At 38.5% G+C, this 71840-nt stretch overlaps 4 protein-coding genes across 11 annotated transcripts; 3 read left to right on the top strand and 1 right to left on the bottom strand.

Annotated features, from left to right (window-relative positions):
• The first annotated feature begins 17868 nt into the window (after positions 1–17868).
• On the top strand, positions 17869–27120 carry LOC107791212 (uncharacterized). 6 transcript variants are annotated; one of them, XM_075221459.1, is made up of 8 exons: positions 17876–18386; positions 23547–23644; positions 23711–23824; positions 23941–24293; positions 24817–25108; positions 25219–25313; positions 26287–26439; positions 26625–27120. In XM_075221459.1, the coding sequence occupies exons 5-8, from the start codon at positions 25003–25005 to the stop codon at positions 26778–26780; spliced, it is 510 nt and encodes a 169-aa protein (XP_075077560.1). In that variant the 5' UTR covers positions 17876–18386; positions 23547–23644; positions 23711–23824; positions 23941–24293; positions 24817–25002; the 3' UTR covers positions 26781–27120. The 6 variants fall into 6 exon arrangements, with proteins under 6 accessions (XP_075077565.1, XP_075077560.1, XP_075077563.1 ...); XM_075221464.1 differs by lacking the exon at positions 23547–23644 and having other exon boundaries at positions 17869–18386; XM_075221462.1 differs by lacking the exon at positions 23941–24293.
• Positions 27121–34237: 7117 nt separating this feature from the next.
• On the top strand, positions 34238–35234 carry LOC107762412 (protein DMP9-like). The gene is made up of 2 exons (XM_016580768.2): positions 34238–34692; positions 35009–35234. Exons 1-2 carry the CDS (start codon positions 34238–34240, stop codon positions 35232–35234), a joined length of 681 nt encoding a protein of 226 aa, XP_016436254.1.
• A 297-nt stretch (positions 35235–35531) lies between these two features.
• LOC142163793 (uncharacterized) lies at positions 35532–36305 on the bottom strand. The gene has a single exon (XM_075220932.1). The coding sequence runs from the start codon at positions 36303–36305 to the stop codon at positions 35532–35534; it is 774 nt and encodes a 257-aa protein (XP_075077033.1).
• A 6408-nt stretch (positions 36306–42713) lies between these two features.
• On the top strand, positions 42714–59228 carry LOC107824103 (rhazimal reductase 1). Of its 3 annotated transcripts, none has more exons than XR_012694744.1 (4): positions 42721–43221; positions 44194–44440; positions 45291–45442; positions 59010–59228. XR_012694744.1 is itself a non-coding variant. In XM_075221465.1 (3 exons), the coding sequence occupies exons 1-3, from the start codon at positions 42902–42904 to the stop codon at positions 49462–49464; spliced, it is 681 nt and encodes a 226-aa protein (XP_075077566.1). In that variant the 5' UTR covers positions 42714–42901; the 3' UTR covers positions 49465–49897. The 3 variants fall into 3 exon arrangements, 1 of the variants encoding a protein (XP_075077566.1); XR_012694743.1 differs by lacking the exon at positions 59010–59228 and adding an exon at positions 49351–49897 and having other exon boundaries at positions 42723–43221; XM_075221465.1 differs by lacking the exons at positions 45291–45442; positions 59010–59228 and adding an exon at positions 49351–49897 and having other exon boundaries at positions 42714–43221.
• Positions 59229–71840: the final 12612 nt, after the last annotated feature.

Consider the following 71840-nt stretch of genomic DNA (forward strand, 5'->3'; position numbering starts at 1 on the left):
CTGGGCGTAGTGACATCCAAGATTTTCCGGACCCACTGGTCCAAGACTTCAACCCTAGGTGGAACCCATCGAGTTGCTGAAACAGGTGAAGGAAGGATGATCAATATGGATATGAAAAAATTTCTAATGAAAGAAATATTAAACAAGGAGATTACGAGTGCGGTTCCATGATTCCGGAAAGGATGAAGTCGTTGCTGGAATGATATTATTGGTGGCAACTGTAACGAACTGTTCTATCCACCCACGATCGCTGTCATCATCCATGCTAGATAATAGAGCAAGGTGGCCGCGTTTGGTGAAGTTTATCATTTCCCCGCGAATGATTTTAGGGGAATAGAGATTCATTACATGAGCTAAGGATAGCTCCTCTCCCGTATCTTGGCATAAACGCCGAAGACAAACAATCGTCCTCCACACAGAAGGGCTTACTTATGCCAAACACACCTGGTAGCGAAGGCAGAACTCCACAATAACGGAGTCAAGCTCTCCACTCAAAGAGAACACTCCCAAAGTAAAGGGGTATGTGTAAAAGTATGTAAAACCCTCCTCGGGTAGGGTTACTCGCTCTGTTAGATCAGGAGCAATAATGTCCAAATCTTGGCAGTGACAATCTTTCTTCACAACAAAAATACTGGAAGGACAGATGGAAGAAGGATACCTGCTAACGGCCCATGTATGAGGGCTAACTAAAGGGAATTTCTCTTGAAGTCTTTTGTTGTAACAAGACTTCTAGGGATGACGGTGCTCACTATTAGAGGATCAGTACCCTAGGCTTTGTTTTTGTTCTTTGAGAAACTGGTATTCTTTGAAGAAGAAGCCATTATATGTTATAGAAGAAGAAAAAGCTTTTTCATTTGAAGAGAGTTAAAGAAAGGTTGAAGAACAGGATACAATTTGAATAAAGAGAGTTTTAGAGAGTTTGGAGAGTTATGGAGTATGAATGAAGGAGGTTGATGCGTATAAGTAAAGGTTTAGTAACTGGCAAAAGTTATGATGAATCGTGGGTTGACGCATTTTCGGGGCATCAAATGTGGAGAGACGTGTGTCTAATCAACTATCAGAAGCTTTTCAGAAGCAATTATAGTAATTCCCATCAAAATGACTATTTCTACCAACTTCCCGGTGATACAAAGTCATGACACCGAAAAGCAGGGGGACTATCTGTATAAGATAAAACATGCTATGCTAAGTGGCCGCTTAAGAGAGTGACACGTGGAGTCTAAGGTGGGGGATAGTTAAAATCGAAGGCAATTGCCCCGTTTGTTACTGAAGGGAGTGACACTTCATAAAGATGCAATAAATATCCTCCGCTCGGTAGCATTTAATGGAGAATATTCCGCAGCATTTAGTACACTGCCCGTTACAGAGAATTTGACATTTATGCTCACCATTATACCTTCTTCAATGGACCTCATAATTGACATTAAAGAAGGGCATGATCCTAGGACCTTGTTTCCTAGGTGCAACTATAAATAGTGAGCTCTGTTATCATTGAAAAGAGGACGACTTTTCTGGCAAACTTACGCTACAATTGATTCAAAGCTTTATACAATTCTATCTTCTTATTCTTTGATTTCATTCCTGCTGTGCCCGGAAGCTCTGATCTCGGAATTACTTTTTCTGCGATTTTATCTTCACTTCAAGGCTAAGTATTGTGTGTTTCTTCAATTATTTTATTATTTCGGGATCGAATTAATTCACTTGTCTAGAAACCACGTATAAATTCAACTGTACTATTTTACAGATAAACACATATGTCATTAATAAATTCACTAAAATTTGTTAGTAAGAATATAGTTAAATAGCGCACAAAATATTCATATAGAAGATAGAAGTATTATTGAATTATTTTTTTCTAGTAGAAAATAAATAATCATTTACAAGAATATACAAACTTGCTCACTCTAGAATACCAAAAAAAAATGATTATTCTAGATGGTGAGAAGGTGACGAAAATATTGATGGGTTGGGAATTTGTTTTTAAGAAAAGAAGTATTTTATGGGTGTAATAATAAAAATATTGGTCAAATGCTTATAAGCAGAAAAATCATAACTTTGGGCGACCAACGTATCACTTTTAGCTTATTTTTTATTTATAAATAGTAAGCTTATGAGCAATTTAAATGCAAATAAGTCAAAAAGTGTTTAAAAATTGATTTGACAACTTATAAGCTTAACCAAACAGTCTCGTACTCAAATGAAAGAAAAAACGGAAAAGGGTAAAAAATATCCCTATCATTTGCTAAATGGTTTATAAATACCCTATGTCCATCTATTCGTTCAAAAAAATACACTCCGTCCATCTATCCGTTCAAAAAAACACACGAAGTTAATTCTATTAACAAAAATACCCCCGCGACTAACGGCAGAACTGATGGGTGTTTTTTTTTTGAACGGATAGATGGACGGAGGGTATTTATAAACCATTTAGCAAACGATAGGGATAGTTTTGGCCCTTTTCCATTCATTTAATGACATGGCATTTTTTAATTGGGCCACGGGGTAATCTTTGACTGGAACAAAAAATGGATATTATTTCAACCCATTTACCTTATCCGACCCATTTACAAAAATGGGTAGTATCTATCACACCCATTCTCACTCATCTGATCTCCCCCTTTCTTCTTCTCTAATTAGGACACTGCATACACATAATAACAAATTAATTAAAGAATAGATAAAACCCAATCCCGCTTTTTGGAGCAAACAAAGTGCAGATCGCTCAAAATCTGATTGAAGTCACGAGCTCTGCCAATCCCGCTTCACTCAATGCTGCAGAAATAAACAAGCGCCTACAACTTACGAGCATCAAGATTCAGATCGAAGTCTACAAGCAGAATCAGCTAAGACTCAAGATCAATTTGCGAAAGAATTATAGATAGGAATCTTGTAACTAGTAGTTGATAGGCATAACTAGCTTAGTTTCAATTTTCTACCAACAGGCACACTTTTAACTTTTGAAATGGTCTTTCCATCAGTCTATGGCAAAGGCGATTGTTCCCCTGTCACTACATTAATGATTTTAACACTACTTGGCCTTTGCACTTTGTCTTGCTTCTTCTTCCATTTTACCGATAATTTTTATGGACCGGAGGGGAAAGTTTACTATGGATTTGTGATACCAAGAGGATTGAAAGTTTTCAAGTCCGGATTAGGTGTGGATGTGCCAAAAGATGAGAGGTAATATTTGCGACGGAATATATGACAGCCATATCGCCTATCACAATTTTATGTTAGATTTTTTATGGAATTCATCCATGTGGATTGATATTTGTGGCGGAATATATATAATTGACAAATCGTTTTGTCACAATTTTGTGACAGTTTTGATGATGGAATTCATCCATGTGGATTGATATTAATTTTGTGATGGAATATATATGATAGACAGATCATCTGTCACAATTTTGTGACAGTTTTTACGACGGAATTCATCCATGTGGATTGATATATGTGACAATTTTATTCTCATGTTAATAGCATTATTTTTCTTGTAGTAAGTTGATTTCATGTTTCAAGCTATTATTTCATTTTTTTAATCTATTATTTACTTTTTCTAACAGGTACGTAGTGGGATTTACAGATTTCGTGCATGCGATGATGTCTGTTTTGGTATTTGTGGCGATTGCATTTTCGGATCATAGAGTGACGCTTTGTCTATTCTGTTTAACCAAAAATCTGAGTCTTTGGTCAAAGCTAAAAATAAAGAGAAATTCGGGTTACTAATAATCAGGAGACGAAAATAATAAAAGTTTTTTGAGAACGATGATAAAGCAGTAAATAGTTTTATAGTTCAGTGAAATCTCAATAGTATTTTGTGTCCTTACAAATGTTGAGTCTTTCTCCTTTTATAGTTGATTCTAGGAGAAGGCGTAATGCCTTAGTCTTAATGAGACAATTATGAGCAATAAATGACATTAAATAAGACGTTACATAATCATTCCTATTTAATACCAATTCTCTAACATATTGGGTATTTAATATTGAATTTGGACTCCTTTTCGTCATCATATCCATGTCTTCAATGCCTTCTGATCTCTTGGCTTTTAATGACCTAAATAGGTACGAAGCTTGTATTATTCGAATTGCCTCTCGTGCCTATTTAGCTTTCCTCTCCCTGTATCTGTTGTCACTCGTGCCTCTTAACTGATCATCATGTTTTGACCATTTAACTAGTCCAAGTGTCATGCCACGTCACCTTCAATGTAAATTCAGTTTTTTCCCAATACAGATAGTCCCCCCACTTTCCATTTATTTATCAATTAAATATCTGGGAAGTGGATCTTCATAAAAAGGGAATTTTTGCCGTAATTAATGCTATGACAGTACTGACGCTTCAATTGTCTTTTCTATTTAATGGTCTCCGCACGCGTCATCTTCTGATTGGCTCTGTAATTTTGCAGCCTTTTTTCAAGGCTTATTCATACCTTACTATTCATGAAGTGATAGTTGCCTTTATTATAGGCTTTCCATCATTACACTTCTAAGTTTGACGGTTGTCATTATAAACATATTTAACCCTCTTTCTTTTATCTTCTTCTTCATAGATCTTCAACAAGCAATTTATTATTCACTTTTTGCTTTTTATCCCCTTTAGTTCATCCTTCTTCAACAATGTCATCTCCAAACCCTAACCCTAGAAAAGTTCCAATTCTAGATCACTTCTCCAATACCCCCGTAAGACATAGGAGAGGAAGAGGAGGTAGGCTTTGGAGCTTGAGCCTAGGATCCACTCGTGGTGGTTCATCTGGTTCTGCTTCTTCTTCTTCTGGTATTAGAAGTTCTATCCCAAAGACCCCTTATTCTAAAGGTAAAGAACTTTCTGAACCTACTCACGAACTTTTAGTTGAAGAAATTGTACCCAATGATTTATCTTTTGGGAATGATAGAAGATATCTCCAAGAACAAGTTAAAAATTTAGAAAAAGCTGACACCTATCCTTCTTTAATAACTGAACTTGTGATTCCCACTGTTAGGAAAGATTGTAATTGGAGAGATAATCTTCGTATGATGATTTCTGCCCAAAACCAGAGAATTTCTTCTTTCAGAATTGGATTCTCTTTCGTTTATACATATCCTTTTACTTTGGGATTTAATCCTGCCATTGACCCAGTTATACTTGAATTTTGCCGCTTTTTCAAAATTTGCTTAGCACAAGTAGGTCCTCTTGTTTGGAGAGCTGTGGCTTGCTTAAGGTATTTGTCTACCAAAGCCAATGTTAATTTTACCTTTTCCCATCTTATTCACCTATAACACCCCAAATTATTCCGCCATGGAGTTTTTACCTTGACTGCAAAAAGCAAGAAGATTTTGGTAAACCCCGAAGATGACAAGGATCGAGGGTGGTATTGTCATTACGTTGTTGCACATACGGTGGATTTGTTGGGTGAAACAAACATTCCCTTCCCTGAGAAGTGGAATTTTGCACATAAGTTTTTCTTTTTCTTACCGTATCTATTTTTTAAGAATTTTGATTTCTTTTCTAATCTCGTCTCTTTTTAGCTTTTTGTAGCAACCATGGGAGATGTGGAACACGTTCCTGACTTCCGTGGTTGGGTAGATTCAATTTTGAAGATTGCGTCTATGGAGGCGAGAACTTGGAAATCAATTTCTCTTTTGAATGGTTGGAAAGTGAAGACTCATGGTATGTATTTCCTTATGCTTTGTCGTATATTGAATTATTTCTTATTTTAATTCTTTATCCCTCTTTTTATCAGGATTTGGTATCAGGGGTATGATAGCTGAGGTAGTTGTTGCTATTCGAGCGTCTTCAACCGCTTCATTTGATTTGGAAAAGACTCGGGCCACGCTATCAAAAAGAAAAGTTGCAGAAGAAAGTTCTGAGAATGAGAAAGAAGAGAATACCTCTTTGATAGCTAGGCCAAGAGCCAGGAAATGCGTCATTGATGGAGATGAAGTTGAAGATACTCCTGCTCGAGCCTCTATCTCCGAGCCTGTTCAAATCCTTTCTGATGAGGATACCACTCCAAGAGGCTCTAATGAATCAATTCGACGTCTCTTTGTTAGTGGTTTTGAGAGTGGAGAGTTTGGACCAGTTCTTGATGAAACTCCCCTCTCTTCTTCTATTCCTTCTATTCCTTTGACAACCACGAGTATTTCTTTACCTATTTTATCGACTCCTGTTTCCTTACCTGTTTTGGTTCCCATATCTGCTCCTACTGTCCCTGCTTTGTCTCCCACAGCTCCCATTGTTTTTACCTCTTATACTACTCCTCCTTCCATTGCTCCCCCTCCCTCTGTTCAGCATACAGAGGCGGGTTCTAGCAGCAGAGGCATGGCTATGAGAAGTGTTACTCTTGAAGTTCCTGCCAATCATAGCCTTTTGAGAAAGACTGGTGGAGCTGATGTTTGGCTCGAGCCTCTAATCGAAGATATTGAGAAGAAGAAGATGGAGAGCCATAGTTGCTTGACTCTGATGAATGACATAGTTCATTCTACTTTGAAGGTATTTTTCCTTTACTTACTAACAAGTTTTTTTTTAATCTCCAAATTCTCATTTCTATGAGTTGTCTCTGTAGGCTAACTTCATTGGTACAGAATTGATGGGAAGAATCTCCCTTCTGGAAAGGAAAGCCCGTGAGTCTGAAAAGTCTATCCACGAGGCTGAGGAAATAGCTAGGGGAGCCCAGCTAGAAGCAGCTAGTTGGAAGGAGTAGTTTGAGAATGCTCAGGGGACCATAGAGGAGTTGCAAGAAAGTAGAAATCTCCTGGAGCAGCAAAAGCGTGGTTTGACTTCTGAGCTAGCAATTGCCAAGGCTTCTTCAGGCCAATTTAAAAGAGATAAGGAGCTTTTGGAGTGCTCATTTTTAGAACAATTATCAAAGGCTAGTGAAGAAATCAGAGAGCTTAAGGCACTTGTGGAGAAGAAAGAAGAATATGCAGGGGAGTTAGTGCAAAGCTTGACTCAAGCTCAAGCTGACTTAAGGATCTCCTCTGACGAGATACGTGCTTTGAAGAGTTCTCATGCCTCCCTTGAAGCTTCCCTTGATTCCACTTAGCTGAACACCAGATATTGAAGAAAGATATTGCTATGTGGGAAAGAGAGTATAGACTTCTTGAGGAAAACTTCAACATAGAGGTAAGTTGGGCTTTTCTAAAATCTCGTCGTAATGCTTTGATGGAAGCTACTCAAGAAAACTTTGATTTGCAATCTGAATTATCCAAAGTCTTAGACACTATTGAAAAAAGCCAACAACCAATTGATACTCTTTCTCCTGGACTCTTGGAACTCCTGGGGCAGAAGAGCTTTTAACTGAAGAAGTGGCTACTGCGGCAATTAGAGTTGTAATTCCGGCTCTCGATGGTGAAACTTCTATGACACAGTCCATGGAAGCTGAAGCTCCTACTGAAGCTTCCGTGACCCTTGCTTCCCTCGGTGATTTTAACACTCCAGGCCCAGTTGAAACCGCTCCTATTGCTGCTTCCTCAGAAGTTGTTACCGTGCCTGCGACTGCCCCTGAAAATGAGATTGAAACTTCTGATGTTCCAACCCCTTCAGTGACTAGTTGAATGTATTTCAAACTTTACTGTTTTTGTTTTTTATTAATTGGTGGTGTTATCCCTTGGAAACTTTAAGGGATCTTTTGATAAAGTCCCCAGTTATCATAATGGGGCATTTGTAAAAAATAAATATTTTGCTGACTAAGTTTGTACTTAGTCTTTTATATTAAGAAGTTTTATCGGTACTTCTGTATATTCTATTCTTGCCTATTTATCTAGGACTTATAGAATAGCTTAGCATTTTTATCCTTTGAAAATGCTTTATGATTCTTCTCATGGATTATCAACATGAGGCTTATAAAAGAGGGCCCTTTTATTTTATCGACACTTAATGAAGAAGACGTCTCAACTTCATAATGGTGTTATAATACGATGAAAGAAATAGGAATACACATGTTTTGTATGAAACAACTTTGACAAGTTTTTATTCATGAACTTTAACAAGTTTTTTGACTATTACATGTATTAAAATACATCTATAACTTTCTCGTAACTGTTTTTCTTGTAACAGATTTTTACATAATATAAAATAAACAAGGTTTTTCTTCATAACCTGTTTCAGTACATAGTCATGACCCTATCTTTATATATTAGGAAGGGTTTGAGAGGTGACTTCGTTTATGAGCTTGAGAGATGACTCTGTTGTTCTCATGGGAAAAACATTATGATGAATGTCTTGTGTTTATTGAACACGATGATGAATGCTGAAGACTTCGTAACTTTTTCTCAACACTTGTCTCTTTGTGTCCGACTTTTATTCGATATTCGTATCTGTTTTTCTACACATATCTGTGTATAATATGTAGTCCCCCAAGTATTTGAGCGGTGAAGTATGAAGCCTCGAACACTTGTTTATTTCTTTCAATTTGGTCCTTTTCCTGAAACAGAAAAATATACGGGACTCGGAGGTGCGATTATAGATGAAGACTGCCTAACTCGTGTGTATTTCCATCAGATTAATTGTAACCCTGGGCTGGGAATTTTAGAATACTCCATTTTGCCTTGCAGGTCGTGACTCATCATTTGGCACGAGTTAGGGTTTTTGCCTAGCATCTAAAATCGTTAGAAAAACTTTAATAATTTCAAAAGAAAAATTTTAACATGGTGATACCTGATCGTGGATACTTTCTCAGAAGTAATATCTCTTTAAATGGATGGCATTCCAATGTGAAGGTAAAACTTTGTCGTCCATTGTCTCCAACTCGTATGCTCCTTTTCCCGCAATGTCATGAACTCTGTATGGTCCTTCCCATGTTGGACTTAGTTTTCCTTAATTAGCAGCCTTTGTGGATTGGAACACCTTTTTAAGCACGAAGTCCCCAATTTTAAAGAATCTGAGGCGTGCTTTCCTGTTATAATACCGTTCAATTACTTGCTTTTGTGCTGCCATTCTTATTAGTGCAGCTTCTCTTCTTCCTTCGAGCAAATCAAGGTTCACCCGCATCTCTTCATCATTTGATTCCTCCGTTGTTTGAACGTATCGTGTGCTCGGTTCTCCTATTTCAACTGGAATTAAGGCTTCCGCACCATAAACCATTAAAAATGGCGTTTCTCCCGTGCTTGTTTTTTTCGTTGTACGATAAGCCCATAGTACTCCAGCTAATACCTCAGGCCAATTACCTTTTGAATCTTGTAACCTTTTCTTCAAGTTGTTGATAATGACCTTGTTTGTGGATTCCGCTTGTCCATTACCCACCGGATGGTATGGTGTAGATGTTATCCTTTTAATTTGTCAACTTTGAAAAAATTCTGTGATTTGAGCTCCTATGAATTGTGGACCATTATCACACATGATTTCCTTTGGTACTCCAAAGCGGCATATTATATTCCTCCAAATGAAATCTTTAACTTCTTTCTCTCGTACCTGTTTAAATGCTCCTGCTTCTACCCATTTAGTAAAATAATCAGTAAGTACAAGTAGAAACTTCACCTGACCTTTTGCTTGTGGTAATGGACCTACGATATCCATTCCCCATTTCATGAAGGGCCACGGTGTTATGACAGGATGCAGTAGCTCCGCTGGTCTATGCATATTATTACCGTATCTTTGACATTTATCACATTTGGACACAAAACCATTTGCTTCTTCTTCCATTTTAGGCCAATAATACCCTGCTCGAATTAGCGTTTTTACTAGCGACCTTCCTCATGCGTGATTTCCACAATGTCCTCCATGTACTTCCCTTATCACATATTCTGTTTGAGAAGGTCCGAGACACCTTGCTAATGGTCCATTGAACATCTTTCGATAAAGATTTCCTTGATGTAAACAATAACGAGCAGCTTTTTTACGAAGTGCATAAGCTTTTCCTTTGTCATCAGGCACGGTTCCGGGCTGTAAAAAAACAATAATTTCGTTTCTTCAATCCCATGTTAAATGATTAAAATTTACCTCGTTCTTATCAGGTTCGAGAACGGAATGAAATAAATGTACGACTGAAGCATTTGCATCGTTTTCTACGTCTCCTGCAGATGCGAGATTAGCTAAAGCATCTGTCTCCACATTCTCATCTCTTGGGATCTGCATTACCTTCCAAGTTTGGAATTGCTTTATTAGTTCTCGTACCTTTGCGAGATATTCTTGCATTCGTGTCTCCCTGGCTGTATAAGTCCCCAGCATTTGATTGACCACGAGTTGAGAATCACTCTTGATTATAATTTGTGTTATACCGAGTTCTCGTGCCAATTCTAGACCTGCAATTATAGCCTCATTCTCTGCTTTATTGTTAGTTATAGAATGACATTTTATAGCCTGTCTAATAGTCTCACCTGTAGGTGGTATAAGGACTATCCCTAGGACTGCTCCTTTTACATTAGACGAAGCATCAGTGAATAAAATCCAAATCCCCGGGTTTGCACCATTAAAAACTTGTAATTCTTTTTCTGCTTCTAAATGCATCCCCTGACTAAAATCAGCTACGAAATCGGCTAATACTTGAGATTTTATAGCAGTTCTAGGCTGATAAATGATTTCGTATTCACTTAATTCTATAGCCCATTTTGCTAACCGTCCTGACAATTCATGCTTATGCAAAATATTTCGTAATGGAAAAGCAGTAACTACAACAATGGGATGACATTGAAAATAAGGTCTTAATTTTCTAGATGCCATGATCAAAGCTAATGCTAATTTTTCTAGTTGTGGATATCGTGTTTCAGCATCTAATAAAGACTTGCTTACATAATATATAGGAGATTGTTTACCTTGGTCCTCACGGACTAAAACAGCAGTTACCGCAACTTCTGACACAGCCAGATAGATGAGAAGCTTTTCTCCCACCTTTGGTTTTGCCAATAACGGTGGTTTTGACAAATAAGCTTTCAAATTTCTAAGGGCTTGTTGACAATCTTCATTTCATTCAAAATGATCTTGCTTTTTGGGTGCAGAGAAAAACTTAAAACACTTTTCTGAAGATTTGGAAATAAATCTCCCCAAAGCTGCAATTCTTCCCGTTAATCTTTGAACTTCGTTTTTATTAGTAAGGATATCAGGGATTTCTTCTATTGCTTTGATCTGAGAAGGATTTACCTCAATACCACGCTTAGAAACAAGAAAACCTAAAAACTTACCTGATGCAACTCCAAATGCACATTTTTCTGGGTTGAGTTTCATATTAAATTTTCGCAAAATTTCAAATGTAACAGATAGATGAGAAATATGATCATGAGACTGTTGGGTTTTGACGAGCATATCGTCTATATATACCTCCATTGTTTTTCCTAAATATTCTTGGAACATCTTGGTAACCAACCTTTGATAGGTTGCTCCAGCATTTTTGAGACCAAAGGGCATTACTTTATAACAGTAAGTCCCCCTATCTGTGATGAAAAAAGTTTTTTCTTCATCACTAGGGTCCATTTTAATTTGGTTGTACCCTGAATATGCATCTACAAAACTTAAAAGTTCATGTCCTGCAGTTGCATCAATGAATTGATTTATATGCGGTAAAGGAAAAGAATCTTTTGGACAAGCTTTATTAATATCTGTATAATCTACACAGACTCGCCACTTACCATTTTTCTTAGGTACAACAACTGTGTTGGCTAACCAATTAGGGTACTTTAGCTCGCGGATTGACCCAATTTGTAATAGCTTTTGGACCTCATCTTGAATCACCTGATTTTTGAAAGCCCCTTGTTTTCTTTTCTTTTGCTTTACTGGTGTAAAGGATAGGTCTTTGTTTAATTTGTGAGTCATCACATCCGGTGGTATCCCTGTCATGTCAGCATGGGACCAAGCAAAGCACTCCACGTTAGATTTTAGAAATTCAATTAACATATCTCGCATGTCTGAGCTTAAATTGGCTCCAACATAAACCTTCCGTTTAGGCCATTGCTCAAATAATATCACAGCCTCGAGCTCTTCAATTGTTGTTTTGATATTTTCATTCTCTTCAGGTTCTTCAATTGTATCAGGTCTCGAGTCTAAATCCGTCTTTTCTTGTTCAGCTAAAGTTTGATCTTTGATACCTTCAACCGTTTCCTATAATTGCTATTTTTCTTTATTTACGGTGCTCGTACCTGTTACAGCATTGATACTTCTAGCTGTCTACTGATCCCCACGAATTTGGCAAATTCCCCATGGTGATGGGAATTTAATAACTTGATGTAGAGTTGATGGGACAGCATCCATATCATGTATCCACGGTCTCCCCATGATCATATTGTAAGCCATTTCCATATCTACTACCTGAAATTTAGTTTCTTTAACAACACCTGCAGCAAAGGTTGTTAGAATTACCTCTCCATTTGTTACCACACTTAAATTGTCGAAGCCTGACAAAGTGTGCGCCTTGGGTATCATTTTGTCTTCAGCTTGCATTTCACGTAATACCCTTAGTATTATAATGTTTATGGAACTCCCTGGATCAATCAAAACTCATTTTACATTAGTATCATGTACAAGTAAAGATATTACTAGTGCGTCATTATATGGGGTTATCACTCCTTCGGTATCTGCATCATCGAATGAAATACTTTCATTTTCTAAAACCTGCCGTACCTATTTCCCGTGTGTAATTGTTACTTTAGAAACCTTTTTGGAAGTCGTATATGTTACACTGTGAATATCTTCTTCTCCGCTTATAACATTCACGGTTCTCTTGGGTGATGGGGGCTTTGGTGGCTCTTGACTATTTTTCATATAAGCTTGCTTACCTTTCTCACTAAATAACTCAGTGAGATATCCTTGTTTCAATAGATGATTCACTTCACTTTGTAAGAATCTACATTCTGAAGTTTTATGCCCGTGATCATTGTGGAATTCGCACCAATGGTCTGGATTGCGTCTATTTGGATTTGACCGCATCTCTTTTGGCCATCGTACCTTATCTCCCATGCTCCTCAAAACAGCTACGAGCTCGGAGGTAGTGAATTTGTTGTTCCCTATTAAATTGGATTCCATGTTTTCGTACAAGACTTGGAGCTAGGGGTGTCAATGGTTCGGTTCGGCCAGTTATTTTATAAAATTTGTATTATACTAATTTTTGGTTATTTTATTATGTATAATTAAAATTAGCCTTTTCGAAACTATCCCAATCATGTCGGTTTCACTTCGGTATCGCTACGATTCGGTTAATTTTCGGTATTTTTCTAAATGTCATGTAAAATTCACAAGTAAAATGCAATAACATACGTTCTTTTATAGGACTTAACAAACTCTCTAGACATTTTTACTGTTTAAAGGGTGATGAATCAACAAGCATGAAAGAAGGCTAGAGTATAAATGCACAACTATTCGACAACATCGTAAAAGAAACCAAGTAAAAGCAAAGAACATAAATCTAACCAAGTTGGGAACACGAGTGGAAAGATATTAACCAAGTTGGGACTCAAAAATAAAGTCTATATTAAATATTCAAAAAGATAAATCTAAATTATATGAAAGGAAACATATTCAACACATTGTAGTTTGTTACTCATAATCGCTAGAATACTTTGTGTCTTGCTAATAAAGATATTTGAAATAACTTAGTTTAAGTATAAGTAGCATAATAAGTTTTAGAAATTAGTATTTTGAGTTTAATTACTTACTGGCTTGTAACAGTTTTCATAATTCTAAGGCCCAATAAAAAATTAATGCTTTATTAGTTTTAAACTTACTATATAAATATATTTTCCACATGTAAAATTTATTCGATACGGTTCGATATTTTTTTGATTTATTTTTATAAAATAAAAAACCTACCCTAATTATCAGTATGATTATAGATTTATATAAAAACCTACGATTTCTTTAAAAGAAACCTAAAAATCAATTCGGTACGGTTCAGTCAGTTTAGTCGATTTTCAAATATCCATTGACACCTCTACTTGGAGCTAATCGTTCATATTTGAATCCCTTTTGAAGTCAAATTCATGTTGCAGCCAAATTGTTGTCGCCGGCTAGCACTTGTTCCCACATCGAGAAACAAGCTTCTCAATATTCTCTTTTGACATCTATACAAACTCTCGAGTCTCATGTTAATCAATAACGACCAGCAACTCGGGCTTTGACGACTCAAAAGCTTTAATGCGAAAGTGATCTTTTCTCTTTCAATTTTGAGTCACTCTTTCCTTTTTCCTCGTTTTTAGGTCCGTTTATCTTGAAAATAGTAATTATAATTGAATTTAATTTTATGGTTCTAAAAATACGTGATCCGTTTTTATGCTAGTTGTTTAGGCAATAGATGCTAAGTAAGAGATCAGAAAATGAGATAAGAGCTTGTAGGTAATATAATGACCAAACCGAATGGCTGAAAATCAGGGCCTCGAGGTTGAGTCGGCTGCTCGGTTAGGGGCAGTCGAGGGGGGATTAATAGTTATAATAAAATCAACGATGGTTCTTTATGGCCAATAATAAGCAATAAATGGAGAACAATAAATAGAACACAATGGATGTAAGCAATAAATGCAAGAAATGAGAGTAAAAGAATATGTTAGAGAACAGAGAGAATGTTCTTGTGTATTAAATATTAAGCATCAGATCCCTTACAAAATGACAAGGATCCCCTTTTATATATCAGAAGGAATCCCAACATAGTACAAATGTATTTATTACAAATATATGGGGCTAGTACAACCATTTAAAGCCTTAATCCGGGTCTGAACAGCCCACTAGGCTTTGCCAACTCTAGTTACGCGCCTTGGGAACTTCCCACTTTTTCGCTATAACCATCGATCTGTATTGCCCCGAGGTCGGGCGTCGATAGACCTTCGGGTGTAAATCTTGATCGTAGCCTCGAGCCTTTGAAAACGTGCTTACCGAGCGTCGTAATGATAAAAAATTGGATCCTCCAATTTTACTATATACAAATAGTCCCTACGTTTCCTAGAACGAAGTGATAGGAAAAGGTTTCAAACTTCTACTCCTAAGGCACTGTTATCATGACGTTAGCCTATCAGAGGATTAAATGACATAACTCAAGAGCCGCGCAAGGATCGCCGTCAACATGACTATCGAGAAACTCACGAACCGTTATTGGTTCAGCTTTTTCGCTACCCATACGGCTTCTATAAATACCCCAATTGCTTAGTGACTCGCACTTTTGTGATTCTTTCAAGCTTTCAAATCCAAATCCATCTTCCTCTACGACCCCTTTTCTTTTGTTTTTGGTTTCCTACCTTCCTTATCGAGAAAAGAAAACTTTTAGTCGTCATGGCCAGAACCTCCAAGACAGTGCCTTGGAAAGACGAAGCTGCTTCTTCATCTCGAACATCCAACAATAAATCCAACGGTAAGGCCAAAGTGGCTCCTACCGTCGAACAGTGTACACCCACCGAGTTCGATAGTATGAAGGATTTTTCCATCGATAGACCTTCATCTATGTCGGGTCGATACGAACCCGTGTCCCGGTTCATTAGCGTTGTGAAGGATATAGACAAAGTGCGGGCGAACTGCCAGTGGGAGAAGAAGGTGCTGGTTGACATCCCTAGCCCTAACGAGAGCATAACGGATCATAAGGCCGATTTTCTTTATGTATACACATACCCCTTCACCTTGGGCCCTGTTAACTCCTCGAACACTTCTTCTCTGGCTATAGAACTGGTCATTCTCGGCTTCTGTTGTAAATACCAGGTCACACTGGACCGAATTTACCCCTCTTTCTAGAGGATAGTTTACATGCTTCGCTACTTTTCTAGCAAAGTCAAGGATACGACTTTTACCCTTGATCATTTGATCAGGCTGTACAGCCCCCGTCTTTTTTGAGGCTTGATCAAGCTTCACCCTCGATCTTCAAAATCCTTTTTCTCGAGTACCGATGAACGCAAGGATCGGGGGTGGATGAGTCGATTGTCCGAGTGAGGACCTCGGACATTATTCCGACTGAATGGATGTCGTTCCCGGAGGAGTGGAACATGAAGCGTAAGTGTCTCTCCTTTGAGTATGCTTTATTGTCTTCTTACTTTCTTCCCAAAATAAAGCCTCAAGGCAATGGTATGCAAGACTCACCGCAACACTGAACTTTAAAGGTTATTCTCACTCTCTCAATGATTATTCATTATTTTTTAAAAGGTCAGCAGGCAGGATTACAATTGTTGCAGTGTATGTTGATGACCTTTTAATTACAGGGGATAATTTTCCTGAACAAGAAAGCCTCAAACTTTTCCTTCATTCTGAGTTTCAAATAAAAGATCTAGGGGATGCACATTATTTTTTGGGTTTTGAAATCCTAAGGGAGACACAAGGTATCATTTTGACTCAACGGAAGTTTACCTTAGATCTTTTGGCTAAATTCCATTGCTTAAGCATGAAAGCAGCTCCTTCTCCTTTGGATCCCACCCAGAAATTGAGAGCAAACGTTGGGGTTCCCATCCAAGATCCCACCTTTTATCGTCGATTGTTAGGAAAACTTAATTTCCTAACACAGAAAATTACAATCTTTTGGTGTTTGGACAAGAGGGAAAAACTAGTTTAGGAGAATATAATTTGGAATGATGCATTTAGTGCTTTAGCTTGGATGAGATAAACTGTAACTAGGCTTTAAGATCATACATTGTTGAGCAGAAATTAGTCATTTTTCCTTAGAATAAAACAAGTGTAGAAAATTGCTTAAGGTAAATGTAAAGAGTTTACTTTTATTCTTGGCATATTTTTGTATAGAAGTAGCCAACAATGACTTTGATTTTAACCTAATGGATTGTTGTTTCATACATTTCCCGGTTACATAAGGTCCGTCAGGCTTTGACATCATAGCTCTTTTATTAGGATACTCATATGGCATTTTTACTCACACATTGACATTTAAAACATTGCATATCTCTATGTCTAGTTTGAATAGGTAGAGCATCTGTACTTTTGCCCTTGTCATCCTTCTATCCATTGCCTTTGTAAACTTTAAGCTTAAGCTTGCTTCTCATCTTCGGGCGTGTTTTAAGTTCTCTGCAAATGTATTTTGGCTTGTCCCATGTTGATGGAATTTGTTTAGCCTTTTTCTTGATTTGTTCTACCATTTGGCATGCCAAATGCAATGCTTAATCTTAATTGTTCTCTAAAATCATTTCATGAACTCCCTCTCTCTCTCGCACAAACACACACAACATATATGTATAACTTTATTGATTCACTGTAATCATTAAACTTCTTTTCGGTTTTGGCAGTTTAATGGAACTCCTGAAAAACCAAAACTTTCAGTCTTCTGCTTAGAAAAACAGTTATATGCTACATTGGTAGATGACCAAAATAAAAAGTCTTTGTTTTATGGGAGCACTTTGCAAAAATCAATCTGGGGTGATCCACCATGCAGCAATGTTGTGAGTATTTTTAGCATATTGAGACCATAATTTATAATTATGTTAAGGCAAATTTTATAGTAAGTGTTATTTCAAGACTGCTTAATTTGAAGAGGGATCTCAGTTTTCTTGTTCCAACACATTATGGGATTTTCAAGTCATAGCATCATCCCTTGACTTTGTCCCTCTCAATCACAGGAAGCAGCGAAACGAGTTGGTGAGAAACTTGTGCAGACTTGTGTTGATCTCAATGTGGAGCACGTGATTTTTGCCTTACATGAAAATAACTCCTAAAAATAGACCAAAAATAATTTTTATTGATTTTAGGAATTTTTCTTAATTTATTTGCATTTCATGCATTTTTAATATTTTTAAATCATAGAAAAAATCCTAAAAGTTATCATTTTTACATATTTAAATTTTAGTTTTTTAAATTAGCATTTTTTTAGTTTTAAGTTAATTAGTTGTTTTAATGTTAAAAATAAATAAATAATTTTAATTTCTACAAAAATAGATAAATTAATTAAAGAAAAGAAAAAGGAGAATAGGAAATTAGTAAGAATGTATTTTTAGTCTTGTTTCTTCTAAAATTGGGTCAATTCCTAAAGGCTCAAATCAATTCTAAACTCCAACCCAATTCCAATACCAACACTCATTTGACCCATTACCCAGCTAAGAGAGATCAGATTAGGGGACTTCACCCCTAGAAAATAGAGATAGCAGCGGCGCTCCTGTCCTCTCTCAAAAAAAGAGGCGCAGCACCTCCCCTTTTGGCTTCTTCTTCATTTTTTTTCCCAAACCACAACCAAAAGAAGAAGACTCCCCATCTCAAAATCACCAAACCAGCCCCAAATGGCCATGAAACTGACCAAAATTCCAGCAAAAAATAACACCTAAAGACAGCTCCAAATCCGGAATCGAATCCAGATCTGAGATTTCTAAAAGGACTCCAAAAACGCGAAATAAAGAAAAACATAAATAAAAAAAAATTCGAGATCGATGGAGTCGTAGAGCTTGGCTTGAAGTTGTTTTCGGATTTTTCTTCTCTTGGTTCGTTACTGTGTTGCTGCTGTACCTGCCATATTTGTGGATTTTTCTCTTGCTTTGCTGAGTTCAACGTCCACTGTGTTCTATTTCTTCTATCCTTCTTAAAGGTACTTATCTCATAAACTTTGCTCAAATTCGGATATGTCAGAGATTAATGTATGGATTTGATTTTCATTGTGATGGTTAGTTGAGTACAATTTTATGGTTTATACATATGGATTGCTTGAGCATATTCCCTTTCTGTTCATTGTTGGAATAAATCAGTCTTTATATCTTGTTGGGTTTAAAGTTTTAATCAGAATATGTTTGTTTCCTATTAATCCGCAAATAAAGCTTTTGTTGCCTCATTGTCAATTTCTTTCTCACATGCGTCCGTGATTCTCTCTTTTACTGATTTGATTGCTTTATGTGTTGTTTCATACGTGAATGATTGTTGATAGGCCATCTAATTTAAGAACCTATTATTTGTATATCTTTTTTTCTATGTGCACCCTTAAGATCGCTATTCTTGTGATTTGAGCATTTTACACGTTGGTGTTGTTGAACAAGGAATTTCCATATTTGGGTCCGTGGCATCTTATGGTTCACATTTCCATATTTTTTTTTAGATTGGATAATTGAAGCAAAAATTCGTACTTGATACAATCATATGGACGTTCATTATGTGCAATAAAAACGAGGTAAAGTACTTGATGTAGTATAAGGTCATGTGAATTTAGAGCAGCGGATACAATTTATAAAAACGCATAGTTGCTTTAGGCGCGTAATTTAAAATTACCTTCCTAAACTCGGGTGTGCATTTCATGTGACCCAAAACCAATTCTCAACAACGTTAAATAAAATATGTCGTGGACCGCGGGTGCATTTCATGTGACGTGGTTCAAGGCGTGTTTTAAATAACGTTGAATCTTCTTTAAAAATTAATTAAAAGCGGTTTAAATCTAAAATGCACATAGGTTCATAATTGTTTAAAATCAGATAAATAAGCCAAATATAACAGTCAAGCGACCGTGCTAGAACCACGGAACTCGGGAATGCCTAACACCTTCTCCCGGGTTAACAGAATTCCTTACTCGGAAACCATTGTTCGCGGACTGTTAAACAGAGTCAATCTTTTCCTCGATTCGGGATTGGAACCGGTGACTTGGGACACCATAAATCTCCCAAGTGGTGACTCTGAATTTGTAAATACAATGAATCTCGTTTCGATTGTCCTTTAATTGGAAAAACTCCCTTTATACTCCTTTACACCCTTCCGGAGGTGTAAGTGAAAAAAGGAGGTGTGACACTCAACATCAATTAGATTTCATCATGATTGAAATGGTTTTGCTCGAGGAGAAAGAATGCAAGCGTTTGTGATTGCCATTTCTCGCCATGGTTTCCTGCCCAGATAGTTTCTTCCTTCTTTTCTATGTGAGTTTTGTGTAGCTTTCAGCAGCCTAAAGCTATTACCTTTTTCTGCCAGCTTTCTCATTAGGGCGTCAAACAGACACATACATAACTACCTTAATAGTAAATTTTATTACGGATAACTTATGAAATTCTGGTACCACTAAGTTGTGAGACAAAAAAGAGGTCTCACACAACTAGTATCAGTTGTTTAAGGCACAAAATAAATTTTTTCTTGTAATTCGAGTGGTTTTATGGTGTGCGTCACACAACTGTCATTAGTGGTGTGAGACCTCTTTTTATCTCACATACTTGTACAATTATTATTAGCGTGTTATTTGTACATCATGTCCTTTTACAATTTTGAATCTAAGAAAATGATCTTTTTAGATCTGTTATGTGTAAAAGACAGATCTCTTACGTATAAAAGTAAATCTCTCATGTGTAAAAAAAGAGGTAGGGTTATAAAACAAAAAACAAGTTTGTAAAGTGCCAAAAAACCAATTGACACAGTAACATATATAAACTCATGTTAATCAAATATTTTTTAGTTGCACTCTTTGAGAAATCATCTTGGAACGGAGATAGCAGTTATTTTGCCTTTTACCAAAATGATTTTTTTCTTTTCAAAAAGTAATTAACGGGAAAAAAAGTAACTACCAAAATGAGGACTTGCAAATTTTGAATTTGAAAGGAATAGTTTGCGGGTGGCAACCATTCAAAACAAGTTAGTTACTTAACGTTAACCAAAGTCAAAAATTGTTTACGCCATTTAATTTACCTACCCAAAAATCAAGGGCGGCTCCTTAAAATTAGTGGCCTAAAGCTTAATAAGAGGCTTTATACTTTTTTTATTAGTACGTATACACACATATATGCAAAAAAACATTAATCTTGCCATTTGTTTCATACTTGTTATTTATAGTATATATTCTTAAATGACATAAAGTCTTTAACTTCACATAGTAATATTATTATTTATATTAGAGAAGAATAATTTAAATAAATGAGATGTTAGACATGTATTTACAATATGTTACCTTTGATATTGTTGTAAAAAATGTATTTACTAATATGAAGATTTAAGTAGTTTAATTCAAAGTTTTAAAATATTTTATTGTTAAAAAGTAGACCCCTTTCTTTCTTTTTTTTTTTACAATTTTTTGTACTTTTTTATTTTTTTCTACAAACATTAATATTGTCTAATTTGAAATAAAATTTTAAAATTCATTATTAAAAATTTTGGGGGACATAGATCAAGGCTTTACTAGTCTCTTATCAGAGCCACTTGTCCACACCTGATATTCTCAATCAAATTTATAGAGTCTCATTAAAGGCAGTGAGTGTGTCATTCAGTTACCAAATGTGAATAAAGTTGGTTGAACAGTAGGTTCATGGTGGGGCTATAGTCTATAATAAATTGTTGATCGTCAATGAGGGGCGGCTCAATAGAACTGGTGGCCTAAAACCAAAATATATTAAAAAGACCCTGAAACGTCTTTTATGAAATCCATATTATATTGAGATACAAAAAAAACTACATGACTTTGTTATAGTGGTGAGAGTGCAACTCATGATGTATGAGTTAGTCGCACATCATATGATATTGAATTGATGTTCCCCTAAATGAAAATGGTAAAGGGTGAATCCATTATCTGTCGTGTTTTGAATCTTGTGACATTTGTCTCTGGAATTTCTTAGTTAAAAAAGATGAAACACAAAAGAACTTGCTTTGTAGTGTGTGGATCAATGAAATGTGACAAAAAAGAATAGTTAATTTAGAGAATTTGAGTTGAAATTAAAAAAGTAAAATCGTGAGAACCATGAAAAAAGACTATACATAAAGGAAGAAAATAAAATTGATGAGAAGATAAATATATTATTTAATTTAGTAAAAAAATTTTATCCAATTAACTCACTCAATTTTACGTCTACCAAATATTAAAAGTTATTAAATTTAAAACCTTTTATTAATAATTATATAAATATAAATTATGGAGTATATATTATATAATAATATAGTAGTGCTTCTTATTTTTGGGGCCTTAATTATTTGGGGGCCTAACAAGGGCTTCACTTGCCTTACCCTAGACCGCCCTTGGCAAAAATATAAATAAACAAAAAGGCACATCAAACCCAGTATACGACACTACAAACATTTTCATGATCTTTGCCTAGAAACTTCAAATTTCCCCATTCCGTCAATCTTCAACGTCTCTAAATCTTCTCAATTATCTCAAAAAAAATGGAGAAAAGTACTGAGGGAATTGGGATTAAAATCTACAGTGCATCAAGACGTGCCGATACATCAATGTATCCTACTAATTTACCACCAGACGACGATATTCCGATCCCCGAATTATCTCAACCAGCAATTGGTGGCAAATTCATGATTTTGGGCTCTATCTGGGTTTTGAATACAAATATGCTATGACCCCAATTTATTGCCATCGCAAACTTATGATCCCAAATCTATTATGGATAAGAAAACATGCATCGTGTTGTGGACCACACATTTGAAATGCTAATGAGCTATGAGAATGTTGTATTTTGAAGAATATTATGTTGGATCTGATGATCTGTGCTTTTTTTTATTTTTCAATTCTAATTTTGTGATGGTTTTTCTGAATCTCCATTAGTTGTGTTTTGTGGCATAATTAATTGATTGATTCACAATTTTACTGTTTTTATAATATTGTGGTTACCATTTTCGGCGACTGTGAGGCCATGGATGTCGGTGTCCTTGTCGTTGAAGAAGCAACTCCGCCAACCACGACTCTCATGGCCTTGTCTTCTTTCTCTGATTTTCTCTTATAGTTTCTGTGAATATGAAATTAATATTTTGAAGATCTTTGCCTGAAACTTTAAAACTCCGGCGATCTTGTTACCATTTTCGGCAACTATGTGGCCATGGATGCCGGTGGCTGGTCTGTTAATGAGAGGAAGATGAGAGGAGATAACTATGTATAAAGTTAAAATATATACAAATAGATTGTCACTATACAAAAATTATACAAAATAGACTATCATTATACAATTTGTATACAATAGATATACAAAAATATACTATCATTATACGTAAAATATACAAAATAAACTGTCACTATACAAAATATATACAAAAGAGATTGTCACTATACAAAATATATACAAAAGAGATTGTCACTATACAAAAATATACAAAATTGACTGTCACTATACAAAATAGACTGTTACTATACAAAAAATATATAATATAGACTGTCACTATACAAAAATAGACAAAAACTATACAAAATAGACTGTCACTATGCAAAAGATATATAAAAATAGAATATGTTATTATACAAAATAGACATTTCGTATATGACATGCATTACATATTTCATTCAATTCTTAGCTAATATTATTAGATCCAGAAGTACAAAATACAATTTAAAAAGGCCGATTGCTCTATCGCGCCAGGCAGGGGTCGAACCTGCGACCTTCAGCTTAGGAAATACATGCCCTACCCACTGAGCTACAGGCACTTGTGTGATCATGCTTATTCCTTTCGGCTACTATATGCAATATGTTTGGGCCGAAGGGCTATTTTTTGTAAGTGGTACAAAACATGGGCTATTAAAATTTTGAGGAGTTATAGAGGGTAGTTTTCTCATTAGTATATGGGTTTTAAGCCCTATTCTTAAATGTCTTATTTTGGGTTTTTTTGACTTATTAAGTATTTAACGATACCCACTTTTAATAATTAATAATATTAAAAGTATTAATATTCCTCTAATTGTATATTCAATTATTTAATTTTTTTTTTTTGCACTCAAAACAATATTAATTTTTTTTATTTTATAATTTAGCGTGTCAAAACAATTTTATCTTTTAGCGTGTCTTGAAACTTATAGATGGGAGGAGTGTGACATCTTTACGGGAAATTCAACTATTTTCCAGTCTTGTAGACTCGATGGTTTTTGACTACCTGTTATGGATTCCGGCTGCTCAGGTGCCTGCGATTATGTTTAGGAGCATTTTTTTGTAGATATGGTCAATTCACCCACACTCTTTGCAGATAATACACACTATGGGTTGTTTGTGATCCCCAATTATTACTGATGCTTGAAGCGGTACCTCTGTTTGCACCTGAATACAGATCCGTGCGTATCTGCCTCTTAAAGTAGCAGAGGTACACATATCTATCTTTAGGAGTTTGCGAATTCTTTTACCCACTTTTTCTAGAATTTTATTGTCATAAAATTTGGTGGGTAGATATGGCTGTGACTTATATTTTTATGTTAGCAGGAACAAAGTTGGGTTCCCAGTTCTGAACAGATAGGAAATGACCCATGATGAACCATGATCCACCGTGCAGTGCACTGATCATATTTTCTTCCTTCGCAAATTTTACTATAAAGAAGCACTATCCTAGATCGATAAGGATGCATTGTTCAGTTGGGGTCCAGAGTTGTTGGAGCTTGGTCCGCAGGAGGTGGTGGGGGATTTTTCTTCCAAACACCTTGACCCCAGTATAATCCCACAAGTCCAAACACCTTAATGATGATTGAGAATTTCCATGGTTGGTGAATTTTGAGTTTTTGCTCCTGCGACAGTGAGACCATACTAAGGGGAAGGGGATTTAAAAATTATAGAGATTGGTTAGGCTTTCTCTCTCTCTAACACCTTCACGAACTGTGTTCCATATATTTTCTTTGAACTTGGGGTTAGGGATGTACTTTTTTGTGACTATAAAAGTATCCCTTTAAAAATAAAGTGAGAAGTCTTAATTTATATATTATTTTTTCATACAAACAAATTAGTTTTTTAATACAAACTAATATAAAAATAGTATCATATAAAATGAGACAGACTAGTATTGGTGTTTGGAGGTTGTTAATTGGAGTCTAACAGCTAAAGTTAACTACCTCCTTTCATGAATAAATAAGAAAGGGAATGCTAGTTGCAAAAATAACCACCCATAATGGTTATTACTGCTCCCCTTTGTCATTAATTTATCTCTTCTTTTGTCTGAACTAATAGTAGCAATCAACTTCTTTACAAAGAAGTAAGGATCTTCAAGCTATTTTTCTTATGTTGGGCTTATATCCAGCCCAAACCCAATATACCCCTAATCGAGTCCATAAATTGACCGCTTCTCCATTCTCATTATCTTCTGCACAGATAGATAAAAACTATGGCATGCAAGAAGGTGAATTGCAGACAACCTGTTTGATTAATCCCAAAAGAGCGGATGGTTACTCCAGTGAGCCGTGCTAGCTTTTAATCACGCAAATGTCCATTTTTGAGAAGTGGGCCTGTTGTAATTTCTATTAGCAAGTGAAAATATTTGGGAAACTTACGGTAAGAATGACAACTATGGCTCTGGGTAATGTTTGTTCGCTACAAATAAAGACTTGTGAGCTCTTTGGAATTTGTGTAAATCACTCATATACCCTTCCTATCCAAAATAAAAGTAAGTTTTTTGTCAATTGTTCTAAAGTTTATAGCTTTTCATAGTTTTTTTTTTTGGTACTGGAAATCCTTTTCTGCTGTGTACTTAGCTTTCTATATTATCCTTTGTAGGCTTAGAAATAAAGCCATTGGTTATTCAAGCCACAGCTAAAGCTAATTCTCGAACTGAGAGTGCTAAACTTCGAAATAGACGAATTCGAAAAAAGGTACGTATGTTGTAAAATTATGCTCTTGATATTTTTCCCCAGACATAATTGAGGAGATTGGTTTTTATGACCGGTTACAAATTTTCTTGTAGTTATATGGATTTTTCACAGGAGATCAGTAAATTATAACACATGAAATTGGTAAATAAAACACATGAGATTCTTTATAGCCCCAATTATGTACTACATTTGGCTGCACTAACAGGTAATGTTAGTGAACATGAATCATGTTACATGATTTGGTGTTGATGGGTTTAATTACAATTTTTTTGTGTTTGGACAAGAGGGAGAAACTAGTTTAGGAGAATATAATTGGGAATGATGCATTTAGTGCTTTAGCTTGGAAGAGATAAACTGTAACTGGGTTTTAAGATCATACATTGTTGAGCAGAAATTAGTCATTTTTCCTTAGAACAAAACAAGTATAGAAAATTGAATAAGGTAAATGTAAAGAGTTTACTTGTATTCTTGTCATATTTTTGTATAGAAGTAGCCAACGATGACTTTGATTTTAACCTAATGGATTGTTGTTTCATACATTTCCCGGTTACATAATCAGGCTTTGACATCATAGCTCTTTTATTAGGATACTCATATGGCATTTTTACTCACACATTGACATTTAAAACATTGCATATCTCTATGTCTAGTGGGAATAGGTAGAGCATCTGTACTTTTGCCCTTGTCATCCTTCTATCCATTGCCTTTGTAAACTTGTAGCTTAAGCTTGCTTCTCATCTTCGGGCGTGTTTTAAGTTCTTTGCAAATGTATTTTGGCTTGTCCCATGTTGATGAAGTTTGTTTGCCTTTTTCTTGATTTGTTCTACCATTTGGCATGCCAAATGCAATGCTTAATCTTAATTGTTCTCTAAAATCATTTCATGAACTCTCTCTCTTGCACAAACACACACAACATATATGTATAACTTTATTGATTCACTGTAATCATTAAACTTCTTCTCGGTCTTGGCAGTTTAATGGAACTCCTGAAAAACCAAGACTTTCAGTCTTCTGCTCAGAAAAACAGTTATATGCTACATTGGTGGATGACCAAAATAAGAAGTCTTTATTTTACGGGAGCACTTTGCAACAATCAATCCGGGGTGATCCACCATGCAGCACTGTAGTGAGTATGTTTAGCATATTAAGACATAATTATAAATATGTTGGTGCAAATTTTATAGTGAGTGGTATTTCAAGACTGCTTAATTTGAAGATGGGATCTCAGTTTTCTATGTTTTCTTGTTCCAATGCATTTTGGGATTTTCAAGTCATAGCATCATCCCTTGACTTTGTCCCTCTCAATCACAGGAAGCAGCGGAACGTGTTGTTGAGAAACTTGTGCAGACTTGTGTTGATCTCAACATCAATGAGATTTCATCTTATGATTGCAATGGTTTTGCTCGAGGAGAAAGAATGCAAGCGTTTGAGATTGCCATTTCTCGCCATGGTTTCCTGCCCAGATAGTTTCTTCCTTTCTTTTCTATGTGAATTATTTATAGCCTTCAGAAGTCTGAAGCTTTCTTATAGGGGCTAGGGATGGCAATAGGACAGGGCAGGGCGGGGCAGGTGAAGCATTGCCCTGCCCCAAATTCAACACGCCCTACCCTGTTTAACAATGTTTCTCTTTTTCAACCTGCCCCGCCCCGCCCTGCCCCGTTTAGCTTTTTTGTTTCTTCCTTTCTTTTAAGTTTGGAATTGTAACTATTCATCTTATTATAAAAAGAAGGCGTAATGGCTTCCTGGCCACTTAAACTTGTACCGGATTTTAAAGCCGATATATAAACTTACATTATTCTCATTTGAACACTCGAACTTGACCGACTGAGTACAAATAAATACATTCAGTAGTGCGTGTATATCAATTGTGCTGACATGTACAACACTCATATACTAGACTATTTATTACTTGACATATGTTATTTGTGGGTCCTATTATTAAATACTAAATAAGCAAAAATTTAAAAAAAACAAAAGGGAGAAAAAGACCTGACATTTCCCTCCTTTCACCCACCCCTCCCTTTTTCTCCGTTCACCCACCTCCATTCCTTTCCTTAATTTTTTGTTTTTTTTTCCTTTTCTTCAGTGTTCTTTCTCTCTCTTATTTCTAAATCAAGTTTCGTTTGCTACTGAATTGCTTGCCATTAGAATCCTCATCACTATCTGCACAATCATATTATATTTTCCATCGGTATTATGTGCAGGTTTCTCTTTTTCACTTTCATCCAATTGGTATTCAGCAACACCTATATATTAAGGAGTAGGGTAAAAAGTTATTACATTCCTTAAATATTTTTAAACGAAGACGAGCTTTCATTGAATGGAACAACGAAAACAAACTTTTGTTTCCATAGCAGCTTGGTCCCGATCGCGATGTTAGTCTTAGTTGTTTTGATTTGGTTGTTTATGTGTAAAAACTTTCGCATATGCACATGACATAATATATAAAGGTAGATTATTTTCCTTTTCCATCTTCGATTAGGTTTTGTGTCCGAGAAATTTCTTGGGAGAGGACGACAATGGAGAAAAAAACACTGGGGTGAAGGGAATTTTAATGGGGATGGGGAAGTGGGCCTGGTTTATTTTTTTCTTTTTAATTTGTATTTTTTTTGTTCTAGATTTTTTAAAATCAAAATTATTGTAGTCACACACGTAATTTTCGTGACTTGCACACACTTTGTCCACATCATCTCTGTCATTGCCTCATGTGCATGGTCAACGGTCAAATAGGTTTATAGTTACCGGATATGTGAGTTTAAGTGTTCAAATGAGAATAATGTAAGTTTGTATATCGGCTTTAAAATCCGGTACAAGTTTAAGTGGTCAGGAAGCCATTACGCCTAAAAAGAAAGATGAATATGATTTCCATGATAAATCTGATAACGGTATGGCTTCGGTTTACATGGCGTAAAATTACTTTATTAAGAGCATGTCATTAAGGCTAAAATAGAATGATGTCTTTCTTTTGACAAGAGATTAAAAAGGAAAAGAGTGTAGTATAAAATGGAATATCATATCTGTACATGCAAAATTAACATTTTGACGTGAAAGACAGCAAACACAACGCTTTAATCAAAAGAAGTTCAGAATCATAGACCGTACATCTACTGACATAGTAAGTACTAATAGTTGTACCCAACAGTTGATTGACTTCTTCTAATGTATGTATGTATGTGTATATCTACCTAAAGACCTGGAGCAATAAACCCTTCAAAAACCACTGGAGCTCACTGTAGCTGCACTCTTGCTCTTTGCTCCATTTAACATATTCACAAAATATCTCCCACCCAAGATCCACCAATATTACATAACCAAATATTTGCTTAGAATTAATAACAAAATTGATCTCCAAGATCCTAACCACCAGATTGTAAAGCGTGATGGGTGACCTCATAGATTATAGTCAATCAGCTTTTGTGCCCGGGAGAATGATAAGTGACAACATTATCTTAAATCACGAACTAGTAAAAGGATATTGAAGAAAGGGATCTCTCCAAGATGTATGCTAAAAGTGGACATGCAAAAAGCATATGATTCACTAGAATGGAAGTTTACTGAACAAGTACTGATACATATGAACTTTCCTAATTTGTTCATACAGTGGGTCATGGAATGCATAAGTTCAGTTTCATACTCTATTGGCATTAATGGATGGCCTACAGAGCCATTTGCAGCTAAAAGAGGATTGAGGCAAGGGGATCCTATATCCCCCTTCCTTTTTATTCTTGCTATGGACTACTTTTCCAGAATGTTGAAAGGACTGAGTGAACGACCAAATTTCAATTATCATCCCATATGCCAGAAAATGAATTTGATACAATTAGGCTTTGCTGATGACCTACTATTATACTGTATGGGTGATTTAATATCTGTTCATATGCTTTATGACTGCTTCCAGGAGTTTTCTCAGGTATCTGGTTTGATAGCAAATAAGGAGAAAAACTCTATCTATTTTGGAGGGGTGAGAGATGAGACACAAAGGGCTATAATGGAGATGATTGGGTTCAATAAAGGGGAGATACCATTTAGATATTTGGGTGTACCACTCAGTACAAAAAGACAGTCAATCAACCAATGCCAACCTTTAATTGAAAAAAAGCTAGGAAGGATTACAAACTGGACATCAAAGTTCCTTTCCTATGCATGAAGGGTTCAGTTGATAAAAAATTTCTTTTCTCCATTCAGATTTACTGGTCACAGATTTTTGTTCTGCCTACTAAAGTGATAAAGCTGATCGAAGATACATGTAGAAGATTTCTTTGGACCGAAGGAGTGGAATTGACAAAGAGAGCATTACTTGCTTGGGAGAAAGTATGTTATCCTGCTAGTGCTGGTGGACTTAATATCCTAGATATAGCTATATGGAAAAGAGCAGCGATTAGCAAGCTATTATGGAACCTATGTTGTAAAAAGGATAAACTCTGGGTTAAGTGGGTTCACAACTATTACATCAAGGGTGGACAAATTTGTTGAGTTGTGTCCCACATCGGTGGGTTATGGGTATCTTGGTCTCCTTATATGGTCTTGGGCAATCCTCACCTCACCATCTAGCTTTTGGGGTTGAGTTAGGCCCAAAGTCCATTCTTATCATGGTATCAGAGCCAGGCCCATCCCAATTTATTGTTACCGATGTTGGGCCCCCATTTATATTCTCCACGCTCCAGTTGCAGGCCTGGGCGTGAGGGGAGTGTTGAGTTGTGTCCCACATCGGTGGGTTATAGGTATCTTGGTCTCCTTATATGGTCTTGGGCAATCCTTACCTCACAAGATAGCCTTTGGTAATAAAATATTTTATTTACCAAAAAAAAAAAAATATTGTGGACAACACTTTATATATCTACCCCAACCAGAAAAAAATAAAAACAGAACATCTAAACATAACATAGAGAAAAGACAAACCTCCATCCTATGAAGTAGGCAAACGCAAGTAAAAGAAAATTCTAGTTTCTTTGTTGACTTTTCAGCTAAAATCCTGCCCTACCCCTGCCATGTCCCATTAACTATTTCTTAAAAGTGTGTTTTGATACACCCTGCTCGCCCGACCCTATTAAGACTTTGCCATGCTTTGCCCCATTAGGGTTTTGCCGAGCCCCGCCCTATTTGTCATCCCTAATTGGGGTGTCAAGTAGAAGTATATGTAACTACCTTAATAGTAGTAAATTTCATTATGGATAACTTATGGCCACTTATTTTTATGCTATCAATGTATTTGAACTTATTTTATCATGTAATTTACATTATTTTCTAGGCTACCAAGTTAGACTACAGGTTCTGTTGTAGTTCACTTTAACTTGATGGAGAAAAAAGGTTTTCACTGTCATGGCACATAAATTTGAACTCTTTGATCATTTTGCGGCCAAAAATTTTTTGCGGCCAAACGCACACGTAAATATACGCGGTCGTTAAGTAATAAAGTGACTAAAAGTCGGATGTCGAACCCACGAGGACTTATGATTAACTATTAACTAAATTAGACTATCCTAATTATCTAAACAAGAATTAAACCTAGAAATATTCGATTCAAACTAATTAAATAAAGAAATATAAATAATAAACTTTGAACAGAGAAAGAGCAGATTTTTATGATATCAATGTAATGAAAACGATCTAGGATGATGGGCTATCTACAATCCTATTATATTCTTCAATTGAATTGACTAAATAATTTGTCTAGTTTATTGGTTAACATGGTTAATATTGCTAATAAGAATCTGTCGTGTTCTTACTCGCCTATTCAAGCTAACCTAACAGCTATATGTCTATGGAGTTAGAATCAGCAAGAACACATTTATAATTCCGGTAAATCAACCAAGCAAGACAATTAGGTATATGTCTATCGTAACCGTGAATCTATTCCCCTATGCCCAGGTTCAAGAACTTGCTCAACTCAATCCTATATGCAATCTAGAATTTTCACTTTCGAGTTCAACTCTAGATTCGTAGATAGTATACAATTGGTGATCAAGCAATCAAATAATTAAGTGCGGGATTGAATAAATAAACAAGTATGATAAACTAAGAAATCAATATCCGAATAACAATAGTCATGAAAGAACCACAACCCTAGAACGTGAAGTTTAGCTCCACATAGACATGGTAGCCAAACAATAAATCATACAAAGAAACATAAAAATTACTAAGTTTTGAGGAAGAAAGATGGAACTTGATGAATTCCGGCCTCCACGGCGGTTCTGTGCTTGTGTTTTATTCTCAAAAAATGTTCTTCCCCTCCAAAATAAGTTTAGGACCCCTTTTATACGAGTTGAGGTTGTGTAAGACCGAAATAACATTGTCCCGTACGAAATAGCAAAACCCAGGCAACACAGCATCCAGGCCAGCGCCCAGCGCTGACCGTGGCGCTGGAGGCAGTGAGCTTTTCGTTCAATTCCTTCACGTTAATTTTCATCCATTGCATTTAGAATGCAATTGCATTCTATATCTTTCTTGTGTTGTTTGTCTCCACTTGGGGGGACAAAAGTCAAAACCAAAACCAAAGGGTGTCTCCTTTTTTTATTATTTTAATTTACTTTCTTTTTCTTTCGCGTTTTATCAAATTTTATCCCAAATCTCTTCATCTTCACATCGCTTTATTCCTATACAATTAAAATATAATATTAAGCAAAATAATATAACTAATACTCAAATGACGATTAAAAGTATCAGAATATGAGATAACAATGGGTAAATATATACATTTTTGGCCGAACATCACATTTATCTTGTAATTCGTTGATTGGAAATGACCATCATTATAATTAGCAGTGGTCTAGTGATACTCCAATAATAATACTAAGGCAAAATACCTTACCACCCCCTTAAACTTGTCATAAATTATTAGTTACAGCCCTAAACTATTCGTGGTCTTAATTACCCCTCTCAACTAGGCCTTTTGAGAGTCATTACCCCCCTGAATGCTGATGTGACAAATTGTGTGGGTGCACTCACATGCCACATGGATATTTTTGTATATGTGGCATTTTTTTGGAAAAAAATATATTTTTATCTTTTTAAGTATGTTATTTTTTAGATAATTTTTTTTGAACATAATTTATAATAAAACTTGGATAGAACTACATTATTTAGGCTAAATTTTTTTATTTGGCTAAAAATAATAAAGTTTTAGTTAATCTTTTTTTGAATTTGACCTGAAAATAAAGATTTATACAATTGAAATAAATAGTCAATTCATCTAAAAAGTTATAAAAATACATAGTTTGAAATTAATTATTTTGGCTATAATTTTTTATATAGTTCTAAATTATGGTGCTCTAAAATATATATATATATATATATATATATATATATATTTATATATATATATATATATATATATATATATATATATATACATATTTTTTTAACCCTCAGAGGTTGGCCTGGTGGCAATTGACTTGAGCAATGGGGTTTGCTCCCTTTCAAGGTCTCAAGTTCGAAACCCACTGGGTGCAAACAAATTCCGAGGGCCATCGGACTGGGTAAAACCTGAATTAACCATGGTGCACTTGCGGGAAACTCCTTGCCGAGGGCCTGTGCACCCCCGGGTTAGTCGGGGCTCGTAGAGACTCGGATACCCGGTGCAAATAAAAAAAAAATATTTTTTTTACAGATTTTACCCGAAAAAATAAAAATACACAGTTGAAATAAATAGTCATTGTATCAAAAGAAGAAATAAAAAGAGTGTACAATTGCAAAAAAATAACTTACTCTATGGATATATTTTTAGAGCAATAAAAAAAAAGGGGCAGCCCGGTGTACCAAGCTCCCGCTATGCGCGGGGTCTGGGAAAGGGCTGGACAACAAGGGTCTATTGTACGCAGCCTTACCCTGCATTTCTGCAATAAGTATTGTTTTAGAGCAACAAGTATGTTAGAAATAATAAGTTATTTCTTGCAATTGTTCACTCTTTTTATTTCTTCTTTTGATGCAATGACTATTTATTTCAAAAGTATATTTCTTTTTCAGGTAAAATATATAAAAAGTATATTTTTAGAGCACCATAATTTAGAGCAATATAAAAAATTATAGCCAAAATAATTAATTTCAAACTATGTATTTTTGTAACTGTTTAGATGCCTTGACTATTTATTTCAATTGTCTAAATCTTTAATTTTCAGGTCAAATTTAAAAAAAGATTAACTAAAACTTTATTATTGTTAGCCAAATAAATTTTTTTTACCATAAATAATGTAGTTCTATCCAAATAATATTATTAATTGTATTCGAAAAAAATTATATAAAAAAGTAACATACTTAAAAAGGTAAAAATATATTTTGGTTTTCAAAAAATGTCACATATACAGAAAAATCCACGTGGCAGATGAGTGTACTCACACAATTTGCCACATCAACGTCCAGGGGGTAATGACTCTCAAAAGGCCTAGTTGATGGGGTAATTAAGATCACGAATAGTTTAAGACTGTAACTAATAATCCGTGACAAGTTTAGGGGGGTGATAAGGTATTTTACCTAATACTAATTCTTTTCGATTATTGAGGTCTATATTAACAGTATTGGAAGGAACATATCTAAACTCATGTAAATCAAATATGCTTTTGTTGTGCTCTTTGAGTAATCATAGCAGTCATTTTGACTTTTCCCAAAATGATTTATTTTTAAAAAGTAATTAACGAAAAAAAGTAACTACCGAAATGAGATTGCAAATTTTGAATTTGAGAATAATAGTTTACGGGTGGCAACCATTCGAAACCAATTAGTTACTTAACGTTAATCAAATTCAAAAATTGTTGATGCCATTTAATTTATCTACCCCAAAACTATAAATAAACCAAAAAGTACATCAAATCAAGTATCCAATACTCCAAATTAATTCATCATCTTTGACTGAAAACTTCATTCGTGATCATTATTCTTCTTTTTTTCTCAATCTTCAACCCCTCTAAATCTTCTCAATTTTCTCAAAAAAAATGGAGCAAAGTACTGAGGGAATTGGGATCAAAATCTACAGTGCATCAAAACGTGCAGATACATCAATATACCCTACTAATTTACCACCAGATAACGATGTTCCGATCCCTGAATTGCCTCAACCAGCAATTGGTGGCAAAAAAAGAAGAGCAATGGCAAATGGGATTCAAAAAACTCTCTCAAAAACTTCATTGCTTGTCAATTTTCTACCAACAGGCACACTTCTAACTTTTGAAATGGTCCTTCCATCAGTCTATGGCAAAGGCGATTGTTCACCCGTCACTACATTAATGATTTTAACACTACTTGGCCTTTGTACTTTGTCTTGCTTCTTCTTCCATTTTACCGATAGTTTTCGTGGACCCGATGGGAAAGTTTACTATGGATTTGTGACACCAAGAGGGTTGAAAGTTTTCAAGTCTGGACTAGGTGTGGATGTGCCAAAAGATAAGAGGTAATATTTGTGACGGAATAGATATGATAGACAGATCGCCTGTCACAGTTTTGTAATAGTTTTATGGCAGAATTCATTCATGTGGATTAATATTTGTGGCGAAATATATATATATATATATATATATATATATATATACTGACAAGAGTGGGTTGCTCTAGTGGTAACAGTTTTTATGACGGAATTCATCCATGTGGATTGATATTTGTGACGATTTTATTCTTTCGTCACGAGCATTATTTTTCTTGTAGTAAGTTGTTTTACACTTCAAAGCCGTTATTTCATGTTTTAATCTATTATTTACTTTTTCTAACAGGTACGTCGTGGGATTTACCGATTTCGTACATGCAATGATGTCTGTTTTGGTATTTGTGGCGATTGCATTTTCGGATCATAGAGTGACGCTTTGTCTATTCCCTGGACATGCAAAAGAACTTGATGAAATTATGAGGAGTTTTCCTTTAATGGTGGGAGTTATTTGCAGTGGACTTTTTCTTGTTTTTCCCAATACTAGATATGGTATTGGATGTATGTCTGCTTAATAATTAGGGCAGGGTTGTGCTTTAATTTTAGGTTGTTTTTGTTTTTCGATTCTTCTTTTCCAATTGTATATGTGAGGATTTTTTAGTTAGTTCTGTGTGGTACTATTTGATGTACTGTCATTTAAGTAATTACTACTCTGGTTATTGTTTAGATCTATGGATCAATTTATTAGGAGCTTTTTTCTATCAGTTGTTAATGTTTATTAAAAGAAAGGCATGGTTATGGTAATAACTTCAAATTATTTAACTTTCTGTAATATTTCGGATATTGATTCCTTAATTTTATTCAATAGTTGATTAAATGTCTCTCTGACTGTTATCACTAAACATGAGATGTTGAAAGAATTTCAATGAATGAGTAACCATAACCTGAGAAGAACCTGTATATGGCGTGGGGGAGGAAAGAAGAGATGGGTCATTAGTCATATGTGCAGATGCTCCGGAATCTGGATACCAAATGGTTGGTTGCATTTCTTCTACATTCATAGCGGCAAAAGTCTTTGGCAAGTTATTATGTGCGAAGGAATGATTAAACCTATTTTTGCACTCCAATGCAGTGTGATTGAAATGGAAGCAAATCTGACATTGAGTAGGAGGTCTGCCTAAAATTCCATTTGCGGAGAATGAAGGTCGAGATTTAGAATGAGAACCAGACCATGGAGATGAAAAGGAGGGATTATATTGTTGATTGTAATATTCGCGACCTCTACCATTATTTCCTTTCTGATTTCTGCCTCTTCCTCTACCATAAGAAAAACTCTTTCTATGTGACAAACCATTTGTAGGAGAATTGGTAGTAGATTGCTTGTGAGTTGAGGCAAGCAAAGCAGTCTGAGAGTTGGAATTTTCTGATGGATTTTCACTTATATGAGCCTCTTCTGTAAGTAAAAGAGGTCTGAGTGCAATGAAGGAAGGAAGAGAGCCAGCGGCGTTCAAGCCAGAAATAAAAGTGCGATAGGAAGAAGGCAATCCTTGCAGTGCTTGTGCGACCAGATCTTCATCAGTCACTGGTTTCCCAATAGAGCGCAAGGAAGAAGCAATAGAATGAAGTTGTTGAAGGTATTCCTCCATAGATAAGGATCCTTTCTTGAAATTTTGAAATTTTGATTTAAGATGAATTGTGGAAGAAGAAACTTGGTCTAAATAAATGGATGCGAGAGTATCCCAAGCTTCTTTGGATGTTTCACAACCATAGTTAAGTAATGTGTCAAGAACAGAAGGGGAAAGAGTCGCATTAATCCAACTTAATGCGATAGTGTCACATTGGATCCACAACTTATATTCTTCATGTGATGGTGATGGGCAGGGAATAGAACCATCAATTAACGCAAGAAGATTATGGCTTTTCAGAATGGTAATAAAGACTTTCTTCCAGGTGAGATAATTTGAATATGTTAATTCAATAGGCACGAACCCCTTAATGTTGGAAATAGCAGGAGGAGAAATGGGAAGACCAAGACTCGATTGAAGAGTTGCAAGGGAAGGAAGAGTTGTAGCGGAAGGTGAAGAAGGAGATGAGGAGCCTGTTGCGGAAGCCAAATGTATATAGTGTGAATAAGTCACAACTACTATACCAAAAATTATGACAGCCACCAAATAATAAATAAGACAATAAAACAACAATAAAGGGAACACCAGAATTTACGAGGTTCGGCTAATTTTGCCTACTCCTCGGACACAACCAAATATTTTATTCCACTCCAAAAATACAAGTGAAATAATACTAAAGAGAGAAGATACAAATGCCTTAAACAGATGAGAAGGCAAATGAGAGGTGTGTTTCAATCCTAAACATTAGGCCTTCTTTTATAGGGGAAAAATCCCCCCCAAACTTAACTCCCAACCAATGTGGGACTTTGGCATTTTGCCAAACTTCAACAAATCTCCACCTTGGCAAAATTCCACATTTTCAATTCTCTCTCAATAACAAATTTTGGTTGTGTCTTCATCTTCAATCTTCAGTGTTCAACAATGTTGATCAAATCCAAACAATGTTGAAACTTGACCGCAGTCACCACCTTTGTCAGCATATCAGCAGGATTCTCTGTAGTATGAATTTTCTTCACCGTGACTCCACCTTCTTCTATGATTTCTCGTACGAAATGATACCGAACATCAATGTGCTTCGTCCTTGCATGATAAACTTGGTTCTTCGCTAATTGAATAGCACTTTGACTATCACAAAAAATTGTGATACCTTTTTGTTCAACACCAAGCTCCTTTAGCAATCCTTGAAGCCAAATTGCCTCTTTCACAGCATCTGTAATAGCCATGTACTCTGCCTCTGTTGTAGACAAAGCAACTGTTGACTGCAAAGTAGACTTCCAACTAACTGGTGCCTTTGCAAAAGTAAACACATAACCAGTAGTTGATCTTCGTTTGTCCATATCACCCGCAAAATCTGAGTCACAATATCCAACTACAAACTGATTGTCTTCCTGCTCAAAAACTAACCCGACATCTACAGTATTATGAATATACCGTAGAATCCACTTCACAGCTTGCCAATGCTCCTTCCCTGGATTGTGCATATATCTGCTAATAACTCCAACAGCTTGTGAAATGTCAGGCCTTGTGCAAACCATTGCATACATCAAGCTACCAACAGCATTTGCGTATGGTACCTTTGACATATACTCTCGTTCAGCTTCATCCATTGGCGACATAGTAGTACTTAGCTTAAAATGGGAAGCAAGTGGAGTACTAACTGGCTTAGTCTTGTCATCTATGCCAAAACGTTGAAGTACTCTCTTCAAATATTCCTTTTGAGATAAACAGAGTTTCTTTGAACGTCTATCTCTAATTATCTCCATGCCAAGAATTTTCTTTGCCTCACCCAAATCCTTCATCTCGAACTCCTTCTTCAGTTGAATCTTCAACTTATCATTTTCTTCCGAATTCTTGGAAGCTATCAACATATCATCAACATATAGGAGAAGATATACAAAGGAACCATCTTTAAGCTTGTGCAAATACACACAATGATCGTATTTGCTTCTCTTGTACCCTTGCCGCAACATAAACTCGTCAAATCGCTTGTACCATTGTCTAGAAGATTGTTTCAATCCGTACAACGATTTTTCAAGTTTGCACACCATATTTTCTTTTCCAGCAACTTTGAATCCTTCTGGCTGAGTCATGTAGATTTCCTCCTCCAAGTTTCCATGTAAAAACGCAGTTTTTACATCCATCTGAACTAGTTCCAAATCCAATTGTGCTACCAAAGCCAACATAATTCTAATGGAGGAATGTTTTACAACTGGAGAAAACACTTCATTGTAATCAATTCCCTCCTTTTGAGCATATCCTTTGGCCACCAATCTTGCTTTGTAGCGAACATCTACTTGGTTAGGAAATCCTTCCTTCTTTGCAAATACCCATTTGCACCCAATTGCTTTCTTTCCCTTCGGGAGATTGGCCAATCTCCATGTATGATTCTGATGAAGGGACTGTATTTCATCATTCATGGCAATCCTCCACTTATCTTCTTCTGAACTTTGGACAGCGTCTTTATAAGTAGTAGGAACATCATCAGCTACAATTGAGGTTGCACAAGCAACCGTCTCTATGAGACGAACAGGTTTCGTTATTGTTCTTTTTGGCCTGCTGGTTGCTATTGATTCAAGTTGTTGTTGAGATTCCTGAGTTGGAATCTCCTCTACTGGCTCTCCTTCCAGAGGGTAATCTTCATTTGTTTCCTCCTCTGCTTCTTGTGTAGGAAAAATAAATTTTCCCTCAAACTCCACCTGCTTAGAAGCACCTTCATTTTGTTTGGTATTTTCTGTTACCTTATTTACCATAGCAAATTCATCAAAGGTAACATCTCTGCTGAATATTACTTTCTTTGTCATAGGGCACCATAAGCGATATCCTTTGACTCCAGAAGTAATTCCCATAAAAATAGCCTTCTTTGCCCTTGGATCCAATTTTGACTCCGTCACATGATAATATGCAGTTGAGCCAAACACGTGCAAAGAGTTATAATCTACAGCAGGTTTTCCGTACCATTTTTCAAATGGTGTTTTGCCATCAATAGCAGCAGATGGTAGACGATTAATGAGGTGACATGCATATGTAATTGCCTCAGCCCAAAATTCTTTGCCCAAGCCAGCATTGGACAACATACACCGTACCTTCTCCAGCAAGGTCCGGTTCATACGTTCTGCCACTCCATTCTGTTGTGGTGTATGTCTAACAGTGAAGTGTCGGACGATGCCATCATTTTCACAGACCTTATTGAAATGATCATTTTTGTATTCACCTCCATTGTCTGTGCGAATACACTTGATCCTCCTGCCTGTTTGATTCTCCACCATCGTCTTCCATTTGAGAAAAATTCCCAGCACTTCATCTTTGTTTTTCATTGTATACACCCACACTCTTCGAGAAAAATCATCAACAAAGGTTACAAAATAGTGCTTCCCACCCAATGAAGGTGTTTTGGAAGGACCCCAAACATCAGAGTGTACATAATCCAAAATGCCTTTAGTATTATGGATCGCTGTACCAAATTTAACCCTTGTCTATTTCCCTTTAACACAATGCTCACAAAACTCCAAGTTGCAAGCCTTTACTCCTTTTAACAATCCTTGATCTGATAGAGTTTTCAAGGATTTTCCTCCAGCATGTCCCAAGCGCATGTGCCATAGCTTGGTTGCTTCTGCCTCTTTGTCGTCACTGGATGTTACTGTCGCTGTCCCAATAACTGTACTGCCACGATAGCGGTACATATTATTATTCTTCCGATTAGCCTTCATTACCACTAGTGCACCGGAGCATACTCTCATCACTCCATTTTCTGCAATGATTTTGAACCCTTTTGATTCTAGGGCTCCCACAGAGATGAGATTCTTCTTCAAATCCGGTACATATCGAACATCTATCAATGTTCTGATCATTCCATCATGGTTCCTTAATCGTATTGAACCAATGCCATATGAGGTAAGAGGGCTATTATCCGCTGTGTGGATGACTCCATATTCTCCTTCTTGAAATTCCATGAACCAGTCCCTGTTGGGACACATATGATAGCTACAAGCCGAGTCCATCAACCATATGTCTGATGATGTTGATGACTCTGTTGTAACTAATGAGAAGTCTGAATCATCACAATCAGCTACATTTGAATCCATAATAGCCTTTCCATTGTTATGTTTGGCCTTATTCTTCAACTTCGGACAGTCTTTCTTCCAGTGCCCTTTTTCTCGACAAAAGGCACATTCATCTTTACTGGGTCTGGATCTTGACTTGGATCTTCCCTTCTTTGTCCTCGTTTGATTTTGAGGACGACCCCTCACAAACAGTGCTTCTCCTTCTCCGCCCTTCTGTTTTTCTCGCTTTCTTTGTTCATAGCTGTACAAAGCTGAACAAACTTCTCTGAGAGAAATTTCGTCATTTCCATGGAGTAGAGTAGTTTCAAGGTGCTCGTACTCATCAGGAAGTGACGCCAACAACATTAAGGCCAAGTCACCATCATCATAAGTTGTATCCATATTTTGCAAATCTGTGACCAACTTATTGAAACTGGTGATATGTTCATTCATCGTGGTACCAGGAACATAGGTGAAGTGAAACAGTCTCTTCTTCATGTACAATTTATTTTGACTGTTTTTCTTCAAAAATTTATCCTCCAGTGCTTTCCATAATTTACTTGCAGAAGTTTCCTTTGTGTATGGATATTTCTGCTCTCTAGCAAGGTAGGATCGAATGGTACCGCAAACAACACGGTTGATAATTCTCCAATCTTCTTCTCCAATAACATCTGGTTTCTTTTCTTCAATGGCCAGATCTAGCCCTTGTTGAAAAAGGACATCTAGAACCTCGCCTTGCCACATCCCAAAATGTCCGGACCCGTCAAATATTTCGACCGCAAATTTCGCATTTGACACAATTCTTGTCATAAGCGAAGATGCCAATGATGACGTATTGTTGACACTTGATGTAGATTCTTCTTGTTTATTGTCTCCCATCTTTGACACAAATATTATTTAATAGCTGACGACACAAATCAAGATTATTTCCTTTCTGGTGTGGAAGATCAGACTAAGCTGCAACCACAGAGCATACTCAGACAGAACCTTGACTCAGTTACCAAGATAATCTTTTCTGATGTGGAAGATCAGACTATGCTGCAACCACAGAGCATACTTAGACAGTACCTTGGCTCTGATACCAATTGTTGCGGAAGCCAAATGTATATAGTGTGAATAAGTCACAACTACTATACCAAAAATTATGACAGCCACCAAATAATAAATAAGACAATAAAACAACAATAAAGGGAACACCAGAATTTACGAGGTTCGGCTAATTTTGCCTACTCCTCGGACACAACCAAATATTTTATTCCACTCCAAAAATACAAGTGAAATAATACTAAAGAGAGAAGATACAAATGCCTTAAACAGATGAGAAGGCAAATGAGAGGTGTGTTTCAATCCTAAACATTAGGCCTTCTTTTATAGGGGAAAAATCCCCCCCCAAACTTAACTCCCAACCAATGTGGGACTTTGGCATTTTGCCAAACTTCAACAAATCTCCACCTTGGCAAAATTCCACATTTTCAATTCTCTCTCAATAACAAATAGAAGTTCTGAGTAAATAGCAAACGTTGGTTTATACCCACTGTATATGTGAATTTATAGTTGAAGTACAACAGATGTAAGCCCTCATATAGATAAGTACAAATATATTGGATAAGTACAACAAATTCAAATTCTACTAATTATCCTAACAATATCAATGGATAAAACAGTAACACGCTAGCAAAGTTTGACATTTCCGCTCAATTCAATTCTAAACAGCTCAATATTTGTAGAAATTGGAATGGACTTTGCTATTTAACACATGTCTACTCTCGTTGCAATAGGTGTTTACAATGTATTGTAGTTGTTATGACTCCGTTGTGGTTTATTGCGCTTCACATGTTATTATCATTATTGTTCCCTTGCCGGGATGTTATTATCATTATTGTTCCCTTGCCGGGATGTTATTTTCATTATTGTTCCCTTGCCGGGATGTTGTCTTGTTATAATTGTTCCCTTGCCGGGATGTTGCTAGAATATAATTGTTCCCTTATCGGGATTCTTTTGTGATTAATGTTGATTTATGAAATGGGAGCGGGTTGCACTCCTGCAACAAGATATATGAAATGGGAGTGGGTTGCACGCCTACAACGAGATATGCTGGCACGCTTGCAACGAGATATGCTTGCACGCCTGCAACGAGATATGTGAAATGAGAGCGGGTTGCACGCATGCAACGAGATATATGAAATGGGAGCGGGTTACACGCCTGCAACGAGATATGTGAAATGGGAGCAGGTTGCACGCCTGCAACGAGAGTAGACATGTGTATGTATTTATTGAACAAATTGACAGGTAATTAAACAAGAACTTGACATAAATAGTGAAACAAAACGGTAAAAAAGATTAGAGTGGTTTTCCAGGAAAATTACAACCATGACTTTTGATGCAAACTAGAGTTCATTATAGACAACCTCCACCACACATTAAATCTATCACTTCAACAAGATAGGGCTAACAAGATAAGTTTTCACTAATTTTTCTGTATTGTTCCAATTTTATGAATTGTTCTCTTGACATAAAAAGAACGCTGGTTAAGATAACTACAAAGTCAGCAAGTACTTGATCATTATAATCATAGATATGGATATGAAGCAAGTATTTGTCCCAAGAGTTAAGCTGAATTCTGGTCATGAAAATTCCTTTATAGGCATGGGAACAGCACCTTCACTACCACCACTGAATGAATTAGTCGCCACATTTGTAGGTGCCATTGAAGCCGGCTATCGACACTTCGACACAGCCGCTGCCTATGGCTCTGAGGAGGCACTTGGCCTAGCAGTGGCGGAAGCGGTTCAACGTGGACTAATTATGAGCCGAAATGAAGTGTTCATTACCTCCAAATTATGGTGCACCAAAACACGCCACGACCTTGTTCTTCCCGCCCTCAAAAGATCTCTAGCGTAAGTTTTTTTTATTTTATTTTATAAAGCTAGGCAAATTCCGGATATATATATATATACACACACATGGAGGCCCACAGAGATACTAACGTGCAAATCGTCCGACTTGGTATAGAGGCGAAAGACTAATCAAACCGTTGGTTCCATCCGAAGTTTCCCTCGGGATAGTTGGAGCTCGAGCTCGCGTGCGAGTTCTATCGGTTAAAGCCAATGATTAAAGGCATCGGGCATAAGTCTTTTTTATAGAGCTAGCCAATATATATATACACACACCGAACATACTGCAAAATAGTCTAGAGTCGTTGTTGGAGCTAGTTTTATTTTTATTTTTTCATTTAATATCTAACCAATGAAGGATAGTGGTTCATGTTGTGTCCATGCCATTAAAGGTCGAACATTAGGGTTGAAGGTTAGGAGGTAGTTGAGCATTTTTCTATTTTGTACTAGGCGTGGGGCTAGCTTGATGTTGTTTAGACTGCTAGTATAATTCATGTTGTGTCCATACCACTTCCTCGTGTTCGTAGTACTATGCCATTAATATTGTTTAGTGTTAATTATTGCTCGTCTCTCTACTTTCCAGTTCCTACGTTGCTGGTGTTATCTTTCTGGCTTATGTTGTTGTTACTGATCTACTGTCTTTTTTGGTCTTCTTGAGCCGAGGGTATATCGGAAATTAAATAGCCTTTTTACTCCTCCGGAACAGGGATAAGATTTGTATACACATTACCCTCCCCAAACCCCACTGGTAGGATTTTACTGGGTTGTTGTTGTTGTATCTGACCAATGAATGCCAAACATTTCTACATTGTCAGTGCAGTTTAACCTGTGATAACACTTACCTGTCACTTTTACCAAGTTGCTAATTAGTAGTTCACCTGTAATTACCTTAAGAGTGACTGGATTGTGTAAATAATTTTTACACAATCATGATGTATAGAACTTAATTAAGCACATGTGAAAAAATGTTTGTAGGACGCTGGGGATGGATTACTTGGACTTGTACCTAATACATTGGCTAGTGACGACGAAAAAAGGTAATGATAAAGAGATAAGGTTTGCAAATGAGGAAGTAATACCATTTGACATGAGAGGAATATGGGAAGCCATGGAAGAATGTCACAGGTTAGGTTTGGCAAAGTCAATTGGTGTATGCAACTTCAGCTGCACAAAACTCTCTCAGCTCTTGCACCATGCTACCATTCCTCCTGCCGTTAACCAGGTAATTAAGGATTTAAGCTATATACATTTAGTGTAACATAGTGGTTTAACCTTTTACAGCATGTTAGTTCTTATTTCAATCAGGTCATAAACTAATGCTTATTAAAGTGTAATTATCTTGTCACCGTATAGAACTTTTAACACTCATTTGTGCTACATAAAATGTTCAATTGTTTTGAAATGTATTTATAGGAATTCTCATCAATCAGAGAATTCAAAAAGATAAATCTAAATTATAAATCACACGAGTGGAAAGATATTAACCAAGTTGAGATTCAAAAATAAAGTCTATATTAAATATTTAAAAAGATAAATTTAAATTATATGAAAGGAAAGATATTCAACACATTGTAGTTTGTTACTCATAATCGCTAGAATACTTTGTGTCTTGCTAATAAAGATACTTGAAATAACTTAGTTTAAGTATAAGTAGCATAATAGGTTTTAGGAATTAGTATTTTGAGTTTACTTACTTACTGGCTTGTAACAGTTTTCATAATTCTAAGGCCTAATAAAAAATTAATGCTTTATTAGTTTTAAACTTACTATATAAATATATTTTCCACATGCAAAATTTATTCGATACGGTTCGGTATTTTTTCGATTTATTTTTATAAAATAAAAAACCTACCCTAATTATCGGTACGATTATAGATTTATATAAAAACCTACGATTTCTTAAAAAGAAACCTAAAAATCAATTCGGTATGGTACGGTTCGGTTAGTTTAGTCGATTTTCAAATATCCATTGACACCTCTCCAAAAATATTCATTAACACCTCTACTTGGAGCTAATCGTTCATATTTGAATTCCTTTTGAAGTCTGATAGTCATCTAAATTCATGTTGCAGTCAAATTGTTGTCGCCGGCTAGCACTTGTTCCCACATCGAGAACAAGCTTCTCAATATTCTCTTTTGACATCTATACAAACTCTCGAGTCTCATGTTAATCAATATCGACCAGCAACTCCGGCTTTGATGGCTCGAAAGCTTTAATGCGAAGGTGATCATTTCCTCTTTCAATTCTGAGTCACTCTTTCCTTTTTCTTGTTTTTTTAGGTCTGTTTACCTTGAAAATGGTAATTACAATTGAATTTAATTTTGTGGTTTTAAAAATACGTGATATGTTTTTATGCTAGTTGTTTAGGCAATAGATGTTAAGTAAGAGATCAGAAAATGAGATAAGAGCTTGTAGATAGTATAATGACCAAACCGAATGGCTGAAAATCAGGGCCTCGAGCTGGCGTATACGGTCCTCGAGGTTGAGTCGGATGCTCGGCTAGGGGCAGTCGAGGGGGGGTCGGGATTAACAGTTATGATAAAATCAATGATGGTTCTTTATGGCCAATAATAAGCAATAAATGAAGAACAATAAATAGAACACAATGGATGTAAGCAATAATGCAAGTAATGAGAGCAAGAGAATATGTTAGAGAGCAGAGAGAATGCTCTTGTGTATTCAATATTAAGCATCGGATCCCTTACAAAATGACAATGATCCCCTTTATATATCAGAGGGAATCCCAAAATAGTACAAATGTATTTATTACAAATATATGGGGATGGTACAACCATTTAAAGCCTTGATCCGGGTCTGAATTAGCCCACTAGGCTTTGCCAGCTCTAGCTACACGCCTTGGGAACTTCCCACTTTTTTGCCATAACCATCGATCTGTATTACCCCGAGGTCGGGCGTCGATAGCCCTTCGGGTGTAAATCTCGATCGTAGCTTCGAGCCTTTGACAACGTGCTTACCGAGCGTCGTAATGATCAAAAATTGGATCCTCCAATTTTACCATATACAAATAGTCCCCGCGTTTCCTAGAACGAAGTGATAGGAAATGGTTTCGAACTTCTACTCCTAAGGCACTGTTACCATGATGTTAGCCTATCAGAGGATTAAATGTCATAACTCAAAAGCAGCGCAAGGGTCACCGTCAACACGACTATCGAGAAGCTCACGAACCTTTATTGGTTCGGCTTATTCGCTGCCCATACGACTTCTATAAATACCCCAATTGCTTAGTGACTCGCACTTTTGTGATTCCTTCAAGATTTCAAATCCAAATCCATCTTCCTCTACGCTTCTTTATCTTTTGTTTTTGGTTTCTTACCTTCCTTATTGAGAAAAAGAAAACTTTTAGTCGTCATGGCCAGAACCTCCAAGACAGTACCTTGGAAAGACGAAGCTGCTTCTTCATCTCGAACATCCAAGAATAAATCCAATGGTAAGCTCAAAATGGCTCCTACCGTCGAACAGTGTACACCCACCGAGTTCGATAGTATGAAGGATTTTTCCATCAATAGACCTTCATCTACGCCGGGTCAATGCGAACAAGTGTCCCAGTTCATTAGCATTGTGAAGGATATAGACAAAGTGCGGGCAGACTGCCTGTTACAACCCATATCCACATGTGTTAGTTCATACCATATATTAGTTAACATAAATCCAAGAAGGAATTATCTTTGAGATGATAAGAAGTCAATCCTATTGGTCTTAAGTGATACAAGAGTGTATAAGGGTGATTAACCAGTATTAGAAGTTAAACGAATCAAGGATGTTGTAACTCGAATTTTCAGGTAATCTAGCGGTGCTTAATACACTCAAGAGGTCATTTATGAAGGTATTTTAATCATATAATATTCGTATCATAAGTCTTGAAGTCAAACGAGTTATGAAACAAAAGTCGACAAACGTTGTCGCAACTTAGGTTCATAATATTACTTAAACATTAGGTCAAATTTTCTAATCTTTTCTCATAATTTACAAGGAATTATGGGGTGATCTACCAACCAAATTAAAGATCTATGAGTCTCGTTTCCAACGCATTAAACCTTTCATCGATACGATCTCGGAGTAGAGATATATTCGCGTTTTCGCGAGACTGCGCCAAGCACCTCTCTATGGGGCCCACTAAGGCGGTTTAAGATATTTGGACCTATATAGGATGCCTCCAACCCGTTTTAAGTCATTTCTTTTCACTATTTTCAGACCTTAGAACCCTAGGAACATCCTCTCAAGGTTCTCTCAAGATTCAAGACCCAAAAAAGGGCAAACAATACAAATCGAGTGTCGGGAATTCCGTGACGCTAGTAAGTCTCTTGTTCTTCTTGTTGTTGCTCATTTTTGTGTCGTTTCAGCTCATGTGGGAGGTTGTTTTAAAGGGTTTATGTTCTGTAAATACTCCCTCATGTTCTTAATATCAATCCTAGGTGATTTCAAGCCTTCTAAAGTGATTCTAGTGCCGAAAAACACTAATTGATCGCTAGTTTCGCTTTTTTGTTGTTGTGGCAGCATTGGAGGGATATTTCATGGAAATTTAAGGTCAAATTGGAGTTGTTCTTTCTGTATAAAGGTAAGGAACCTCTTACTCTATGTCACACCTCCTTTTTGCGCGCCCGGCCCCGAAGGGTAAGATGCGCGGGTGGAGTTTTTCCAATTTAAGTGACAATATTCGAAATGGGATTATTTATTTAATTCAGAGTCGCCACTTGGGAAAGGTTTGGCTTCTGGTGTCCCAAGTCACCGGTTTATCTTGAATCCCGAATCGAGGAAATTTTCGACTTTTCCAAATGAAGTCTGCGAACCAGAAATTCTAAGTAAGGAATTCTGTTGACCCGAGGGAAGGTGTTAGGCACCCTCGAATCCCGTGGTTCTAGCACGGTCGCTTAAATTGTTATAATGGCTAAATATCTGATTTAAATACATGTTGTGACTTATGTGCTTTTATTAAGTTTAAACCGCTTTTATTATTATCATTTATTTTATAGAATTGCAACGTCGTGAAAATGCATCTCGAACCACGTCACAATCAATGCACCCGTAGTTGTTAATGCATTTCGACTCCGTTGAGATTTGGATTCGGGTCACATCAATGTGCACTCGAGTTTAAGAACGTAATTTAATTAAGCCGTGCCTAAAGAGTCTAACGCGTTATTATTTTTGTAGAAGGCCATGAAATTCGCTAAACGGCCTATCCTGGACTCTAAATAATTATTATGGTTATTTATTGAGGGCCCCGCAATTTTGCATTTTTATTTGGCGAGGCTCGCCTCTATTTTAGAAAAGGATATCCTAAAGTGGCTACATTTCTAATACATTTGTCTCTAGGAAAATAAAGGAGAAAAATACTAAACTTACTTGTTTAAGCAACTAACATACTAAATCCCTACTATATATGATGAATCCAAATTTTTGCTTGATTGCCTAATTGGTTGTTTATGAGGTAAGAATTATCTCATGCCTCATCTTTAAGGAGTGAATAAGCTTTGTTAATTTGCTAAGAGGGTTGCTAATAACGTACACTAAATTTGCAAAAAAACGATCTTCCAGTTCGAATTGCAAAACTAGCTCATTTGGGCTTGATAAATGAAATCAGTTGTTTATTAGGAAAACCACTGTTAATTGAACTCAAAAATAGTCGCGTTATTTCGAAACGATGAATCTATATTGAAGCCCATATCGAAACTATGTAGAAACAAGTAGTCCAATAACAGGGTCAGCATACATTATTACCCTGTTAACGTAATACCGCATGAGAATTAGTTCGGGGTTCACTTATCTTGAATTCAAATAGAAACGAATGTAGCAGATTCGATGGTTCAGAGATCTAGGCAAAAATACATACATATGCTTGCTATGATTCTATGTTATGATATCATAACTGAAACAAAACTAACAGTTGCATGCTTAAAAAAAACACATCTGATCTATCAAGCCAATTCTATCTAATTGTTCATCTCAACTTAGAATATATGTTAATTTATACAGAATGTTTGCAGTTTGCAGTTAAACAAATACAGGCTAAACTAACATTCAACCTATTTTGAACACCAGTATTATAACATAAACAGATGTTCATTTCTTTATTTCTGCTTCAACTTCAAACTTTCAACAACACATGGTTTCAGGAGTTGTGTACCTGGAAATATTTGACAATTGAAGAAGAGGGAAATCAACAGAGTAACAATGGCAACAGGTGCAGCAGCAATAACAGCAGGCAACAAACAGGGCAGTGGAAATAGAAAACCCCAGATAGGCCAAACTTCAAGAAGTAACCCAATGCAAACTAACAACCAGTGAGCTCAGTTTAAACTTGAAAGGAACAGAATAAGCAGAGGAACAGATGAAATCCAGATGACAATATGAAGAAAACAGTTCCTGATTTTCCTATCCTTTCTCCCTTGTATCTGCCTGTGTGTGTTAATAAGGATGTATTCAGCTCTCTCTTCTCAAATCTATCCTTTCTCTGTATGCTCTCTATCTCCTCTAATATCAGGTGTTCTCTCTCTTTCCAACTGAAGGAAGTCTGTGTCTCTCCCTCTATGTGTCTTCCCTCCCCTGTATATATCAGATGTCTCCTCCTTCTCAGAACTGATGGAAGTCTGTGACTATGCCTAATCCCCTTTCCCTCTGTGTTCACTTTTTAATATCAGGTGGTGTCCCTTTTCTTTTTCTCATATCTTCTCTATCTGTGTCTCTCTATGTGCCCTCTCGCTCTAATCTCTGTATCTATTCTTCTTTTATAAGCCTTAACATTACCCCTTTTAACAGCCTGTTTAGAATATCACAACACCCCTCCCATGTGCCTTCCATTTTCAGATTCCAATTGGCTAATTAAGTATGAACAAAACCCATGATATTCCCTGGCAGACTCACTTTAAGTAATGTTTATTATTTCTGAGGTTAAAGTAGAGTATGGGCAGCAGAATGTAGTCTGACAGCATATGCTGTCAAACTATTTTAATTAAAAAGGACATTTATGCACATGTTGTGCACAAATGCACATGACATCAATTCAGATTACAGTTACAGACCAAGCCTTAGGTTTCTGAAACCACATTAACAACTATAAGTAACTGAACTTAGTTCTTAATTGATTCAGGCAATGTTCAACAGAAGCAAATCGATTTATTTTTGTTCAGACAGTTGAAACTAATTGACGACACATGTCGACTCGACTATATTAGTTATAACACGTACAATCGACACCAAAATCAGACATTCAAAAATATAGGACACATGATTCGAATTGTACTGACTAAACAGAATTGTGCTTCGAGGAATCAGTTAATCAGTACAAATTTGGAATTCAACTAATTGCACAACAAATACATACATACACACTATCAGAACAAGTAGAAGAAGATACTCAATCAAACAACAAAGGTTCAGGCAAAGTGGACAGGGCATAGTTGATAAAATTCGGGGACAACAACAACAATAAAAGCCTTTCAAACAAACATGGACTAATAGAACAAAGAAAAGAGAACAGAACTCACCTCAAATCCCGAAAAATCAAAACCTTAACTCGGACTCGGACAGACCTTTCTTAAGGCTGAACGGACTTTAATCGAAGTGTTTCTCAGATGAGAAACACTTCGATTAAGGTCCATTAGACCTTAATCCTTTGGTTTGAACAAGACACGGCCCATCGACGAGGAACCTTATGTTTCCAAAATCAGATCTGGGATTCGTGCTTCCCTGGTCAGATTCGGACCAAACCAAGCATGGTTTGGTCACGAGGGGGGTCAGGGGAGTGTCTGGTGTGAAGCTGGGGTTAAACGGTGTAGATCGAGTTTTGACTCGAATCTTCAAATGAAGATTCGAGAAGGTGGGATGGGATTCGAATTACGTGGTTAGCAGATCCGTGTTCTGGATGGCAAGGGGGTTCTATGGTGTTAAGGGTAGGTTCACCGGCGTCCATGCCGCCGGCTTTCATGGTGAAGGATACAGGGGCGGCTAGGGTTTGAAGGGGACGGGTTTGGTGAAGACGAAGGCTGGGGTGTTGGATAGGGGGGGCAGGGTATGGTAAAGGGTTTATATAGTTAGTGGGTAGGTGGATCCTGGCCGTTGGATGAGGTGTGACGAAGGGCCAGGATCCTTCGACTAACGGGGAACGGTGTCGTTTCAAGGGTAAAGGGTTTGGGTTGGTCCGGGGGAGACGGGTCGGGTTCCTTAGTGGGTTATGGGGAATCGATCTTGACCGTTGATCAATTTGAGATCAACGGCCCTGATCAACCTGTATTAATACGACGTCGTTTGGACGCTCTGGGTGTTTAGCTGGTGTGGACCGGGCAGGCCTGGTTTTGGGCTGTTTGTTTGGGCCAATTTTAATAAATTGGCCCAATCCGGAAGAAGAAGATTTTTTTATTATTATTATTATTTCTTTTCCTTCTTTATTTTAAAAAACAAAACTAAGCAAAATCAAATTAAAATTAAATACACACTCAATACAATTATTTGCACACACACTAAAATATTTCAAAACAGGTAAAATCAAACAAAACAAAATCACGGACGAAGATGCCTATTTATGATTTTCTATTTAACGACCGGATTACGGTTCGAATTATGCATGACACACACATTTTTTTGTATTTTGTTTTAAATAATAAAAAATACAAATGGGCAAAAGTCACAAATAAATCAACAAAGTGCCGTACAGAAATCCAAAAATTGTACAGCAGGACCAAATTTTTTTTTTTTTATTCTTTTGGAGCGATTGTCGCACAAAACAAAAATCACGTGCTCACAGTTGCCCCTCTTTGTTCGGAAACACGAAGAGTTTTCGTGCAAAGATAAAGTGAGCGTGTATGAGCGATTTTTGCCTATGAACTACTCCGTATGAAGCATGTTTTTTGAAAGATCTGACCGAATCTTGCTTCAAAGATTTCCTACATATCCTGGGCTAAACAGGAATCAGGTCAATGTAGTTCGGGAAAATTTTGGTAGCTGGGACTCCCATGGGATTGCAATGCTTGTTGTTACTGCTGCTGCTGTCGTCACTGCTGCGTCACTGACCGCCTTATTACAACCAAACGAAAATTGGAAACTGAACTAACTACTTATATGCATGTCAACTGCTAGTTACAAGATTCCTATCTATGATTCTTTTATGACTTGATCTTGGGTCTTAGCTGATTCTGCTTGTAGACTCCGATCTGAATCTTGATGCTTGCGAGTTGCGGCGACTTGTTTAATCTCTGAGATACTGAGTGAGACGCGATTGGCAGGGTTCAGAACCTTAACCAAATGTTGGAGTCAATCTGCCTTCCTTTTAATCCGATATCTCGGGACATCTTTTTTTTTTCTTTTTCTTCTTTGATTCCGAACTGGGACTCATCTCGTGGGTCGTTTCGATCCATGTGGCTCGAGGTTAGACCTGCGGGAGAAAACAAACGAACGAAATTTTCTGCCCCAGTTTCACTAGGAAAATTTCGTTAATTATTCGCCAGGAAGTTCATAAAATTAGTGAGAAAGGATATGCATGCTCAGTTCAGGGTTGGAGCCCTGATACCGACTAGCTGGGGAGAGGTTCGGTTTTAGACTCGGAACTCTGATACTGACCAACTGGGGAAAAGTTCAGCTTAGGGTTTAAAACCCTAATGCTGACTAAAGGAAGAAGCTCAGTTTAGGGTTTAAAACCCTAATGCTGGCTGAATGGAAAAAGTTCAGTTTAGGGTTTAAAACCCTAATGCTGACTAAAGGAAAAATTCAGTTTAGGGTTTAAAACCCTAATGCTGATTAAGGGAAAAATTCAGTTTAGGGTTTAAAACCCTAATGCTGATTAAAGGAAAAATTCAGTTTAGGGTTTAAAACCCTAATGCTGACTGCATGGAAAAGCTCAGTTTAGGGTTTAAAACCCTAATGCTGGCTGAATGAAAAAAGTTCGGTTTAGGGTTTAAAACCCTAATGCTGACTAAAAGGAAAATTCAGTTTAGGGTTTAAAACCCTAATGCTGATTGCATGGAAAAACTCAGTTTAGGGTTTAAAACCCTAATGCTGGTTGAATGGAAAAAGTTCAGTTTAGGGTTTAAAACCCTAATGCTGATTAAAGGAAAAATTCGGTTTAGGGTTTAAAACCCTAATGCTGACTGCATGGAAAAGCTCAGTTTAGGGTTTAAAACCCTAATGCTGGCTAAAAGAAAAATTCAGTTTAGGGTTTAAAACCCTAATGCTGATTATATGGAAAAGCTCAGTTTAGGGTTTAAAACCCTAATGCTGGCTAAAGGAAAGAGTTCAGTTTAGGGTTTAAAACTCTAATGCTGACTAAAAAGAAAAAGTTCAGTTTAGGGTTTAAAACCCTAATGCTGGCTAAAGGAAAAATTCAGTTTAGGGTTTAAAACCCTAATGCTGATTATATGGAAAAGCTCAGTTTAGGGTTTAAAACCCTAATGCTGGCTAAAGGAAAGAGTTCAGTTTAGGGTTTAAAACCCTAATGCTGACTAAAAGGAAAAAGTTCAGTTTAGGGTTTAAAACCCTAATGCTGACTGAAAGGAAAAAGTTCAGTTTAGGGTTTAAAACCCTAATGCTGACTGAAAGGGAAAGGTTCAGTTTATGGTTTAAAACCCTAATGCTGACTGGAAGGAAAAGCTCAGTTTAGGGTTTAAAACCCTAATGCTGGCTAAAGGAAAAAGTTCAGTTTAGGGTTTAAAACCCTAATGCTGACTGGCTGGGGACAAAGTTCGAGAATACTAAACGATCTATTTTTGAGTTTTCTTGTTTTAATAGAAGATAAAAGGGGGTTTCATGAAAACTTACCTTTCGAGTGAATTCATCATTGCTGAAGTACTTCCTGTACCCGTGTACCTTCTTCTTTGGGCGACACCTGCTTCTTGCACGGTTGTCTTGGATTAGACCTGTTTCAACCTTTCAGACAAAGAATCACTTGTTAGTTCGGAAATGACGGTCAGTTTGGTGACCTTGATCGTTCCCAGTTGCTTTCTTGCGTCTTTATTTCTATTGTGAAATTCCGCCATTGATTTGATTCAAATGGCGAAACCCTTTTAGACTGCTCAGGCTTGTATTTCCAGATTCTGCGATGATTTGCCTCGTAAGGCCTCTTTTTTTTTTTTTTCTCTTTTTGTCCCGTTTTGATTGGAGGTTCTCAACGGGGATTTTATTGGATGTATTCTGTGGGCATTTGTACAAAAGGAAGCTCTGTGGGGGAATATTTACGAAGTGGATTCTTTGTGCGGATTTGTACAATGGGGCATGCTGGGTATTTGTTTCAAAATGAGTTTCCCAGGGTTCGTTGGGGTAAGCTTGTTGGGGAATATTTACAAAGGGACTCGCTGGGGATGTGCTGAGGAAATTCCAACGGGGATTTTTTTTTCATATTGGGGAGACTCTGTGGGAGATTGTACAAAAGGAGAGACTCTGTGGGGATTTGTACAGGGGGAGACTCTGTGGGGATTTGTCCGAAGGCGGACTTGCTGGGGAAGATTTCTCTCTTTCCTCTTTACTTTAAACACCATCAAACGTCATGATCCATCAGGCTTGGGCAATCGTACCAACGAAATGAGGCGCTTTCCTTCATGAGACGGGATTTCGTGCAAACAAACCTGCCACCTGCCCTTTCCGGTGTATCCTGAACTTGGGGTTAAAACACAAAAGGGATTTGAAGAGAAGCAAAGAAAGGAGAACACAAATTCCAGGAAGGGAGTGTCCCTTTTGGGACGAGAAAGACTTATCTGAGGAAGATAATGCTGGCTTTAAATGACATGACATGCTCTTTGGACTGGACGTCTGACCTTCTAAGAACTTGCGTTTCCCTGAACCAGAACGGATCTGTGATTCCAAACCGGTGGAACTTTACCGAGACCTCCTTGGGGTGGAGTCATTCTTTTTCGGCCAACAGCGCCCTTTGCGGGTTTTCGCCGGCTGACCTCTCCCATTTCTCTTCCTGTCATCGCTTGATAGCACTCTTTGCGAGTTTTTACTAAACAAGCTCTCTCATTTTGGTTTCTCTACTCCCGTCGCCTCGTGGTGCCCGAAGGTTTTCACCGACGAGACTCTCTCATTTTATCTCTCTCAATTCAGAGTGTGCCGGTCTCCACTTGTGACGCTCATTGGTTCCCCACTATCTTTGGTAATTGATCTGAAAGCTTGTGCTTGGTAAAGTGAAGTAGATATTACTAACTTCTAAACTGCTCGATGTGCCCCGGTTTCAATCTCAGGGTGAATGAGATTTTATTGTTGGTGTGACTGAACCTCAGGGAGAGGCTGCCTATGTATCCTTTCGGAATCAAGTCAAACGTAGTTCAGGCCTCAATCAATTTTTGTTTTTTTTTATTCTTCTTTTTTTTTGTAGAGAGGATTGGGTAGTATTTGGGAGTAGTGGGGGATAAAACCTTCGCCATTTTCAAATGTGTCAGGACCACTGGAGTATGATCTAGACGTAGTATCTCTTGACTGCATCTGCATTTACTGCTGTGTCGGGGTCATTTCCTTCGATATCACCTAAATACAATGCTCCTCTCAGCAATATCTTCCTTACGATGTATGGGCCTTTCCAATTTGGGGCAAACTTTCCTTTTGCTTCTTCATGATGTGGCAGAATGCGCCTTAGTACCAACTGACCTACTTCGAAATTCCTGGGCCGGACTTTCTTGTTGTAAGCACGAGCCATTCTTCATTGGTACAACTGTCCGTGACAAACTGCGGTCATTCGCTTTTCATCAATCAAAGTCAATTGCTCTAGCCGAGTCTTGACCCACTCGCTGTCCTCGATTTCTGCTTCGACAATGGTTCGAAGCGAAGGAATTTCTACCTCAGCCGGTATTACAGCCTCGGTCCCATAAACCAAAAGATAAGGAGTCGCTCCTACTGATGTGCGTACCGTAGTGCGATACCCCAATAATGCAAAAGGTAACTGCTCATGCCACTGTCGGGAACTTTGGATCATTTTCCTCAAAATCTTCTTGATGTTTTTGTTTGCCGCTTCCACAGCACCATTGGCTTTCGGCCGATAAGGAGTAGAGTTCCTATGCGTTATCTTGAACTGCTCGCATACATCTCCCATCAAGTGACTGTTCAAGTTTGCTGCATTATCTGTAATGATAGTCGCAGGAATACCGAAACGGCAGATAAGATTTGAGTGTACAAAATCCACTACAGCTTTTTTAGTGACCGACTTGAGAGTGACAGCTTCTACCCATTTTGTGAAGTAATCGATGGCAACCAATATAAACCTGTGTCCATTCGAAGCCTTTGGTTTGATTGGTCCAATGACGTCCATGCCCCAGGCGACAAATGGCCAAGGTGCGGACATGGGATGCAGTTCCGTGGGAGGTGCATGAATCAAATCACCGAGCACCTGACACTGATGACACTTCCGAACGAAGCTAAAGCAATCCTTGTAAGCACTTGATTTTTGCTTCACGGACAGTCACTCCAAAAGAAATAGTAACAAAGGACCTCGCTGTACAATTTTCAATTTTCCGTAACGTGTGCTGCTAGTCATGTGTGGTTCTGTCCATTTTGTCCATTTTTACATTATTAAACAAAATACAAAATGTGTATGTCCTGGTAATTAGACCATAATTCATTCAGTAAAAGAAAAATTCACAAAAATATTCTAGAGTGCGATTTAACCTATTTAAATATTTTGATAATTATGTTTGTTTGAATTTCATTTTATTTTTAGTTTTAAGATTAGAAAAAGAAAAAGGAAAAAAGAAAGGGAGAAAAGAATGAAGAAAACGGTTTGGGCCAAGGAAATAAACCAAAAATAGGCCCAAACCAATTCGATCAGGTCCAGTCCAAAACCGGCTGCCCAGGCACCTCCTGAAACGACGTCGTTTCAGGCAAATCAATCTGAGCCGTCCGTCCCAGCCGATCCAACGGTTCAGGACCTCTTTCAGCGACCCATGTTCAAACCCGACCCAAATAACCAGCCTGACCCAACCCCTCACTTAAACCAAACGACCCCGTTTAACTACCAAACGACCCCGTCTCATGTCTCATCCTCAGATCCAAGCCGTTGAGATCATCTGATCTAACGGCTCAGATCCAATCAGACTCCCCATATATAAACTCAACCCTTCACCCCACGCCCCCTATCCGAACCCCACCCCTCACTCGTCTCCTTCCCCGAGCTGAAACCCCAAACCCTAGCAAGCCGCCCTAGCTTCCCCTCCACCAAAACCCGGCGGCACGAACGCCGGTGACCACCCCCTTCACACCCCTAAAGCATCCAACCACCCTGAACACGAATCCACTAACCACGAACCTCGAATCACCTCCTATCGTCTCGAATCTGGATTTGAAGATTCGAGACAAAACTCGATCTATGCCAAACCACCCCATCTTCATACCAGACACTCCCCTGACCTTCCTCGTGACCAAACCAAGCTTGGTTTGGTCCGAATCTACCCACAACTCCCTAAAAATCAGATCTGGAAATCCAGACCTTAGAACACATGCACCTGGGGAATCTGGCCGGCCTTGACAAGGGTTTGAGGTCTAATAGACCTTAATCAAGGTGTTCTCATGTGAGAACACCCTGATTAAAGTTTGTTCGGCTTCAAGAGTTCGAAGTTGAGTCAGGTTTGGGTCATTTTGATTTCAAACTCTTTTTGGTAAGTTTTCCTTTCTTTAGTTTTATTTCTAATTAAGTTGTCAGCATATTTCTTTGTGTTTGTTTGTTATTTTGTTATTTTTCATTCAGATTTCTTCCATCTCTGTTAAAGGCCTTTTTATTTGGCCAATTGTCTTCTGTTTGTGTTCTGAATATACCCTGTGATATACGTGCTCATCAATTAGATTAGTCGTCAAACGAGTTTAAATCACATAAGTTCCCAGTGTTTGAACAAATTTGTTTGAAGTCATTCGGGACTCTATACGTGTTGTTTATATGAACGATTGATTGTTATGTGTTACGATTAATATAGTCGAGTCGATATATGTCGTCAATTAGTTTCAATCGTTAATGGTAACAACTTGATTCGTATTGCTTATTTCTGCTGTGATCGTATTTGAGTCCCATTAGGAACTGAATTGTATTGCCTATTGACTTTGTTCAAAATCGAATTAAAGAACATCTAGGGGAAAGGTTATAATGGCAGATTCAGACTTTGATTTTAAAACACGATGCCATTTGGTTTAGACCGTGGGCAACATGTGTATGGTTAGCTTTAAGGAATTAAAATAATTGGACAGCATGTGCTGTCAGATTATATTCCTACTGCCCATACTTTGGTTAAATAAACAAGTGATCAGTACACTTTAACAACCAAAAAGAGAGAGGGGCTGTCAGGGATTTCATGGGAGCTTGGTTATTTAAAACAAGTGAGTGGAAAAGCAACAGGGGGGGCAATTTTGAGTTGTAAAACAGACTGTAAAGTGTTAAGGTTAGGCTATAAAAGAGGAGACCTTCCATTAGAAAGGGGGTTCATTTTTTTGAGTCTTGAGAGATTCTGTGAGTAAGAAAACTGAAAAGGAAAAACAGGAATAAATTTCAAAACATTGTGAATGAGTATTGTCTAGAAGAAACTGTGTAAGAGTCCAGTTTGATCAGGTTGTCTTCGTGGTTTTTGCTTTTCTGTCGTTTGCCAAGCTTTCTTGTGGTCACTGGATTTCTGTTGCTGTTACATTCAACATTCTGGGCTGTTATTTCCTACTCTGTTTTTCTGGGATTGTTTATTTGTTGCTCGACTCCTTGCTGAGCTTCATCATTGTTGGCTGGTCGTTGTTGCTGTGTTGTTGCTGTGAATCTGCTGTGCTGTTGTTTGCTGTGTACTATTCAGCTGATCCTTTTCCTTCTTCTTTTGTTCCTCTATACCAGGTACACAACTAATACTGTCCATGTAATTTGAAAGTCGAGCATGAATACAAAAGGGAAGATTTGAAGACATCTATGTCCATATGTAGTTGCTATATAGATGATTATGTAGTGTGTAATGGTTTACAATCTTGTTTGGGTATTGGAGTTGGTCCTTTCATATAGTGAATACAAAAAATGTAGTATGGTTTAATATCATATGTTGGTTAGGTTAACAGACAAAAGGATTGGCAGTATACTAGGCTATGTCTTGGAAATTAGTTGTGTTTTGTAATTAGCATTCTCTTTTAATGCATGTCAAAGAATAAAACTATCCGCCTTAGTTAATTTTCATTCTCTTTTGATAAACTGCCTCGTTATAATTATCAAGCCACACCCTTATAACAATTAGCACAAGTCCGCGCCCCTCAACCTTATGAAGGTCGAGCCCAGGTCAAAACAGACCAAACAGACCCGCCTCGGATAAACAGTGGCCCAGGTCTGGCCCATCCCGCATGAGCTGGATTTGGGCCCATAATATTCGATCAGCTGTCCGTATGCATGGTCATGTTTCCTTATTCTGTAAAAGCATTTCGGATCCTGCTGTAAATAATCTGCAAGCATGTAAATAATTAAGAGATTTTCTTTTATTTTAGAGACGAACTTAATAGGAAATATAGTCATTATAGGTTTATCCTTTAAAAATAAAAATGAGACGAGCCTCGACAAACAAAAATGTAGAAGCTGCGGGGCCCTCTAAATGTATATATTAAATACTTAGATTCCGGGACGGGCCGTTTAGCAAATTTCACGGCCCTTCCTAAAATAATAACACGATAGTCTCTTTAGGTGCGTGTTTAATAATCTACTTTCTTAAAACTTGGGGTGTGCATTTCATGCGACCCAGATCCAAATCCCAAAACATCAAATAAAATATGTTCCAGATTGTGGGTGCATTTCATGTGACGCAGTCCAAGGACATGTTTTAAGCGATGTTCACATCCTTTTGAAATAATAACAATAAAGCGGTAAAAAGTTAAAATTGGCACATTGGTTCATAATGGTATTTAAAATCAGATAAATAAGCCGAATATGATAGTTGAGCGACCGTGCTAGAACCACGGAACTCGGGAATGCCTAACACCTTCTCCCGGGTTAACAGAATTCCTTATCCGGATTTCTGGTGCGCAGACTGTAATATGGAGTCATTCTTTTCCTCGATTCGGGATTAAAATTGGTGACTTGGGACACCCTAAATCTCCCAAGTGGCGACTCTGAAATTAATAAACCAATCCCATTTCGATTGTCCTTTAATTGGAAAAACTCCCTTGCACCCCCGCGGGTGCGTAAAAAGGAGGTGTGACAATCCTTTTCCATGGCTGGGGATTTTACCTAGAACCACTGGTTCAGGGTTAAGAATTCGAGCTTAAAATAATTGTTATTATTTGGCTTTATCTATTATCTGATTTTTACATGTTTGAGCCTAACGTGTTAAATGCTGCTTTTACCGCTTTGATATTATTTGAACTGTATATAAACTGTGCCGAAACCCATATCCTTTCTGAGTCTTCTAAATCATGAAGAAGGGTGTACTTCGTACGACTTCTTTTCTGTATAGTGTCAAATCCTAATTTAGAACGAGGTTCGGACAAGTTGCTAAGCCGGTGAAGCTTCTGTATTCCCGGTACGCTGCCCCCCTCGGCTCGAGCTGTCCGCTCGGGTAAGCCAGGTCTAGAACAAACACCCAGGTTCTGAACCTAGTATAACAAAGCCACATGCCGGATCCCTAGTAGGAACGTTTATTTGCATCATGTGCATTTGACTTAGGGGACTCAACACAGGGGTTGAGTCCGTCTAGGAATAGCAACCTGAAATAGAAAAGGCCATCCTGATGCATCCTACTCAATGCTTGTGCATTTATTTGCTTCAAACATGCATGATGACCGGTTTTGAATGTTGGGAAATTTTTACAAAAAAAAAATATATATATAATAAATAAATAAAAAAATAATAAAAAAAAAAATATAATAAATAAATAAAAATAAAAAAAAATAAAAAAAAATAAAAAAAAAATAGAAATAAATAAACCAGTTAGTTTATCACCCGAACTACGTCGGTTTGATTCTCACCGGATGTGAGATACGTAGGCAACCCTCATCGGGTCCAACTCTTTTCCCGTTTTTACCAAAAATGGTATACCATAAAGCATAGTTATATATGTATACACATGTATATAAATAAATTTTTTGTTTCGTCCAAAGATTTTGGTTAAAGTCAAATAAAGGTTTTTGTTTTCACCTAAAAGGTCACCCTAATAAATGTGCAGGATGAACACAGAGCAAAATGAACCATTCTCAGCCCTCAGCGAGGTCCCTCTACAACTCCACATGTGGTGGAATGACTTGGAAGCCGATAGCAAAGGGGTAATAGGAAGAATATTGGGAGGTTTTGTAAATTTGTTGGGTGTTGAGCCGAGGACAGATATTCTTGAAGCTCTAATACCATTTTGGGACCCCACCTGCAATGTATTCCGTTTTGCTGATTTTGAACTTTCACCGACACTTGAGGAAGTTGCCGGATATGCGGGACTGAATGAGAAGTTAAGAGGGCAATATTTGCTTTCGCCAAGGCCGGTGTCCCCGCATGCGTTTCTGGATCTACTAAGCATTAGTCGGAAGGTACAACATGACGATTTATCGAGAGGGTGTTGTGATCTCCATTTCTTGTATCAGCGGTACGGAACCCCGCAGGGTTTCGAGGAACCGAACCTTGGGCTAACTCACGGCGGGAACAGAAACAAATGGGAAGCAAGACGTACTTTGGCTTTTATCACAGCATTCTTGGGAGTCATGGTCTGCCCAAGGAAGGACAAAAAGATAGAGATAGGTCTGGTAGGGATGGCCAACGTGGCAATCAAAAGAACCAATAGTACTGTGGTTCCTTTGATTTTGTCCGAAATCTACCGGGCTCTGACTATATGCCGAGAAGGAGGCAAGTTCTTCCAAGGTTGCAACCTGTTACTTCAGCTATGGATGCAGGAGCACCTCCATCACCGAGTAGGATACATGAACCATGGGTTGACCGAGAGGAATTGTATCAGCGGATTCAAGAAGCGCATGACAGGCGCCAGATTTCCTGAAGGTGTCGAAGAATGGTTTACACGCCTAAGGTTAACAACATCTGACCAAATTGAATGGGCATTTGGTTGGTTGACTGATATTGAGGTTATCTACATGTCGGCTGAAGAATGTCATGTTCTCTTAATGGGGCTTCGCAGCATCCAGCCATATGCCCCTCATCGGGTATTACGACAACTGGGCAGGTTTCAAGTAGTCCCTAATGATGAAAATCTGAGCAAGCATGCCTTGGAATTGAGCCCGGGAGTCATATTCCCCGAGGGGAAGATTAGAAAACTGTGGCATGAATGTAGATTCTTGGAGCCCAAAACCATGGTATGAGAACTAGCTAAAGGCATGCGGTACGGAACCCCGCAGGGTTTCGAGGAACCGAACCTTGAGCTAACTCACGGCGGGAACAGAAACAAATGGGAAGCAAGACGTACTTTGGCTTTTATCACAGCATTCTTGGGAGTCATGGTCTGCCCAAGGAAGGACAAAAAGATAGAGATAGGTCTGGTAGGGATGGCCAACGTGGCAATCAAAAGAACCAATAGTACTGTGGTTCCTTTGATTTTGTCCGAAATCTACCGGGCTCTGACTATATGCCGAGAAGGAGGCAAGTTCTTCCAAGGTTGCAACCTGTTACTTCAGCTATGGATGCAGGAGCACCTCCATCACCGAGTAGGATACATGAACCATGGTTTGACCGAGAGGAATTGTATCAGCGGATTCAAGAAGCGCATGACAGGCGCCAGATTTCCTGAAGGTGTCGAAGAATGGTTTACACGGCTAAGGTTAACAACATCTGACCAAATTGAATGGGCATTTGGTTGGTTGACTGATATTGAGGTTATCTACATGTCGGCTGAAGAATGTCATGTTCTCTTAATGGGGCTTCGCAGCATCCAGCCATATGCCCCTCATCGGGTATTACGACAACTGGGCAGGTTTCAAGTAGTCCCTAATGATGAAAATCTGAGCAAGCATGCCTTGGAATTGAGCCCGGGAGTCATATTCCCCGAGGGGAAGATTAGAAAACTGTGGCATGAATGTAGATTCTTGGAGCCCAAAACCATGGTACGAGAACTAGCTAAAGGTGAGGTAGACCCAAAGTACGATGCTTGGTTCGAAAGGAGGTTTCAGACTCGGCAAAGACCTGCTAAAAGGGCCCACGTCCAACACTTCACCAATGATTCACAAGAGCAATGGGGATGGTTAAAAAGGGAGAAAGGTTACCGGGTCGAAATCGGGAAGCTAAAGCAACAAGTTGAAAGGCTTGTATTTGAGAACAATGTGCAAGTCGCCTCGGAGCAGGCTGAAAGAAACAAGTTAGCCCAAGAAAACCAAACCTTGAAGGCCCGCCTTCGCCAAGCCAGTAAGAGTAACGTTGACCGACAGAAGCGTCGCTCTGATGAAAGATTGATAGCAAGGTTGAGAAATCAGGTCGGCCAAAGCCAAGAGGAATTAGAACAATCAAAAGCTTGCATAACAAGGATGAAGGTCAAATGGGCAAAGTACGCAATGGCCCGGAAGCAGCGTTTGCAACAGGTCATAAGTGATTATGAAATGAGCGTCAGAATATTAAGGGAGACGAGCTCCACTCTACATGATCGGATCGTCAAACAAGCACGAGACGCCCAGGCCGACAGAAGACAGTGCTACGATGCAATGGCCTGCATGGAAAGACAAATGGAGTTGTTTCAGGATCGACTTGCCGACGATGCTCAGGCACTAGGGTTGAAAAACCAACAAATCAGGCAGTTGCTCAGTGAAAGAGATGACATCCGAGCAAGGATTGATGAAATAGGGCATTACATCTACATGAAATGCTTGGCATGTGAGCAAACACCTCGGAAGACCCTCCTTGTTTCCATCATTGGCTGCGTCCGCCGGATTATGAACGAGTTGAAGAGCCTGCAAAGAGACCTTACACCTAGAGCCGCGAAAAGGCCGAATGATGCCTCGCGGACCCTTAAATTGGAGAATTAGTTTTGGTCAAGTCCTGTTTATTTGGCTTTGGTTGTTTTTCCATATGTTGTTTTCTTTTCATTAAACCAAGTTTAAAACCATGGAGTCTGTACTTCTGCTATTTTTATTTTAAGTACTGTGTAATAGCAAATTTTGATAATGAAATTAAGTGACTCCAGAAGAATTACTGTGTGTCTTTGCTTTGAGGCAGAACTACGCCTGGTCTGATTCACGCGGGGACGTGATACGTAGGCAATCCCCATAAGATTCGACCGCTTTTAATAAATATTAAAAAAAAATGTAAATAAAATAAAATGCGGGGTTTCGCAAAATACTTTAAAAAGAGACGAATGAACAAACCGGGATGACGCATGTGGTTTGAAGCAAAGCATGTAGAAACGGTTAACTGCCTAGGTGCATTGCATCCTCTATGTGTTATGATCAAATCTGTTAAGCTCTAACACTAACAAAGTTTGTTGTTGTCTGATACCAGACAGTTAGTTGTTAAAGAATTCTGGCAACACATTCATACCAAACCAGATCCAAAGGACCGGTAGCAACAAGCATGACTACTTCTGAGAATAGTAATGAGGAAGAAAGGCCGATGAGCCAGTTGCTAAAAGAGGCAATGGAAAAGATTGAAAGGATGGGACTAGAGATGCATGCAATGCAGCTAGCCCTGGCCAAAATGCAAAAGAGCCCTGAGACACTGGGACACATGCCGGAGTACCCTCACTCTGGCCCTTCCACAAGCCGCCCAAATCCCCTCTATCATCAAGAAAGAAGCCCTCATGATTCCCAAGCTCCATCACCCCATCAACCTCTCCCAACACCCAATATTCCCATTTTTGTGGGACCTGCATCAGCCCCTTTGCAGCGAACGACCAGTGAGCCATTGTTTCAGGCTCACGATACACAATACTATCCCCCTGAGCCTACATTCCACGCACCGGAACCACAGGCTTACAATCCCCATTTGGAAGTACCGGCAGAGGTTGAGAAGCCGGTTAAGGCCCCTGAACAGGATGAAGTGTTAAGAAAGTTCAAAAGCCTGGAGCAATCCTTCAGGAACTTGCACGGGCTGGGCAATCAAGTCAGCGTGGCATACAAAGATCTGTGCCCTTTCCCAGATGTCCAACTCCCGGCTGGGTTCAAGATGCCCAAGTTTGATTTATATGAAGGGCACGGTGATCCCATGGCACATTTGCGGGGATTCTGTAGCAAAATGAGAGGGGCAGGAGGCAAGGATGAGCTTTTGATAGCTTATTTCGGCCAAAGTCTGAGTGGATCTGCACTGGAATGGTATACCAGGCAAGATTTTAGCAGGTGGTACACGTGGGATGATCTGGCGCAGGCTTTTACAGGTCATTTCCAGTACAACCTGGAGATAGTCCCTGACCGTCTCACATTATTGAGAACTGGGAAGAAACCCGGGGAAAGTTTTCGCGAATTCGGGTTCCGCTGGAGAGAACAAGCAGCTAGGGTCGATCCTCCCATGAGAGAGGGAGAGATGGTAGACTACTTTTTGCAGACATTGGATCCAACCTACCTTGGTCACTTGGTGACAACGGTTGGAAAATCTTTCAACGAGGTGGTCAAAATAGGGGTCATGATAGAAGAAGGTTTGAGGTCGGACAAGATCTTAAACTATTCGGCACTTAAGGCCACAACCCAGGCTATTCAAAGCGGCACGGGAGGTGCGCTAAGAAGAAAGAAAGGAGAGGTTGCCACGATCGAGGCAAGCAGTTGGTCCAGGGCTGGCAGGCCGCACTACAACCAACCCAGGCCTCACAGGTCAAACTACCCATACAACCCACCACAAAATTTCTATCCACCTCGAGAACCACATTGTTCCGTACACCAAGCCCAGGTATACACTCAGCCTCCGGTTCGCCCATAATGGCGCGCACCGGCTCCCCAGAACATATATGCACCACCACAAAACACTTACCCTCCACCAAGGGCATATAGAAACCCTTCAGGGGCAGGTTTCCGGGAAATCCAGATGCCAGAAATGACAGGTTGCGGAAGCAAAGAACCTTCACCGAACTGGGAGAAACCTACACCGCTGTGTTCCACAAGCTGCGACAATTGGGTTTGGTTAGTCCTGTCCAGACTCGGGAACCAAATCCCCCACCTCAGAATGTAGATCGATCAATCAGTTGTGAATACTGTTCAGGGATGCTCGGGCACGATACCGAGAAGTGCTGGAAGTTAAGGCATGCCATACAGGATCTTATTGACACCAATAAGATCGAGGTCCAGACACCGGAGGCCCCTAACATCAACCAAAACCCACTGCCAGCGCACCACGAAGCTCACATGATTGAGTTAGTGTGTGAGGGAGGAGAATTAAGAAAACCCTCACAAACAGTGATGATGATCCAAGCCGCCCCGAAGGAAGTCTTAACCAGTGGAGGAACAAGTGTACAGTCGCAGGGAGAAGGCGTCAAGCCGGTAGTAATATTGGGGAAGAGCCCGTCCGTCATAGCAAGCAAACCCGAGCCAAGCAAGTTGGTAATACCAGGGATCCTGCCTACACCGGCAGTCATGTTGAAAGGGGTATGTAGAGAACGGGTGACCATAAAGCCGGTGGTCCAACTGCCGATGATTGACAGCAGGGCTGTGCCCTGGAAATATGAAAAGGCAGTGGTGACGTACCAAGGAAAACAGGTGGAAGAAGTCAGTTGTGAAGCGCAAGGGCTGACTCGATCAGGTCGATGTTTTGCTCCGGTGGAGTTAAGAAAAACCAACCCAGTGGCAACCAAGAAGCCAGTGTCAGAAGAAGAGGCTGAAGACTTCCTGAGGAAGATGAAAGTGCAAGACTATTCTGTGGTTGAGCAGCTGAGAAAAACACCTGCCCAGATCTCACTATTGTCATTACTCCTCCATTCCGAGGAACATCGCCGGGCCCTGTTAAAGATATCGAACGAGGCCCATGTACCCAGTGAGATTTCTGTAAACCACCTGGAAACCATTGCCAGCAAGATTTTTGAGGTGAACAGGGTAACATTCTCAGATGATGACCTGCCGGTGGAAGGTACGGAGCATAACAAAGCTCTATACCTAGCTGTCAAATGTGAAGACTCGGTGGTAACTCGAGTATTGGTGGATAACGGCTCAAGCGCCAATATTTGTCCATTATCCACCCTGGACCAGTTAAAGATTGACCGTGGAAGAATCCGGGAGAATAGCATCTGTGTCCGGGGGTTTGACGGAAACAGAACCGCCACTGTGGGGGATGTTGTACTTGAATTAACCATTGGCCCGGTCCTGTTTACCATGGAATTCCAGGTATTGGACGCCACGGTATCTTACAACTTGCTGTTAGGACGACCTTGGATTCATGTAGCTAAAGCGGTGCCTTCCACCCTACATCAGACAGTGAAGTTCGAGTGGGAAAGACAAGAGGTCGTGTTGCACGGCGAGGATACAACATGCACCATGGGTGGAACCATTGTGCCTTTCATAGAGACCACTGATGACAAGGGTCCCTGGGTCTACCAGATTCTCGATACAGGGTCGGCCAACAAAATTTCTGAAGGAGAAATCATCCCGCACCCTAGGGTGACTGCCGCAACAGTCATGATGGTATCAGAAATGCTGGGTAATGGGTTTGTGCCGGGAAAAGGCCTGGGAGTTGAACTTCAAGGGATAGTCCAACCTGTCTCCCTTCCTAAGAATCTGGAAACTTTCGGGTTGGGGTTCAAACCAACCGCAGCAGACAGGAAGCAAGCGCGAAAAATGAAGAAGAGAGTCTGGTCTCTGCCTAAACCAGTGCCACGCCTCTCAAGGTCTTTTGTTAAAGCTAGTTCCAAGGGGTCAGCGATCCCAAAGATTCGAGGACCTTTGATCGTCATAAGTGAAGACCTGAATCAGAGTTTTGAGAGACTATTCGCGGATGTCAGTATGGTGGAAGCTGGAGAGGGTTCCAGCAGAGCAGAGATACAATTTGTGGGGCCTGAGGCCAAGACCAACAATTGGACGGTTACTCCTCTTCCTGTCCGAGGGGAGTCTTGGTAGTAGGCTTTGATTAATGTTTTGTTTGTTTGTTTGTTTGATCGGATTATTCAAGGGTGTAATCCCAATTTTTACTTTCGTTTTGTAAAAGTGTGAACCCTTTTTATCCTGCAAATTTAATAAAGTTCTTTTCTTTTGTCCCATTTTAATTTCTTGTTTTGTTCTTTTTCTTTCTGAACAGTTCTCTTTTTACTGGTCCTAATGACATGGCATGCACAGCGGATCTTCGACCTAGTCTAATAAATCAATATGAATCTGACTCAATGATGCAAGAGGTCGTTTGTGGTAATGAATCCGAATGTGACGAAGGTGAAGCCTTCGAAGAAATAAATCGAGAACTGTGCCAATTTGAAGAGAAACCCAAGCCTAACCTAAATGACACTGAGGTTGTGAACCTAGGAGACGCTGATAACATCCAAGAGACCAAAATTAGCATACACATTGAGCCGAATGTCAAAGCAGAATTGATCGAAACTCTCAGGGAATTCAAAGATGTTTTTGCATGGTCATATGATGATATGCCTGGATTGAGAACCAATTTAGTGGTTCACAAACTACCCACTGACCCGGCATACCCTCCGGTCAAGCAAAAACTAAGGAAATTTAAAACAGAAATGAGTGTGAAAATCAAAGAAGAAGTGATCAAGCAGTTGCAATCGAAGGTCATTTGGGTCACTCGATATCCCGAGTGGCTGGCCAATGTGGTACCAGTCCCAAAGAAGGATGGAAAAATCAGGGTGTGCGTCGACTACCGCAACCTCAACAAAGCAAGTCCCAAGGACAATTTCCCGTTACCCAACATTCATATCTTGATCGATAATTGCGCTGGGCGCGAGATCGGATCCTTTGTGGATTGCTATGCGGGTTATCATCAGATCCTAATGGACGAAGAGGATGCTGAGAAGACAGCGTTTATTACGCCATGGGGAACCTACTGCTATCGGGTAATGCCGTTCGGGTTAAAGAACGCCGGGGCAACGTACATGCGAGCAATGACTGCTGTGTTTCATGACATGATACACAAAGAAATAGAGGTGTACGTCGATGATGTGATCATCAAATCTTGGCGTCAGGAGGACCATGTAGCAGACCTAAGGAGATTTTTCCAAAGACTCCGGAGGTATGATATCAAGCTTAACCTGGCCAATTGCGCATTCGGGGTTCCATCAGGAAAGTTGCTAGGATTCATCGTCAGTCGACGGGGAATTGAGTTAGACCCGTCCAAAATTGAATCCATCCGAGATTTGCCACCGCCAAGGAACAAAACAGAGGTAATGAGTTTGCTGGGTAGACTCAATTATATCAGCAGGTTCATCGCTCAACTCACAGCAACTTGTGAGCCCATATTTCGGCTGCTGAGAAAGGACGCTGCAGTAGGTTGGACAGTAGAGTGTCAGGAGGCCTTCGACCAAATCAAAGGGTATCTGTCTAATCCACCCGTATTGGTCCCACCTAAGCCCGGGAAACCCCTAATCCTTTACCTGACGGTCTTGGAAAATTCATTTGGTTGTGTATTGGGGCAACATGATGACACAGGAAGGAAGGAGCAGGCCATCTACTATCTTAGCAAGAAATTCACAGTACATGAGGTCAAGTACACTCAACTCGAGAAAACATGCTGCGCCCTAACTTGGGTAGCTCAGAAGTTGAAGCACTACCTGTCTTCATATACTACTTATCTCATATCCCGTTTGGACCCATTAAAGTATATCTTTCAGAAACCTATGCCCACGGGAAGGTTGGCAAAATGGCAAATTCTGCTCACAGAATTTGATATCGTCTACGTAACAAGGACGGCCATGAAAGCCCAGGCACTGGCAGACCATTTGGCAGAGAATCCCGTTGATGAAAAATATGAGCCCTTAAGAACGTATTTTCCTGACGAAGAGGTGATGCATACGAATGAGTTGGAATTACCTGAGGAACCGGGTTGGAAGCTTTTCTTCGATGGAGCTGCGAACGCAAAAGGGGTTGGAATAGGAGCAGTACTCATCTCTGAAACAGGACGGCATTATCCTGTTACGGCTCAACTGCGCTTCTATTGCACCAACAATATGGCCGAATATGAGGCTTGCATTCTGGGTCTGCGCCTGGCTGCCGACATGGATGTCCAAGACGTCTTGGTCTTGGGAGACTCGGACCTCTTGGTACATCAAATTCAGGGTGAATGGGAAACATGAGATCTAAAGCTCATACCATACCGACAATGCTTGCATGATCTGAGCAAGCAATTTCGATCGGTGAAGTTCAAACACATCCCGAGAGTTCACAATGAGGTTGCGGATGCCTTGGCCACCTTGGCATCAATGCTGCACCACCCTGACAAAATGTATGTTGATCCTCTACACATCCAGGTCCGTGATCAGCACGCCTACTGCAATGCCATAGAAGAAGAAGCAGATGGCGAACCCTGGTTCCATGATATTAAGGAATACCTCAGAATGGGAATATACCCGGAACATGCCTCTGGAGACCAAAAAAGAGCCCTTAGGTGTTTGTCGAATGGCTTCTTCCTCAGTGGAGGAGTATTGTACAAAAGAACCCCGGATTTGGGATTGTTGAGATGCATAGATGCCGGGCAGGCAACGACGGTTATGGCGGAAGCACATGCAGGAGTTTGTGGGCCGCACATGAGCGGATATGTATTGGCAAGAAAGATCCTTCGAACGGGGTGTTATTGGCTAACCATGGAACACGACTGTATCACTTTCGTGAGGAAATGCCATCAGTGCCAGATACATGGAGACTTGATTCACTCTCCGCCAACAGAGTTATATACGATGTCAGCACCCTGGCCGTTTGTAGCATGGGGCATGGATGTCATTGGGCCCATCGAGCCAGCAGCGTCCAACGGTCATAGGTTCATTCTAGTGACCATTGATTACTTCACCAAATGGGTTGAGGCTAAAACCTTCAAAACAGTAACTAAGAAGGCAGTGGTGGACTTTGTTCACTCCCATATCATCTGTAGATTTGGGATCCCAAAAGTGATCATCACGGATAATGGTGCGAATCTTAATAGCAGCTTGATGAGAGAGGTATGCCAACAATTCAAGATTACACACCGCAATTCCACCCCATATCGTCCTAAGGCAAATGGAGCAGTCGAAGCAGCCAATAAGAATATCAAGAAGATACTGCAAAAAATGGTGGAAGGGTCCAGACAATGGCACGAGAAATTACCCTTTGCTTTGTAGGGTTACCGCACTACCGTCCGGACTTCCATAGGCACAACTCCTTATTTGTTGGTGTATGAAACTGAGGCCGTGATACCAGCGGAGGTCGAAATTCCGTCCCTCCGAATTGTCGCTGAAGCCGGAATTGATGATGATGAATGGATCAAAGCTCGCTTGGAACAGTTGAGCCTGATAGATGAGAAAAGATTGGCAGCAGTGTGTCATGGTCAACTGTATCAGAAGAGAATGGCAAGAGCGTATAATAAGAAGGTGCGCCCCAGGAAGTTTGAAGTAGGGCAGTTGGTATTAAAGAAGATCCTCCCACATCAGGTCGAGGCAAAAGGCAAATTCGCCCCAAATTGGCAAGGGCCTTATATCGTGACCAGAGTCTTGGCCAATGGTGCTTTGTGTTTGACAGATGTCGAAGGTAGATGTGTCGACATGGCTATCAATTCAGATGCAGTCAAGAGATATTATGCGTAATTTCTTTAAATTATGGCAATTTTGGTTTATTTGTTTGTATTTGGCATTTGTTGAATAATGAGATGACGGAGGCAATTCTTTCTTCTATC

Source organism: Nicotiana tabacum, chromosome 9 (genome assembly GCF_000715075.1).
Source record: "Nicotiana tabacum cultivar K326 chromosome 9, ASM71507v2, whole genome shotgun sequence".
NCBI lineage: Eukaryota > Viridiplantae > Streptophyta > Magnoliopsida > Solanales > Solanaceae > Nicotiana > Nicotiana tabacum.

What these genes read in the sequence shown, in the direction of transcription:
- LOC107791212 (XM_075221464.1), top strand. Translation starts at nt 25,003, where the DNA reads ATGACAACTATGGCTCTGGGTAATGTTTGTTCGCTACAAATAAAGACT. An exon ending in CCTTCCTATCCAAAATAAAA is followed by an intron (nt 25,109 to 25,218) that starts GTAAGTTTTTTG and finishes TATCCTTTGTAG; the next exon opens with GCTTAGAAATAAAGCCATTG. An exon ending in ATCCACCATGCAGCACTGTA is followed by an intron (nt 26,440 to 26,624) that starts GTGAGTATGTTT and finishes TCTCAATCACAG; the next exon opens with GAAGCAGCGGAACGTGTTGT.
- LOC107762412 (XM_016580768.2), top strand. Translation starts at nt 34,238, where the DNA reads ATGGAGCAAAGTACTGAGGGAATTGGGATCAAAATCTACAGTGCATCA. An exon ending in GATGTGCCAAAAGATAAGAG is followed by an intron (nt 34,693 to 35,008) that starts GTAATATTTGTG and finishes TTTTTCTAACAG; the next exon opens with GTACGTCGTGGGATTTACCG.
- LOC107824103 (XM_075221465.1), top strand. Translation starts at nt 42,902, where the DNA reads ATGGATATGAAGCAAGTATTTGTCCCAAGAGTTAAGCTGAATTCTGGT. An exon ending in GCCCTCAAAAGATCTCTAGC is followed by an intron (nt 43,222 to 44,193) that starts GTAAGTTTTTTT and finishes AAATGTTTGTAG; the next exon opens with GACGCTGGGGATGGATTACT. An exon ending in TTCCTCCTGCCGTTAACCAG is followed by an intron (nt 44,441 to 49,350) that starts GTAATTAAGGAT and finishes ACATGGTTTCAG; the next exon opens with GAGTTGTGTACCTGGAAATA.
- LOC142163793 (XM_075220932.1), bottom strand. Translation starts at nt 36,305, where the DNA reads ATGGAGGAATACCTTCAACAACTTCATTCTATTGCTTCTTCCTTGCGC.